This window comes from Argopecten irradians, chromosome 15 (assembly GCF_041381155.1).
Source record: "Argopecten irradians isolate NY chromosome 15, Ai_NY, whole genome shotgun sequence".
In the NCBI taxonomy this organism is placed as follows: Eukaryota; Metazoa; Mollusca; class Bivalvia; order Pectinida; family Pectinidae; genus Argopecten; species Argopecten irradians.
The window spans coordinates 13,109,285-13,181,373 of NC_091148.1; the positions used below are offsets into that span (position 1 = coordinate 13,109,285).

Sequence of the window (72,089 nt, forward strand, 5' to 3'; positions counted from 1 at the left end):
TTAAGGGCTCAGCAAAGTTTGATCGCAACTGTCGATGGACCTTAGAATAGCAGAGTTATGGCCCTTTGAATTATGTCATTTTCTGCCATTTCCTGTGCAATAAGTGTAACAATGTAAAACTGATTTTCTTCAAACTAAGTAACAAGGTTAAATGCCATAAGGACTACAGCCAAGTTTAATCGGGGACTTTCAAGTGTCCCTTATTTAGCGGAGTTATGGCCCTTATTGCTTAAATAAAAAATAGTCAGTTTTTGCCACTTCCGTACAATAACTGTAATAAATATTAACTGATTTTCTTCAAATGAATGGTAACAATGTTGAATGCCTTAATTGCCTGGCCAGGTTCGATCAACTCTTTCAGCGGATGTTATTTATCAGAGTAGCCGATTTTTTATAGCCCTTTAATTTACTACAAATGTCATTTTTCTGCAGTTTCTATGTAATAACTAACAATGTTAAAACTTGGTAACAAAGTTAAATGGAGCCTTACTTCTGAATAAGACTTGAGTTGAATATTTAGCTCACTGGTCCAAAGGACCATAAATATGGGTGAGCTTATGCTATAGTCTGTGGCGTCCGTCCATATGTCAACAATTTCTTCTTTTCCGTAACCGCTGGTAGGAATTCAACAAAATTTTGACTGGTAGCATCCTTATGGGTTACTGATTGAAAATTGTACAAATGATGGGGCTGACCTCCAGGGACCTAAGGGGCAGGGCTAAAAGTGGTCAATTTGGCTATTTCCAGAAGAAATAAATGACTTCTTCTCTGAAACTAAGCATGGGATAGCACCCATAATGCAATGGTAGCATCCTATATAGCATCCTTATAGGATGAGGATTCAAAATTGTACAAATGATGGGGCTCACCGCCTGAGGGGCGGGGTCAAAAGGGGTCAATTTGGCTATTTCCATATAAACAACTTCTTCTCTGAAACTATGCATAGGATAGCACTCATAATGCAATGGTAGCTTCCTTATAGGGTGAGGATTCAAAAATGTACAAATGATGGGATGAATGGGGGAAACCTGAATTTTGGCTATTTCAATAAATGATTCTTCTCTCCAACTGAGCCATGGGTGAGCAATATAATGCAATGGTAGCATCCTTATAGGGTGTGGATTCAAAATGTGTACAATTGAAAGGGTGGGAAAAAAGGGGTCAATTTTGCTATTTTTATAACACTGAAAAATATATTTTCTTTACTGGACAATCGCTCTGGTAATCAAAGACAGTTCACCATACCGAACAAATTTTTACTAGACCGAATTTTAAGTCATACAATACTTTTGAACTTGAAAAGCCATTAATGAAAGAAAGATACCAACAAAACAAATTCCTCTAGAGACAAGTCTCAAGTGACCTATTCTAATCGCCTTTTGTCCGTCGTCATACGTCGTCCAAAAAAGATCGTTCTGTCGTATTGCGATAAATTAGTGTAACATGCATGTCATGAAAGAAGGGAATTTTACTTTTTCTACTTTCTTCTCCATACTTAAACTGCTTAAACCAAATTTGTTGAAATTTTGTAGAAACGTTCTGAAAGCCAAAGATCAACAAAAATTGTGAATTATATGGTCCCAACCCCCCAGGGGCCTGAAGGTGGGGCCAAAAGGGAATCAAATAGGCATAAAACTTCAAAAATCTTGTTCTGAAATTCCAGAAATGGCAGAATCAAATACTCCTCATAGATTGAAAGGTCTCAAGGCCCTCTAACGAAAAAATTAAATTATATGACCTGGGGTCTCAGGTTTCCCCCTGGGGAGGGGGTTAAGTTTGCTATAGTTTTAGTTAAGTGAAAACACATTTGGGAGCATTATTTCTCATTTATAATAGAAGATTAGTTAAATGTTGTCAGAGAATTATCCCTATGAAATGGCCATTGAATCCTATTAACAAATTTTCCATGACTGACTCCTAGGGGCCTGAACATGTTACAAGGGGGCAAAAAACAGGTCAAAAGGCTAAAACTTCAAAAATCTTCTTCTGAAATTACTTATAACATGGTAGAATCAATCGTGTCTTCATAGATGGAATGGATAGGTCTTCAAAGGTCCTTTACAAAAATTGCGAATTCCTTCTAACCCCTGGGGTTTCAATGTTTCCCCCTTGGGATCAAGTTTACTATAGTTTTATATATGAAAAACACATTTGTGAATTTTTCATAGGATGTTGAATTAGTCAAACTGGGTAAGAATTTTTAACCACTAGACAGCAATTTTATCGTCATATCCATATCAGTCCTGGCCGACCCCCAGGGGCGTTTAGGATATACAAAAGGGGTCAAAATAGGCTAAAACTTAATTTAAATATATTTCTTCTGAATTCACAGATTTGATGGAACCAAATAGCATAGATTGGAAGTTCATAAAGGCCCTTTACAAAAATTGTGAATTTCATGGCCTTGGATCTCAGATTTCCCTTCTCATGTTTTGTATAGGAAAAAAACACATTAAAACAAACATTACATCCCCTTCGAAGGGGGTAAAGTTTAACAAAATAGCATTTTAACACATATGTATAGGAGTCAGGGAATTCATTTTTAAAATTATGAACATTAACTTGCTTAAATATCACAGGTTTGATTTAATATTACATAAGGAAATTAATGAGTCAATGACTGAGTTTAGTTTAGAATTATTATTGGCAAAAGCAAATGAAATTTAAGCATTAGGTTTGGTGTTTAACATATATAAAATGAAAAACAAAAAAAAAAAATTCTCAATTAGGTTCAACTTTAAGTTTATGCAGGATTCGTATGGAATAATTTTTACAGATTTGAACCAACTTTGCAATAAGGTTTCTGTAGCAGCACTCAGGTGACCGTCAACCCTCTTGCCTCTTGTTTTGTTTTCAATTCAAAAAGGTTTTAAACTCGCATTGTCAGCTTTAAGAAACAATTAATACTGTTATGTAAGTTAAAGTATGAGAAATTATAAGATGAATTTTAATACATTATAAACTTACATTTGTTCTAGTATATGGCCAGATTCCATAAATTATGGACTCCTAAATTCGCCATGGAACCTTCTTTCGTCATGCTAACAATTTTGCTTACATTTCAACTTTCGTATGATTTTTATATAAGAGTGTCGTCTGCCAATACAGCTTTGGGCAAAGGAGTAAAACCTGTTTATCTAATACCAGGTTTTGAAATCCAAATTGACGTGGGCAAAGTACAATTTACCATCTAAATTAGTCCCACCATCCGGTGATTAGACGTCTTAAGATGTGATTTTTCTGGCGTCACAAATATAGGAAAAGGGATTAAAATGGACAATTGAATTTATCCAATCTGTTTTCAGGATCTCAAAACTTAACGAATCTTTCATAGAATGTTCTTTGTCATACTATTTGCGATTCATAAAAAAACATCTACCTGCTATAAAAGTGGGTTTTACCCCTGCATTCACTTTCAAACCGAAAATAAAAAGTTATCATGCATGTAACATCGTGTAAAACCTTTTTAAGAGATAGTTACAGGAGTATGTCTTATATTTCAAAATTCTGCTTATGTAAATACCCAAACGTTTAGATATAAGAAGACCAACACGAATGCTTCACATTTTTCTTATTTTACGGAAACGCATTTTTTTTTGTTAAGGATTGTACAAGTGGAGTTTGAAGCTCGTATGCTGGACGATGGTGATTTCCATGGAGTGAAAACTCTTTTACAACAGGTGATTTTAACATCATTTAATATGAATCTACTTCAGGGAAAATGCATTGAAGTTTTACATTTACAAATGTATAATACTAGCCTTTAAATGTTTGGAGGTCTTCAATATATAGGCAAAGGGTATTGCCTCAAAGCCTTCACTCATAAGTTTTCATGGTGCAATAACTGACCGCTTTTAAAAAGTTGAAAAATTACCAAATTTTTGCAATTTCTTGTATTATGTTTATTTAAAATCATATTTTGAATACAACTTGTGTTAATCTTGTAAAAATGCCTTTTTGAGTATTCAGATGTCTTTAAAGACCATGTGTAAGAAACCAAGAAAAATGGTCTTTATAACCAAGTTGTACCTACTTTATACACAGGTCAAACAAATGTTGAAATTGTCTTTTGGGACCCTGAGTAAGTATGGTTGTTTGAACACATTGTAAAGAGTCATAAGCTACTAATTTAACTAGTACAACTCATGAAGTACAGTCTAATTAGGTTTTTGCTGCACTTACAAAAAACTCTTATGCCATAGGGGAAAAATCTGCCTCAAGCCATAGTCAAAAGTCTATGTGGTTGCTATGGTGTTAGTTTGCAAGGATTTTTAGACACTGTAAAAACTTTTATAAATTAAGCAAAACGTTGTGATCTGAAGTTTCTAGTAATAAATGGCATTTTTACCTGTCGTTGTTTTGACTTGCAAAAGGATTGAAAAAATCACTTTCAAATAAAATGATTTTCTATGTAACTCCTCGAAAAACTCTTAGAATCTATAATGTTGGTCTTAAATGGGAAATTTCTCTTGCCAAGTGGTATAATCTTTTAGGCTTTGATATTGACCATGGAAAGTAACACAATGATTGTTACTTTTTATTATAGTCATTCTGACAGGGGAAATTTTGAGAAGCTAACCAATTGTTGATTCTATCTCTGACAGGTGTTTTTCTGAAAGCCAACATAAATCTGTCTTGGAGCTCACAATTACGACTCATATCCCAGAACACAATCAGATGTGTTTTTCCAAGGTGAGTAATAGGGGTATCTTGCCTTGATGTAAACATTCATAAGTGGCTAATTATTTGATACACTGGAAAGTCATGTTACCAATTTTACAGATCTTCCTTACTGCCGTTCTATCATAAGATTGCACGATTGTTTACAGTTATAGTTTGTTTCTACTCACTGTAGTAGATTACATCGCTACATGTTACAGGTGAAGTTCTATGTAACACGCATTGTGATCATTTTGATGTTGATCTAAAAAAGAAGAGAAAAACGTGTGTACACAATCTCCAAGTCTTTTGATTTTTAGTCACTGCCAAACGACATTTTCTTCTGATATTCAACGAATTTTAACATATTTCTTCACTGACCTTTGTTGGTGTCATGATAGGCCGAACACGTTACAACAGAGAACCATGCTGTTCCTCAAACAACATTTTGCGATGTTTCGACAAGGTGGATTTACAAACGTCGACCGCTTTAGATATAATTTCCAAATCATGGACACCCCATCCATTTTGTACATTTTAAATAGTACGTACCGACGCCTTTCGCGTACAAAGATCGGTTCGTGGCTTTGACATGTCGACATATGATCGGTTGAGGACTGCTTCTAATTTTGGCTGTGAGTTAAAACCGCTTCTATGTTAATTTCGCAATTTTACGCGAGAGATTAAAATAGTTTCAACACAAAAATATAAATGTAAACACACATTTTATTGTTTACCGGTAACTTATAATATGCATAGTTAGACAGCTTGGCGATCGAACGATTTTTTAGTACTTGCGAATATTCCACACTTTATTATTGTATAAAGTTCAAATTAAGAGTTTAAATTAACATTTTAAATATACCTTACAAATATAATTATGAAACTGAACAGTTGTTTTAGCAGATACTTTCTTCTTGACCTTCATTATTTATTCATTAACGGTACCAGTATTAAAATCCAGAATTTAAATCAATATTATGTATTCTTTACAGATGTAGTATAACCTGATTGTGTGTTATCTCTTTCCATGTTTGATTTTTTTTCAATCAATTAGATTTTATATTTACAACAGCTATTTCAAAATGTCAGTCAAGTTCGTCACAAACTAGGTGTAACGGAAAAAAAAATGATAAGAAGGAAGTCATGTATATTACAGTCCGGAATGTAAAAAAAAATCAGCGTACAGATTTATTTTAAAACATGCAAAATTCTAAATCAGAAAATTTTTTTTTTTTTTTTTTTTTTTACAGGAAAATTTTTTATTTCAGACACACAAAATGTACAACATGTATATAAATGGTATATAAATACAAATTTTGTTTAACAATAATATTTTTTTATCAATTTGTCACCATTAATTCCCTTCAAAGATTATTGCTTATTAAACATATTGTAATAAAGTTAATGTATTTGAATATATAAATTAAAAGTTTGTCTCATTTGCAATACCATGACATTAAAAAAATGTGATTTTGGATATTAAATCAAAGATTTTCAAGGGACATAACTCAGACAAAATGCGAATGAACTATGCAATGGATAAATTACTATTTTGCAACATATAAATAATACATCATATATTTTGACTTTTATAGTAGTTTTATAACGAATTTGTCGATGACCATAATAAAGCAAATCGAAATGAAAAAAAAAAAATATTGAGTCGATGACTAGTGTAAACCGGAAGAAGATAACTCTCATAACCGGAAATCATAACGAAAACAACATACACGTGGTTTTTTTCGTTGGAGAAGTACCTGTGCGAAGTATTTGTATGTATGTGGAGAAAACAATGGTTTGAACAGATAACTATTTCAGGTGAGTATTATGTACGTCAGTATAAATAGTGTATTTTACTTAATATTGCACAAAAATAATTATTTCCAATATATTATGACACGTGTCGTTCTGTTAATCTTTTTCAGATGAAGTGTACTGTAAAGGACAGCTACATGGAAAGTTATCAAGGACAGTGAAAATTATGGTGAAGGATTAGGAAGATTTGAGTGTGAATCTTGATGTCATTTTACTGAAAACCAACTGGATTTACTATCAAAGTTTCACAGAATATCGGAGTCAAGATTTATTCCGAGGATTTCACAAGCTGATTTTATGAATGTTGGGAGAGGTGATTTGTTGTACTTTTTAGTTCTCATGACTGAGTGTAATTCTCGTCTGAGTGAATGTTCTAGGTTTATTGCTTTTTGTTTACAATTGCTTGTGTAGTAGGCCTTGTAAATGACGTAGCCTATATAAGTAAGTAGAAAGTTAACTCCTTCATATTTTTCATAATCAATTTTATAACCTAACACTATATTTTCCAATGTCACCATTTTTTTTGCAATAACCTAGTTTACTGAACATATCGCTGACATGTGCAATAAATGATTTAATATATTTACATTCTACAAAAAAGTGTTTGTAATTTTCTTCAACTCCGCATGTATTACATAGTGGACTATCTTTTATTTTCCATTTATAAAGTAGGTAATTATTTGCCAGAACTCTGTTAATCAGTTTCCATTTAAATATTTTCATTCTATTGTCTTCAAAATGTTTAAAGGTGCACTGAAGGGATTTTTCTTAATTTGTGTTCTATCTCGGATTTTTTAAAATGTATAAATGTGTTTTCCCATGATATATATGCAATCGGTCTAACTGATATTTTCTCAATCAGGTTGTTGTATATGATTTTGTTTGTAATTTTAATTATAGGTATTGTTTTTTAGTGAGGGTGTCATAACAACTGACAGTTCATAATATTTCTCATTTATGTTGTATTTTGATATATCTGATTTTTTTTTAATTTTTCCTGCCATATTTTAGGTATTGCGTTTTTAAGTATTGATATTTGTGATATCCAATTGTGTTTATCTTGTAATATGTTCAATATTACATTTTCATTTATGTATCCTTCAACATCTAACAGATCTTTTATAGTGATGATATTACTTTTTATCCAATTTTTAAAGATCAATGATCTATTATTATATGTGATGAATTGATTGCCCCATATTATTTGTTTTCCAATATCTGTTATGTTTTTGGGGGGTTTCACATTTCTCCCATTTATGTCTACCCAAGCATTAATGATATTTTGATAGAATTGTGGAATGTTAGAGAAATCTTCTAGTTGTTTTGTGTGCTTTATATTCATTGAAAAAATTAACAAATCTTCTCCAAATTGATTTAAAAATAATCTTGGTATGATTTTCCATTGATTTTCTTCATTGCTTTTTAATTTTTTTATCCATCCTAATTGTATAGTTGTAATATAGGAGTTGAGATCAAGTGTGTTAAGACCTCCTTCGCTATATGATCTGCATAGAGTTTTTCGCTTTACCTTCTCACTTTTACCCTCCCAAATGAAATTGTAAATAATTTTTTCTACTTCTGTTACAATATGTTTTGGTATAGTCAGTACAGATATAAGATAAGATAATTGAGGAATAAGTAATGATTTAACAATTTGTATTTTCCCTATCATTGATAATTTCCTCCTTTTCCATGTATTGACTAATTTATTTATTTTTTCAATCTTACTTTCCCAGTTGATTTGAGATGTTTTAATAGCATTAAGCCCAAAGTATACTCCTAGTGCTTTTATTTCACTTTGTGACCAATCAATCTTTTCAAAGTCATCTTCTATGTTTATTTTATTAATTCCTAATTTTAGACCTAGTGATTTTTTTCTATTTAGGATTAATCCTGAAAGACTACCAAATATCTCTATAGCATTTAGGGCTGCAGTTATGTCTTTTTTATGTTTCAAGAAGAGGGTGGTGTCATCTGCTAGTTGTGAGATTTTAAAATGTCTTTCTTGTGAATTTTTAATTTGGATTCCATGAATATTGCTATCTTGTCTCATTTTCATTGATAATGTCTCGACTGTTATTACAAAAAGTAGAGCTGATAACGGACATCCTTGACGGATTCCGCGCATAATCTTTACTGGTTCTGATAGCCATCCATTGTTTGTTATTATGCATATATATATCACTGTATAGGACTGAAACCCATTTCATAAAACTTTCTTTAAATCCAAATTTTTTCAAAGTATGAAACATAAATTCCCATTCTATTGAATCAAATGCCTTGGCAAAATCTAAAAATAGTATAGATCCAGTAATATTAAATTTCTCGGCATATTCTATTATATCCTGAATAAGTCTAATGCTATATCTTATGTCGCGCCCTTTGATAAAGCCATTCTGATCAGTATTTATTATTTTTAGGTAGGATAGGTTTTATTCTTTCAGATAGACAATGAGCTAATATCTTATAATCTATATTTAGAAGTGTCAATGGTCGCCAATTATTTAAGTCTAATGGATCATTTTTTTTAAACATTAATGATAATATTCCTACTCTCTGTGAATATGCTAGTTGATTTTGTAAATAGCCTTCATTTAGACAATCTATTAACATTTCTTTTAAATGTGGCCAAAATATTTTGTAAAATTCTATTGTTAATCCATCTGAGCCTGGAGCTTTGTTTAATTTCATCTTATTTATAGCTATATAGCATTCATTTTCAATTAATAAACCTTCACATTTATTGCTATCTTCCTCAGATAGTATCTTTTCAAAATTTATTGAACCTAAATACTGCTTTATGTCATCTACATTTGGGTTTTTTGATGTATACATTTTTTCATAGAACTGTTTCTCATATTTGATTATGTCTTCTTGTTTTGTCAGTAATTCTTCCTTTTCATTTTTTAGTTTAGTAATGGATTTTTTAATTTGTCTTCCTTTTTCTAAAGAAAGAAAATATTTAGTGTTCTTTTCACCATGTTCAAACCACTTAGCGCGTGATCTTATTTGCGAACCGAGAGCTATTTGAGTGTATTGTTCTTCTATCTGTTCTGTGACTTGATCTATTTCTTCTGCTGTGTCTGTATTTTCTTCGTTAAGCTTTTTAAGTTTATTTTCTAATACAGAAATAATATTCTTTCTTAATTTTGATTTCTTTTTTCCATATTCAATTGATCTTTCGCGAATTTCAGTTTTACATAGATCCCATATCATTCGACTTGACATGCTTTTATCTTCTTTTAATTTTTTAAATTCATTAAGTACTTCAATTATTATTTTTTGGTACATATAATCATTTAGCAGACTATTGTTTAACTTCCAATACCCTGGTCCACGTATTGTTTTTTCAACATTTAGATAAAGTGATACAGCTTGATGATCAGTGTATTTAATTAATACTGGTCTTATATCAGTTGATGAAATTTTATGAATAAGTTCATTTTGTATAAGGAAATAGTCAATTCTACTAGCCTCATTATTTACATTTTTCCGCTTCCATGTAAACTGTTTTGTGGTTGGGTGTTTTATTCTCCAACAGTCTATTAAACGACATTCGTTTATCAGTGACTTTAAAGATTTTACAGGTTTTTGGGGGTTTACTCTAGATTTTCTGTCAGATTTGGTGTCTTGAATTTCATTCCAATCTCCACCTATGATAATTAGGCCTAAACTGTGTTCTTGTGTAAATGTTTTCAAATTTTTAAAAAAAATATTTCTCCTGTTTTTATCATTAGGGGCATAAATATTTATTATTGTGTAAACATTGTCATTTATTTTCAAATTAACTAGCAAAAGCCTGCCATCGTTGTCTCTGTGTACATCAATTATCTCATACTCTAAGTTTTTTGTTAGAAAGATAGCTACCCCACAGCTCTGGCTGGTGCCAAAATTATGTAATACTTCACCATTCCATTCTGATTGTACGAATGGGGCATTAGTTGCTGTAAAATGTGTTTCTTGTGCCAGGATTATGTTACCTTTTTGATATTTAGCCCATGTATAGAATCTCTCTCGTTTTTGTTTATCACCTAAACCTTGTGTGTTAGCAGTCAAAAAATGTAGTTTCTGCAACATGTTATGTAGAAGAGTAAAAATATTTTGGTAAGTATTATGTATATTACACCTACATGTATATACACACTCGAAAAAGATCTAGCCAGGAATGTATCCATTCTTACGTATACTATTCATTTATGTATTGCAGATAAAATTTATAAAAATATAATCGTACATACATATCTAAACAGCAGACATACAGTCTCATAGTCACATATATATACATATATACACCTGCCGACCACACTAGTATGTTTACATACACATAGCCGGATGTCTTCATATACTTTCATGTATAAAATTGTATGCACACATACACTTAAATAAAACAATTGAATCAGAGGTAGGTTATTCAATTTCATTTCTCTTTTTATAGAGTTGTACCATATGTTGAATTCTAATAATATTAGAAAAAATCTTTTTAGCACTTTAGTAATATTACCTTGCGGATAATATATCAAGATAATTTTATTCTTATCAAAATTAGGATATGAGCAAATAGTAATATCATTGTGATGATATATTATCTTTGAGATATAATAATTCAATACGTGCATATTTTGATTTAAGTGACCATATGCATATAAACTTTGAATTATTATATGTATAAGTGATTCCTGGAATAAACTTTCATATTTAATAATCTGTAACACTCTTCTAAATATCACACATATTATCATATTAGTATAATATATTACACTGATAATATATAATATAAATAGAAATATTTTCTCATGTAATATACAATTTTGTGTATATGTTAACCAGCTTTTATAACATGTTAAGCATTTATGTATAAAAATGTAATGTAATTCACATATGTCATAACAGATGCATTGTGATACACTTACAGATATCCTACTGTTACAATATACTATACTTAGTACTACAATCACGTGAAACACATAACTGGCATAATATACTACTAAACTTAGAAATTTGATACTGGTATAATATGATACCGGTATATATATAGAGATATTATCACATATACTGTATAACTTTGTGCAAATTTTAACCAGTTTTCATAATATTTTGTGTATTTATATATACTATTATTATATGATACACAACAAACATAATGTGATACACTTAGAACTATACTAAATATACTGTTATAAAAATAATATACTTAGGAATATTATAACGGGTAATATATAGCATTGTGCATATTTTAACCAACTTACTTGATATTTTAGGCATTTGTAAGTATATGCTGTGTAAAACTTTGTGGCATTTTCAAAAAGAGATAAATTTATACAAATTTTAACTTCTTTCCTTCTATCCATATCTTGAATGTAGTTTTTTATGATTGTTTTTAATAAATTTCAGTTAAGCATAAATACTCTCTTTTTTGTCATTTGGCATTACATTTTTTCTTTGGGGTATTGTTCAGTTCATCCAGTGGGGATCTGACATCCGACGGGAGTTGACTTGATTTTCTGGAGGGAGTCTCTTTCAGGAAAGAGTCTATGATTGTCTGATTCTGTGGTTGTTTACTTTCTTGTTTTTTACCTTTTGATTTTTTGCTCTTTTTTCGTTTTCTTGGCTCATCTTTGGAATCTGTTGACTCTGCTGCTGATGAGGGCACATTTGTTGATCCGGATGAGGGCACAGGGGTTATGTCTGTTGAGGGCACATTGGTTGTATCAGTTGCAATTGGAGGCTTATGGGTTTCCGTTTGGCTTTCGGACTTAGTTTCATTGCCATCATCGATTTGTTCGTCGTCATCTTCGCTGTCGCTCTCATCATCGGAGCTTTCATCAGCGCTATTGTCATCTTTCAACAATGAAGGACAGTTAGACTGGATATGACCTGGGCTCTTGCAATGTCTGCACACTTTATCGTTAATACAGTCTCTGGCTACGTGGCCAGCCTGCAGACAGTTGCTACAGTGAGCGTTCTCATTGGGTTGACCTCTGTGTCTTATCATGGCTCTGTATTTTCCCCCTATGGTCATTGATGTTGGAAGTGGATTTTCCAGCTTCTTGACAATAACTATTCGGTCACCGGTTTCACAATTGGTGAGGTATCCATCTACTCTAAGTCTTTCTCTATATAGGCTCTGAATTTCACAACCTTTGAGCTCAAGGTCACGTTTGATTTGACCATCAAAGGCAGATAGTGGAACGCATTTTTCACTCGAATTAGTGTAGTGTTTTCATCGTATGTATTCCCTATTACTGGATTGTTTGCATATATCTTGATGGATTTGCTCCTAACGACAAGCCCATGAGTGATAAGTTTGAGTCGCGACTCATAACTGTCGAGGTAAATCCTCCACATTCCTCGGACACGCTGAAGTCCGATTAATTGTTCTATGGGAACTACATTGCCTATTGCTCTGTACAGTTCTACATGGTTTAGCCATGATTCTTTAGGGACAGTTCTAGTGCCAAATATATCAAATTCTAGGATAAAAACTGGCTTTTACCGTTCTGGCTGGAGTAGCAACGGCTGCATATGAGGCGGCGCCATTTTCCTCGGTCACTGTGGCCGATTGACTCGTCGTAGAACTCATAATTGTTGATTTCCTGGTTTTTCTGGTTCCTCCAATGAATATGATACACTTTATCCTCTCATTCCCCTCGGGAGAAAGTTTTGAGGTGGACGTTTTCCAAAAAACACAAAAAAAAAACAGTTTGTATATGGAGCTCAAGATTACCCTTTACCTTAGTTCAGGGGCAGATCACTCTATATATATATTCTATAAAAACGGCTCTTGGCATCCACAACGTACAGGCGAGTTTAAAAGACCTTTTAAATGAAATGAACACAAATGTAACCTAGCTACAGTATCCAACATTTTCACTGCAAAAATCAAGCAGAAGCAGCCATTTTTGCCTCGCCAGCCAGCGATCCTAATATTCGTTTTATTTTGTTGTTATTACATTTAAAATAAAAGATGACTTGATGTATCAACGTCGACTTATCACGTCTTTCAATAACAACCCTGCCATTTTTAATTGATTTAATAATATTTAATTTTGATAACAGTTGAGTGATATAATAATCTAAGTAGCGATGTCAATAGTTAGTTTCTCCTGATTTCACTGTTATTATATACCTGTATCACTTATAAAATGTTCTTTCAACCTTTTCATTCGAATTTATTTCTTTAAATACCATTTCAAGATGTTAAATGTCCACTGATATTATTATTATATTAAAATATTTATGCATCATAGATTTCAAGTATGCAGGAGAGGACGTTACTAAGTTAGCAAAACTTGTGTCCGATTCCCTGTTGTCAATAACTTACGACAATAAAAAATATGTTTAAAATCATAAATGTTCGAAAGACAATGCCTAACATGATTACTTCCTATAAACTACACTGATCGTTTGATCATGTATATATCATCTTATCGTACCACTGAATCAATCTAAGTCAGACTATTCCTTCTGTGCTTTTTCCAATACATTCAGCTTAATGTATCTATTTGTTCACCCGATCTCATTAAAATTGATATTTTTATTATCACTACGTTTGATAAGAGGATCTGACAGCATCGCATTAGGGTTTACGTCCCAGTGACCTTTGGAAATGGACAATCAAATTACTGTCTGCAGTGCCTTGAAAGTGAATATTGCAGGGGAGGAGATTATTGTTTTAAAAAGCAGAATTATTTACGAGTACATAGTCATCTGGCCATAAGATCACAACAAAGTTAATTGTATATGTATACTGGGACGTAATATCGATGATCAGGTGATATTAAAGATGACCCCTTATGGGATGTTGTCAGATTCTCTATTGAACGGAGTGATTATAAGGATCTGTATTGTAATCAGATTGGTGTTCACCCTATAAATTAAAGAACTGCACATATAGTGCGTCGTACTATCTTTTATGTGACCACTAACTGACCTCGTTTTGTGTAAATAAACTCATATTTCATATTAATTCAACATTAATTCGCAAAAATGAAATTACCGCCAAAATGGATTAACTATGTAAAAGTACAATAGCACAATTTACCTATAAACCACGAAATGAAAACGTGAACATTAGTTGCTATACAATATTTGTCTTATTCTCTTGGTGTTGGTAGCTCAGACTCGTGAAAATACTCTTCCACTTTTGTCCCAGAGATATTTTCAAACAATCGTTTATGCTCTTTGTGAGTTAGTCTAAGTTTGTAAAAGTCATGAGAGCTGTCATACCGCTTGTATATCCGTTTATCACCGTGAACTGAAGAACACGCAGTAGAGGGTACCTCCTGACAGATTGGAAGCATGTACGAGATGTACTGTAGCTGTGTTTTTGCGTCCTTTGTAATCTTCAGGTAGTCACGGAGAATCCCATCGTTATTATTTTTCATAGAATTCAAGTCATTTCTCATCAATTCCAAAGTCCTTTCATCAGAGGCGTGTCTATCTGCCACGCTTGTGTAATCAGAGGATATACATCGTAAGTCTGTCTTGACAATATCCAGTGTATTTTCAAATGTCTCGTTCATTTTGTTATTTGTTGACATTACTTTCAAACAATGTACGTTTTCTTTACATGTAAATAAGGTATGTCATCTCAACGAGAGTTATTCCTGCTCACCTGATTGTGAATCAAATAAATCCAGCTTCCAGAGGATTCAAATACTCCAAAGCATTTCCTATACTCCTCCAAATAATTTTCGAAAATTAGAAAATCACAAAATCCAATCGTTATATACTTATGGAACGTCCCAATACAAGCATTTGTTACATCCGTATCACGTAAATCTGCTACTCCATATTTTGATCATTTGATCACATAACCGCTCTGTCCAATAATCGTTATATAAATCTCCCCAAATGTTCATGTAAATATACTTTACGTAAGATATTTTGTTCCTTTCTGGTTTGTAATGTTTCAGTTTTATAAAGGACAAGTTTCCTCAATCTGTCCCGATCACTCTGTCAGATCCCTGACGTGTAAATACACTAAGGTTAATACCCCTAATAATAACATCAAGGTAGATTTGAGTATTTATCGTCCATAGTTTTGGTATTGTATTATATTTACTTATAACCCTAATTAGTTTAGAGGTATTTGTGTCCGTCTTTAAGAGCAGCAATGTAGCATTTCCTATTGAGGCTCCCCACGGGAGATTATAGGTAAACTTATTTAACCCGCTTAGTTGTCTAATTAAGTTCATAATATGCAACGTGACAAATCTATATATTTACTATCCTCTCGAATATGTGAAATCTTTTAAATACAATTTTTTTATTAAAAATAACTGAATTTAGAATTCATATAATTATATACTTATATAGAAGAATTGTGGTAACATGTATTGTGTTTCAATATTGAATTAGTAACGAATGTATTAAGATTGTCAAGTCCATCAAGTAATTAAAGACTTTAAAACCATAAAAAGCTTTAAAGTTTGGTTCCTGCGTATTTGAGCTAAATTTTGTCCTCCGCATTGTTTTTCCTACGTTATATAAGTCATTAAGTATGTCTTAACACCACATTTGTGAAATATTTTGCAGTATCAGTATATATTAATATCATTTATTATTTGGGCTATTATTGGTTTACTGATAAATAATACCACATATTACTTGATATAATTATAGCGTTCAAACAATAAAGAAAATGAAATATAAAAAAATATTTAATTAAATGACTTTATGTACTTTTATTGTATTCCTTCGTAACAGAAGATATCTATTTGAAGTAAGGATATAAAAATTGCCAAATAGCTAGTTTCGAAAATTAAAAGTTTTCTGGTTTATATGTAAACGTCTGCATTTGTAACATTAAGTGGAAATAATTTTATAACTACGACATCTGTATTTTATTTACCATGTAACTGTGTATAATCTTTAAAGTTGTATGGTCTGTGACTTGTGTTTTTGGCAAAGAAAAAGTATTAAAGTGTTCTGCATATTTTTCTCTGCCTCTCTAAGTTTTAAACTTTCGATATTTACCGACTTTTGTAAAGTTCGCATTCGCAAAGGTATTAAACAATTAAAAAAAATGAAAATTGATTTTTAACATGTACAAGAAAAATGGCTCAGAGGTATCCGAACTGTTCCGATCTATTCTGATCTGTTCAGGTCTTGACCACGTGATACGGCTCGGGGGGTTCCGCTCTATACGGGTATCGCCGATGTCGGTCACGTGATGCAACTAGGTTTTCCGATATTTCCCGAAAGTTTGACACGTGACGTTGACTGTGATCTGAACCATCATATATAAGCATTCATATTTGTATGTTCTATGAGAGTTTGTGATGATGAAAATTACAAGAAATTCAACTCTAATATAATCATCAAGTAGTAGATATATCTTATCAACATTATTATAACATTTCATTAAAATGTATTTAAATTTTTAAAGTATATATTTGTTATTTTATTATTTATTGTTTAACTCAATTTCAGATACAAATATCGACCAATAGTTATATAAATGTATCTGTATTAATAACAATATTGTTAGGAAAATAGAAATAAATAAATTTGGACCAGGGACATTCCCTATCAGAAAAAAGCCGCTACCTAACTTTTGACCCATTAATAATTACAGATATAAGATTGAAGGAAAGTTCTTGCAGACTCGAATAAAAACATTATGAATGTAACTCCCTGTATGAGGCCCCTGATGTGATTCCTCTTGATCTCCACTAATCCATAGGACCTACGCTAATCTGCTCCACCCTCGATTAAAACGGCAGCCCTATTGCTTATCGGGAGATCCATTTACCACCATACAAAGAGTGTTAACGCTAAGTAAACGGCGGATAAAGGTCTTACAGGAAAGTATTTCAATAATCTCGGTGTAATCGTGAGGTCACATACAGAAGTTATCAAACCATCAATTATCCAATCAGTACTTATCGACAGAAATGACGGGTTAAACCCCAATATTTCAGCACTAACAGGCTAGCGTTAAACCACAAAGGATGTAGAGTTACTATCACAGGTCTCGTACTGGATATCGACGATGCACTTAACCTACAACTACTTGTCAAATAATAATTTGGCGTATTCAAATTTTGGCGCAAAATGTGTTTGTAATAAGTTAGCGGAATAATACATTCTTATCTTTCGTATTAATTGACCGATCGCCATGCAGTATATAGCCACGCCTCGTGCTCGCAAACGCTCATTAATCTATTGGGCAAACGTAGAATCATTCGCAATACAAAATGCAAACTCACAGTTAGTTTTCAGCTGACAATTTTTCAATAGATATCCTTCTGATGCATAGAATATACAAGTGCAGTTATCATATTTAGTGCACAACATCTTGCGCTAAAATAATTTCCGCTAAAATATAAATGCATGTATACGGTTGACATATCAAAGAATACTACATACAATGTCAGTAGAAAACGTTCTTGACGTAGTAGCAATCTGATTTAAATACAGATCCTTATACGTTAATCCGTTAAAACAAAATGATAACGATTTGTATTTAAATCAGATTGGGAGTAATAGTATCATATCATTTAAGACGATTTAAGAATAAATCAAATTATAGATGGAAATACATTTGTCCTTTCGACAAATAATGGTGAGATGACGAGGAATACAAACACTTTCTATAAGGTACCAAAGATATGGCTACTATACTGATGGTGTTACTAAATTAATATGTAAAACACAATGTTACTAGCCTAATTTACAATCTGATTAAACCACAGATCCTTATAACCACTCCGTTCAATAGAGGATCTGACAATAGCCCATAAGGGGTCACGTCCAGATGACCTTTATACCACGTGTACTTCAGAGCAAATGCAGTTTCTACACCATACAACGTCAATTGAAAACGTCTTTTCGCCCAGTATACATATACTATTAGCTAAGTTGTGCACTTCGGGCGAGATGACTACATAATAATTTGGACAGCTTTTACAAACTATTTCGTCCCCAGTCAAGATTCTGGCAGTGTCAATTTGATTGGCCATTTCAAAAGGTCATCTTGACGTGACCCCTAATGGGATGTTCTCAGATCCTCTTATCCAACGTAGTGATAATAAGATCTGTATTTAAATCAGATTGCCTAATTTAGTATCATCCCTTGTTTTGTAATTTCCATAGCTTTCTTACCTTATACGGAACGAATGTTTTAATCATGCAGTTTTGTTGCTCAGAAGAGGACAAAGGAAAGATAGGAGAGATTGTTTGTTTGTTTTATTTTTGTTTGTTTCGATTATTGTCCTATTAAAAGCCAAGGTCATTTAAGGACGGCCCGCCTGCGTTGTTTTAGGAGATTGCAGAGTACTATAAACCAGCTTTCTTTCGCGGCAACCAGTTTCTAGAATATTAAAAAAGTCACTGAAATTTGGCTTGATTTCTTTTCTCTCTATTACAAACTACAACTTATGATCTGGTGGCTAGTCTAGCGGTTATTAAATTTGGCGATTTCCATGTCAAAAAAAGTTTGCGAAGATAAACGATGGCAAATTTAAAATTCGAATGATTGCCCAAACAATATAAATTATGTAGATGCTAATTCGCGATGAGAAACATTAGCAAATTTACTAATCACAAAATTGCCAAAAGTAAATCGCAACCGAAAGAAAGAAGGTTTTTGGCGAGGGTCACCTCGCCATTGTGATCGTGGTTGCAAAATTCTCTTACAGTCAATTTCCTCAATATGATTGGCTTAGAAATTGCTCGCAGATACTAGCGCTCCTAGCGGCAGTGTATTCAACAACTTTGATTTTACCGGGAATTTTAAATAGCAAATTTTGAATATGAAAGTTACCGATATAAGCGTATCTGTAACGTTGAAATAGGAATAGTATATTACGGCTTTTATATCCTTATTATATACACTATCCAAAAGATCTTCTGTTTGAAAATTTTCACCTGAATTGTTTACAAAGTATCTAGACTTTTCGTTCCCAAAATGGTGTTTACAATGAATGAAGACGTTTCGTCCCAAAAATGCTTCGCTCCGAAGCTGGTTCCCCCCAGACGTTTACTCCCTATTAGTGACAGTTATCCCGCAACGGAAAAAAATGAAATCAATATTTCACCTCGAACATCAAAATTGATACCTTAATGAATTTTGTAATTTGAATCAAATTTGTCTCGGAGCAAATACATTTCATGGCGAAATGGAGATGCATTTATCACGGCTGTGTTATGGCACATGGCCTTCATCCGGAACTACAATGGAAGAAAGACAACTCTAACAAAATTTTGGACAAACTTGGTCTAATGATAAAATAGTACGTGACAGACGGTGAACATTTTGTAGATGTTCAAGGTGGCGTAATCTTAAAACTAACGGCAGTTAATAAGGTATGAATATCTACCACATCCATAATTATCGATAATTTTATAAGCACATGTATAAATATCAGATTATATCTATATACTAAAGCACGTTAAGAGATTACCACTAAACCATACTTTTAAAACATTTTTGTTATTTTCACCACAGGAGCTTGACGTTCTGATCATATACATACAGCATATTCATTAAACTAGGTAATACGAAGTACATTTTTGACCGAAAGACATAAATCATATATGGAATGTTCATATAACTCGAAGTGATATTTTTTGGACTACTAGATCGACGAAAATGCCGATTTCTTTTTCATAATTCTTCCGTAAAACGGCACTTAAAAAGCTGTTTCAATCTGTAACAAATGTAGAGAAAACTGTTAATTGTTTAGCAATTATCCTGAGTTATATTTTACCAACAAGCATCAGAGATTAGCAATTAAAACTTACATAAACATATTCCCGACTCTCACTTGCATTGTGTGATCACTCGAGCGGAACTAATCTCTACCACCTGGCACAGTCTTACAAATGCAATCGCACAAAAGCCCACATGATCACTGTTTTTAGTGCGATTACACCTTAGGGTGTGAACAATGTTAGTTTTTTAACTTTTTACTCAACAAAATAGACTTTACGCTTTTCATGATCAGCACCATGATTTTCTGTATAACTTATTAATTTACTACTGTACCCATGCATACGTGTGTATTTATACTTCTTTGTGCACATTATATAACAACTGCTATAGACTGTATATTACAATCAATTTATGAAGGACAAAACTCTTACATGTTAGAACAGGAGGACTGAAGAACAGCGGGAATTAAACTTCAATAATATTTCCTCTATGCTGGTATTGGTATTTATGATTAAAATGTTTAATTATATGATATTAGCCTTTTCAGTAATTAATCTGTTAACACATTTATTGTTTCCTTATGTTTTACAGAATGTCAGCATGCATGTATCATTTCAACTGGAAACAGTCTAGGAGAAGAATTGTGTGAACAAAAAGAAGTAATTTTCAACTGTGGAAGCTTAATATTGTAATCATTTTCAACCCGAAAAAATTACTATCATCATCTTCAAATTCCTTATTGTGAATTTAACTGTAATATGATTTAAGCATATACTTGATATTTGTTTATATTCTATGACATGTACATGCTTGAAATGAAATGAAATGAATAAATAAAAGATTATTTAAATTTAAAACACAATATGACATTGGTGTTTATATTTTTTGTCAAAAACATATTAAGCTTATCGTTCATAACACACTAATCATCACCTTCGAGACAATTTAATGAAAATCAATTCAACATTAATTTGTATAACACAGGTCGTCTTATGTTTTCCCCGCCTTGACTATCAATGTATTGATTTTACCTTTTTTTCGGTCACCACATGAACTGCCTTTAAATCAATCACACCAATGAGACATACATTTACTGCATTCATTATAACACTGTAAGGCAATTCTGCAAGATCAGCGAACATTGTTGATTTACCTTGAATATCTACATGCACAGTATGGTACCATATGTAACAGGAGAGGAGAAAATGTAGCGGCAAGACCGGGATTCGATCCCGGGACTCTCCGAACACTAGCTGAGTGCTCTACCGTGCTCTACCTGGTCATCGATAATCGACGCAGTCCAGTCCCGCTACACTCCTCCCTCCTTTTTTGAATACATACCATACCCTTTCAAACACCACAACCGTTGGTTATTTAGTTGGGTGTCAATTCTGTAACAGGAGAGAGAAGAAAATGTAGCTCTTCCGACTGAGCTACCTGATCACCGATAATCAACCCAGTCTGATCCCGCTACAAATATTTATCTGGTTATTTTATCTCCCTTCCTATTTTCAATCTACCTTTATGACTTAGAATCTTACCTGGTGGAAAAGAATATTTTGTCTTACAAATCTCGACAAATCATGCACACTGTGACTGTTGCAAGCTAAACTACGTATCCGCTAGCTGATTACTGTTGATTGTTAATGATCTCAAACACACTTATTACTTATTGTGCCAATGTAAATATATTCTACTCTTTTCAAATATTCATGATTACTATTCATGTGTAATATCTCAAAGCATTGACATGTGCACGGAGTACGGCGGACCAGACAGCCGATGTTTTGGACATCTGCTAGATATTTCAGTTTCAGGTTACGGTGGCCAATAAAAGAAAACAAACACAATGCGGTTTTCATATGTTATTTCTTCTAAATACAACACTTTTTGTGTCAAGCATTTATGGGGAATATTTTGCATTGAAATTGTCACCTTCATACATCGGTTTTGTGACTCCCTGGACATTGTATTTCCCCATGTTTTGATGCGCAAAATATACTGATAGTAGATTTTTTAAGCATTTTTAGCCCTAAAAAGTACCTGCGCAAATTATACCAGTTTTTACGGTATATGATATTGGAATGTATCCCAAACTTTTTATCATATTATTTGCCAATAACACTGTTATGATATCAGAAATATCTGATGGTCTACAACAAATGTTACATGAATTTTAAAGATGCTCCACCGCCGAGAAATGGTATTTTTTCACTATCAAGATTAGGAGACGACTGTTAAGTATTTTTCTTCATTTACAAAAGTTACTTACTTTACACCAATACCACCATTGAAAAGTTTGAGCTTCTAATTTTACTTCAAGTCAAAAATATGAAAAATAATTAATTGCATCCCGAAAAAATTCCGTGGCACTATATCCTAAATGGAATGAACTACTGATTGCGTATGCACCAAAGGCAAAACAAATTATTTCATATTATTTTTTATGTAAATTAGACATATATACACATGATAATACACCAATCATTGTTCAAATAATGAATATCATTTATGCTTTGTCGGCGGTGGAGCATCTTTAACAATATTGCATAACATGGAAATTAGAACTTAATATCAGAAAGATAAAAATTGTGATATTCTCAAGACGTAAATCGGTACAACAACACCAGTTGATGTTATGGAATACAGAATTAGATTTATAAGAATTGTTTACATATCTAGGTACAGAAAATAATGTTAATGGTAGCGTTTTTAAAGAAAGGGAAAAAAACCTGCTGAACAAACAATTAAATCGGTGTTTGCTATTTATAAGAAATAAAGGAATGTATCTCTTCCTGTGCATCTTAAACTGAAAATATTTGATTCACTTGTAATGACAGTTTTAGTATACTCATCAGAGGTATGAGGATTTGAAAATAAAAAATGTTGTAGAAAAATTCAGTTGTAATTTTGTAAAACAATCCTGAAGTTAAGAAAGTGTACAAACAATTTCATGGTCTATGGTGAGCTAACAAGTTATCCGGTTTGAATTGAAGTTCGGATACAATGTATATCAATCAACTTGCTGTTTTACAAAAGAATAATTACAAAACTTGTAAAAAGTAGACAATTTGACCAATTTATTCAAAAATCACGTGGTGATATTGATAAGTCTTCTAGAGGACAGACATATTCTATATTTAAGACATTTTGGCATAGAAAAGTATGCCTCTTGTCTTTCTCTGCTGCAAAACAATACTTGTTAACTGATACTGTGGTCCCAGGAACTTGATGACAATAGTCATTAAGAATGGATATTTTCATTAACATCAAATTAACAAGGAAAATGCTGAATGTGTTATAAAATCATTTGACATATAACATCATTGGAAATATTAGAATGGGCTTCCAAGATTTTAGTATGTGTCTCTTATTTTACACCTTGGTGTCCAAGGAATCCTCAAAAGTCCAAACTGGAAGGAACACCAGCCAAATTTATTTCTTATTGTACAAAACTACAGTAGTATTGAGCTTAGAAATATATTCCTCCTATCGTCAAGACCGAGCCATTTAGTACTTTCAGTACTTTGATTCAGTATTCGTATTTTGTCTTGTGGTCACAGTGCACCTAAAGGCTTTTTTAGAGAATATCATCTCATGGTTGTCTCGCTTCGCTTGAAATGTAATTTTCCATGATGCGACATGGTCGTCAAAGTTGTTCGGTTGTAATCAAAGCTGAATGTTTCAAAGTTCAATGGACTTCCAGAGAGCACCGAGACTTCGACTTGTTTATGATGGACGATGGAATATAATACGAGTTATGTTAACTGCTGATGTCATAATTAGTGGGTCGTAAAGATTCAGTGAAAACATTAGTTCGTTACGATGTGGTGAAGTGCACGTAGCCCCTGTCTGGCCACAGACTATTAATTCTGATCTTTTTTTGTAATATCTTATCTAATCGTAGGGGTTTGATAGGGATTTCCCTCATATTGGAAGGAATGGTCTGTGTAATGATATGTTTACGTTACCAGTGAATACTTCGTGCTTCAATGACTAGTACGATGCGAACACTGTCACCTTCATCAGATGTGTAAGAAGTGTAGGAGTACAGGAGAAGTGGAAAAACGATGCTCGATGTCACTTTCGGTACTGGTGATTATTAATGGGGTTTTTATATTATAACCTTACCAATGGAACTAGGGATTATGCGGTTCCACGAAATGAGGAGTTTTAATTTTGACAAGCAGAATATTTTTTGCTCGGGGCGCGGGGGATAATGCCACGCTTTACGACTCCTTGTTTAAACAATGTTTGTTACATTTAGGCCACACTAATTTGAAAAATAGTTCTTCGGAATTTTGGAGCGAGAGAGCTGTTTTTTAGGTTTTTGTTTTTTTTTAATTTTCTTTTTGCAATCAAAATGTGGCGAACGGTATCAAAAATGAGAATATGATGTATAAAAACATTTGTGTTTTACGGCGATTTTGATATGGCGGTTGAGACGGGATGACTAAAATGAAATGGTGAGATAGTGGTCGATACATATACGAGATGTTAGTTGGGATGAGAGGAGAGAGATAAGCAGAGAGCATGCTGGGATGTATGTATAAGAATTGTATTGAAAATGAATGTGTAAAATCCAAGAGTCAAAACGGAAAATATAATACTTGCTTTATATACGCCTGAGACTATATGAATGAGATTAGATACAGGTGTAATGAGCCAATATCTGAGAAAACAAATATATATTTGTGTTTTATGTACATGCAGGTTGTAGCATTTTAGGTTTGAGAGTCAAAAGAAATAAAGATATAAATAACATCTTTTGCCTCTGTGCTATTGACTTGTCTGAAAGACTAAATTGTTGTCTGAAGAATGTTGTAGAAGGTCATGTGCAAAGATTTAAAGATCTAAAGATCTACAATTTTGGGAACCTGTATGAACCTGAAATGTAAATATTTTAAATATTAAAAATCACAGTGTAGATATAATCCTGACAGTCAGTCTGACTAGTTATTTGAGTATTGGCAGACTTATTACACGCAAAACTGTTCATATTGAATATCGAAGCTCTCTTCCGGTAACATGTACGTAAGAAAAAGTAGTCTACATATTGAGATCAATGACCTGCATGCATGGATAACTAATTTTTTTCGTACTCCCGGTTTAACCTGTTCCGGTTGTGCGTTGCTGCGGTACTGCTCTCCCCAGTAAATATATATTTAACTAATGCAAATGCATAACAGGAGTGATTAAAAAACTGTTTTAATCCTTTTTCAAATAATAACACTTTGAAAATTAAAAGCTACCGAATGTAGTCAAAATATCCACAGAGCGAAGATGAGCACAAGGAATCACGACCTGACATCATGTTAACAAATGGCACAGAACCATAGGTTTCGGGTTCGCGGCACTCCAAGCCTTGCATTGACACAGAGAAATCCGAATCTTTGAGGTTTTTTCTTTGAGTTTATGCTAGACAATTATTTTATCACATACTTCTATATTTTAAAGTACGTCCTTTTATTTCTAAATTATGTCTTCTAGCTACATGAAATAGAAACTAAAATAAACAAGTAGAGCTTCGCTCTTTCAATGCTGTGAATGATTCATATCATTATGCATCATATTAAATCAATTACGTTTTACATTAATTCTTACCGGGGTATCTTAGTTTCTGTGAACTTGCTTTCATCTTTGAAAACAAAACAAAGATCAATACAAAAGCATTCTAAAGTTGGGAGGAGATAAATTCTATGTATTGATGTTGTTGGCATGATATGAAGTTAAAGTAAAAAATAAACTTTGAATTGGATGTCAATAATCAGAAAAGAATATAGTTCGCGATTTTAAGTATTGGATTGTCTATTACGCATCAACCACATCGATCACATTTTCGTCATTTGGGTTTATAGAATCGAACAAATCTTTAAACGTCCATTCACTCGGGCATTCTATTACAGTACAGGCAATAACAACATCTCTGTCAAAAGTTCTCACAGTTGCAATGTAAACACCCGCCATATTTTCATTCATTTTTTCTTAATCTGGTTCCCATTTGCGCTTATACTTTCATTTTCCTACCGGTTCAAGCGCTTAAGTGATACGGATTTCGGCGTATCTAAAACACAAACCAGAAACGGGAAGGGAAAAATTGAACTTTCGTTCTTCGGATTTCCGGGCGGCTGAAATAGGGGCATTAATTCTTTTTCTAATTTTTCCATTTTAGGGGCTTGAAATCCCGAAGAACTAGGTTTCAATTTAGTGTGGCCTTAGTAATCAATGTTATTATCCCTTGTTTTTGCGTTTTAGTAATGTAAAATTCTCAAACTGAAAACCCAAAATTCATTATCACAAAAAAATAACTCAGTACTATTGTGGACGTTTATTTAAAAAAAGACATCTGTAATTAATATATAGATGGATATTTGACATTTGACTAGAAACCATTTAACATATCTGCCAGTACTTTCACTTTCGATTTAGGAACACAATCCACAGTGCTGACGACACAACAATTTGGCCGACTCTGGATTATCACAGATTCTCATGGCATCTAAAGCGGCACAGTCGGTCCCAGCCTTGTCTGCACATGGCCCGGTACCCGCTGTAGAGGAGAAAACAAAGAGACGTTTAAGTTTGTTTAGAAAAGTAAGTCAACATATTTGTTTGATCAATCAAACGCAGTTGTTAGATATTCCGATATAATATATTATAAATGAGCCCAAAAGGTAACGGTAAACAGTACGCCGCGATATAACCATGCGTATAATACTGTCACATGTACATACATTCGATATAACCATGTGTATAGTACTGTTACATGTACATACATTCGATATAACCATGTGTATGATACTGTTACATGTACATACATTCGATATAACCATGTGTATAATACTGTCACATGTTAATACTTTCTGTGCACATGTTTACAATGACAAATTTCTGAATTCTTTGCGAAGACTTATTTGTAAATGTAAATGTGCGCGTGATTTACACATTCAGTTTCGTGTCGATCAGGAAATAATCTGAACATTCCCCGTCTTGTTCTGAAGACATCAGCGATAGTGAGGCGAGGATAAGATTAAGTTATTGAAACAACTGTCGTATTGATTATGAAAAGTAGCGAGATCAAATGATGAAAAGTAGCGAGATCAAATGATGTATGAGGGTTATCAAATATCAAATGACCTGAGGATGTCACAGAGAACTAAGCAATTTACTTGATGACTTACTTGATGAGAATCTGATTAAAATACAGATCATTATTATCCCTACGTTTGATAAGAGGATCTGACAACATCCCATTAGGGGTCACATTCTGGTGACAATTGGAATTGGCCACTCAAATTGCTGCTGCCAGAATTATGACTTGGGACGAAATAGCTGGAAAAAGCTGGCAGAATTATTTTTTTGTATGTAGTCATGTCGACCAAAGAGCACAACTAAGCTAAATATATATGTACACTTGGAATTATCAATTGACAAAACAATTTGTAGAAAATTAATTTGATGTGTGACACGTGGTAAGAAGGGCATCCGAACATGACCCCTGATGGGATGTTGTCAGATCCTCTATTGAACATAGTATTAATAAGGATCTGTATTTTAATCAGATTGACTCGATGTATGAGGGTTAACATACATCAAATTACACGAGGATCTCACGGGGAACGAAACAACTTACTTGATGTATAAGGGTTATCAAATATCATATGACACGAGGATCTCACAGAGAAGTGTATTACTTGTTGTATAAGGGTTATCAAATATCATATGACACGAGGATCTCAGAGAAGTGAATTACTTGATGTATAAGGGTTATCAAATATCATATGACACGAGGATCTCACAGAGAAGTGTATTACTTGATGTATAAGGGTTATCAAATATCATATGACATGAGGATCTCAGAGAAGTGAATTACTTGATGTATAAGGGTTATCAAATATCATATGACATGAGGATCTCAGAGAAGTGAATTACTTGTTGTATAAAGGTTATCAAATATCATATGACATGAGGATCTCACAGAGAAGTGTATTACTTGTTGTATAAAGGTTATCAAATATCAGATGACATGAGGATCTCAGAGAAGTGAATTACTTGATGTATAAGGGTTATCAAATATCAGATGACATGAGGATCTCAGAGAAGTGAATTACTTGTTGTATAAAGGTTATCAAATATCATATGACATGAGGATCTCACAGAGAAGTGTATTACTTGTTGTATAAAGGTTATCAAATATCATATGACATGAGGATCTCACAGAGAAGTGTTCTTATCTTGATTGTATTACTTGTCAGTATAAAGGTTATCAAATATCAGATGACACGAGGATCTCAGAGAAATGAATTACTTGTTGTATAAAGGTTATCAAATATCATATGACATGAGGATGTCACAGAGAAGTGTATTACTTGTTGTATAAAGGTTATCAAATATCAGATGACATGAGGATCTCACAGAGAAGTGTATTACTTGTTGTATAAAGGTTATCAAATATCATATGACATGAGGATCTCACAGAGAAGTGTATTACTTGATGTATAAGGGTTATCAAATATCATATGACACGAGGATCTCAGAGAAGTGAATTACTTGATGTATAAGGGTTATCAAATATCATATGACACGAGGATCTCAGAGAAGTGAATTACTTGATGTATAAGGGTTATCAAATATCATATGACACGAGGATCTCACAGAGAAGTGAATTACTTGATGTATAAGGGTTATCAAATATCATATGACATGAGGATCTCACAGAGAAGTGAATTACTTGATGTATAAGGGTTATCAAATATCATATGACACGAGGATCTCACAGAGAAGTGTATTACTTGATGTATAAGGGTTATCAAATATCATATGACATGAGGATCTCAGAGAAGTGAATTACTTGATGTATAAGGGTTATCAAATATCATATGACACGAGGATCTCAGAGAAGTGAATTACTTGATGTATAAGGGTTATCAAATATCGGATGACACACAGGATCTCACAGAGAAGTGAATTACTTGATGTATAAGGGTTATCAAATATCAGATGACACGAGGATCTCACAGAAGTGAATTACTTGTGTATGGTCAAATTCAATGACTTGATCTCAGGAAGTGTAATTACTTGTTGTATAAAGGTTATCAAATATCAGATGACACGAGGATCTCACAGAGAAGTGAATTACTTGTTGTATAAAGGTTATCAAATATCAAATGACATGAGGATCTCACAGAGAAGTGTATTACTTGTTGTATAAAGGGTTATCAAATATCAGTGACACGAGGACATGAGGATCTCAGAGATGACAAGTCCAGAGAATTACTTGTTTTGTATAAAGGGTTATCAAATATCATATGACATGAGGATCTCAGAGAAGTGTATTATTTTGATGTATAAAGGGTTATCAAATATCATATGACACGAGGATCTCTCAGGGAAAGTGAATTACTTAATGTATAAGGGTTATCAAATATCATATGACATGAGGATCTCACAGAGAAGTGAATTACTTGATGTATAAGGGTTATCAAATATCATATGACACTCGAGGATCTCACAGAGAAGTGAATTACTTGATGTATAAGGGTTATCAAATATCATATGACACGGAGGATCTCACAGAAGTGAATTACTTGATGTATAAGGGTTATCAAATATCATATGACACGAGGATCTCACAGAGAAGTGAATTACTTGATGTATAAGGGTTATCAAATATCATATGACACGAGGATCTCAGAGAAGTGGAATTACTTGATGTATAAAGGTTATCAAATATCAAATGACATGAGGATCTCAGAGAAGTGAATTACTTGTTGGTATAAAGGTTATCAAATATCATATGACATGAGGATGTCACAGAGAATGTATTACTTGATGTATAAGGGTTCAAATATCATATGACACGAGGAGAGAAGTTAATTACTTGATGTATAAGGGTTATCAAATATCATATGACACGAGGATCTAGAGAAGTGAATTACTTGATGTATAAGGGTTATCAAATATCAAATGACACGAGGATCTCACAGAGAAGTGAATTACTTGATGTATAAGGGTTATCAAATATCAGATGACATGAGGATCTCACAGAGAAGTGAATTACTTGATGTATAAGGGTTATCAAATATTCAATGACACGAGGATCTCACAGAGAAATGAATTACTTGATGTATAAGGGTTATCAAATATCATATGACATGAGGATCTCACAGAGAAGTGTATTACTTGATGTATAAGGGTTATCAAATATCATATGACACGAGGATCTCAGAGAAGTGAATTACTTGATGTATAAGGGTTATCAAATATCAGATGACACGAGGACCTAGAGAAGTGAATTACTTGATGTATAAGGGTTATCAAATATCAGATGACATGAGGATCTCAGAGAAGTGAATTACTTGATGATTATTAAGGGTTATCAAATATCAGATGACACGATGATCTCAGCGAAGTGAATTACTTGTTGTATAAAGGTTATCAAATGTCATATGACATGAGGATCTCACAGAGAAGTGGGTATTACTTGTTGTATAAAGGTTATCAAATATCATTATGACATGAGGTATCTCACAGAGAAGTGTATTACTTGTTGTATGAAAGGTTTATCAAATATCAGATGACATGAGGATCTCAGAGAAATGAATTACTTGATGTATAAGGGTTATCAAATATCAGATGACACGAGGATCTCAGAGAAAAGGAATTACTTGTATTGTATAAAGGTTATCAAATATCATATGACATGGAGGATGTCACAGAGAAGTGTAAACTTTGGTGTATAAAAGGTTATCAAATATCATATGACATGAGGATGTCACAGAGAAGTGTATTACTTGTTGTATATAAGGTTATCAAATATCAGATGACATGAGGATCTCACAGAGAAGTGTATTACTTGTTGTATAAGGGTTATCAAATATCAGATGACATGTTTAGGATCTCAGCAGAAGTGAATTACTTGATGTATAAGGGTTATTCAAATATCATATGACAATAGGATCTCAGAGAAGTGAAATTACTTGATGTATAAAGGTTATAAATATCCAAATGACATGAGATCTCAGAGAGAAGTGAATTACTTGATGTATAAGGGTTATCAAATATCATATGACACGAGGATTTCAGAGAACCAAGGATCTCAGAGAAGTGAATTACTTGATGTATAAGGGTTATCAAATATCATATGACACGAGGATCTTACAGAGAAGTGAATTACTTGATGTATAAGGGTTAGTCAAATATCAGATGACATGAGGATCTCACAGAGAAGTGAATTACTTGATGTATAAGGGTTATCAAAATATCATATGACACGGAGGATCTCAGAGAAGTGTATTACTTCGTTGTATAAAGGTTATCAAATATCATATGACATGAGGATGTCACAGAGAAGTGTATTACTTGATGTATATAGGGTTTATCAAATATCATATGACACGAGGATCTCAGAGAAGTGAATTACTTGATGTATAAGGGTTATGAAATATCATATGACACGAGGATCTCAGAGAAGTGAATTACTTGATGTATAAGGCGTTATCAAATATCATATGACACAGGATCTCAGAGAAGTGAATTACTTGATGTATAAGGTTTATCAAATATCATATGACACGAGGATCTCAGAGAAGTGAATTACTTGATGTATAAGGGTTATACAAATATCAAATGACACTCGAGGATCTCACAGAGAAATGAATTTACTTGATGTATAAGGGTTATCAAATATCATATGACATGAGGATCTCACAGAGAAGTGTATTACTTGATGTATAAGGGTTATCAAATATCATATGACACGAGGATCTCAGAGAAGTGTATTACTTGATGTATAAGGGTTATCAAATTTCATATGACACGAGGACCTTAGAGAAGTGAAATTACTTTGATGTATTAAGGGTAATCAAATATCAGATGACATGAGGATCTCAGAGAAGTGAATTACTTGATGTATAAAGGTTATCAAAATATCAGATGACACGATGATTCAGCGAAGTGAATTACTTGTTGTATAAAGGTTATCAAATGTCATATGACATGAGGATCTCACAGAGAAGTGTATTACTTGTTGTATAAAGGTTATCAAATATCATATGACATGAGGATCTCACAGAGAAGTGTATTACTTGTTGTATAAGGGTTATCAAATATCAGATGACATGAGGATCTCAGAGAAATGAATTACTTGATGTATAAGGGTTATCAAATATCAGGATGACACGAGGATCTCAGAGAAATGAATTACTTGTTGTATAAAGGGTTATCAAATATCATATGACATGAGGATGTCACAGAGAAGTGTATTACTTGTTGTATAAAGGTTATCAAATATCATATGACATGAGGATGTCACAGAGAAGTGTTATTACTTGATGTATAAAGGTTATCAAATATTCATATGACATTGAGGATCTCAGAGAAGTGAAGTGATTACTTGATGTATAAGGGTTATCAAATATCATATGACATGAGGATCTCAGAGAAGTGAATTACTTGATGTATAAGGGTTATCACAAAATATCATATGACACGAGGATTTACAGAGAAGTGAATTACTTGATGTATAAGGGTTATCAAATATAATATGACAATAGGATCTCAGAGAAGTGAATTACTTGATGTATAAAGGTTATCAAATATTTTAAATGACATGAGGATCTCAGAGAAGTGAATTACTTGATGTATAAGGGTTATCAAATATCATATGACACGAGGATCTCAGAGAAGTGAATTACTTGATGTATAAGGGTTATCAAATATCATATGACACGAGGATCTTACAGAGAAGTGAATTACTTGATGTATAAAGGTTATGAATATATCATATGACACGAGGATCTCAGAGAAGTGAATTACTTGATGTATAAGGGTTATCAAATATCAGATGACACGAGGATCTCAGCGAAGTGAATTACTTGATGTATAAGGGTTATCAAATATCAGATGACACGAGGATATCAGAGAAGTTAATTACTTGATGTATAAGGGTTATCAAATATCAAATGACACGAGGACACTTAGAGAAGTGAATTACTTGATGTATAAGGGTTATCAAATATCAGATGACATGAGGATCTCAGAGAGAAGTTAACTACTTGATGTATAAGGGTTATCGAATAATCAGATGACATGAGGATGTCACAGAGAACCTAGCAACTTACTTGATGAATGCGGGTTTTCACACATCAAATGACATGAGTGTGTTACATGAACTAAATGCTACTTACTTGATGCATGGGGGTTATCAATGGTAATGATATCCCTATTACACAGGGGAGTTGTGCAACATTTCACGTTTGTGGTCTGACCAGCGGCCTGTCTGGTTGACCTCTTTCCGAGTGGTGATCCATGCGCGATAGCGTCGCAAACCTGTAGTACAACAATATGGTTACATTTAATTTACATGAACTGAGGCAACAATTACATACTTCCGGTTTAAGTACACACGAATGAAGTCCCTTCAGAAATGTATGTATTTTATGAAAACATTCAGCATGCCCCTGTGAACTTAGTATTTGCCAAGAAATTGAATGTAGATGTGTAGTGTATATGTCATTTTAAATGTTATAGTGTAAAATATTGAATTTTCTTATGTTTTTATTGCTCCAGGATCCTGTGTAAAAAGTCCTGTTTTGAACCCAACCCTAGACCCGGATGTATATAATTGGCACATGGTGACAGATATTTTGAGGAAATGCCGGTCATGCTAGGTTGAAACTTTCAGAATTTGTTCCTCGGATATTGACCTTGACCAGGTTAGATAGAAACTTGTCAACGAAATTATGAATTTTAACGTTACAATGAAACATATAGCAAAATTAATTGTGGTCTCAGTCCTTAACATTGACCTTTTTCTCTCGATTCTTATGTTTTGAAGTGGTAGGAACAATCTTAATTTATAAATGCTCTGTTTAATTAAGAATTCCGTACGACAATATATGTTATAAGAGTTAACAGTTTGGTGACCTTTCAAACAACTGTACAAGTACTTTATATCAAATGCATTTTCGTCATGTAGCTACATCTATTAAAAACATCATTTTGTCTCAGTATACATATACAATTAGCTTTGATGTGTTTTTTGGGCGATATGATTTCGTACACGAGTTTAGTCTGCAAGCTCCTAACTACAATGATTCTGAAAGCAGCCATTCCTGTTTCTGATGTTATGTTTATATGACAACATATCTCAGAAACCACTGAACAACTAGTTATAATACTATACAATAATATTGTAGGTCATGCTTGGCGCCTTGATATAGGGACCGCAGAATCAAACCAAAAAATAGATTTCCTGGAAATCCATTTTTGGGCACAAGATTTCATAGAGAGGTGAATGTTTCGGAGCCTGCTGATTGGGTATTCAGGGCGCATCAGTTTCAGTTGTTTAATATGTGGGTTGGGCAATACATGTAGATGTAAAATATATATATATATAAAAAAATTCTGTCAATTGTGTGTCTGACGGGGGAGATAATCAATATTGGAATTTCATGAATATTTTGGTCAATTTTTGAGAGATGGCACCCCCCACATAAAAGTTAAGCAAGATGGTAGATCTTAATTTCTTTTTATTCACAGGTATGCGAGATACCATTCTTCAGATTTAGTGACAGGTGACCAGACTTGAAAACTCCATTTAACCTGGACAGTGGCAAACGTTAATATATCGTATATAGCGAAATCATTTGGTTCTGCGGTCTCTTGACCGTTATGACCCTGATAGTAAATAGGAGGTTAATCGAATGCACCAAATCAAACGTTATGTACTCATTGTATTACACAGCAGATGTAAAAATATCTTCACCAATACTGCCAAAATTGAATTTTAGTTCTTATTTAACTTAACACTTTAAACCTATACATCGTAAGTCTTGTAATTTTCAAAATGTTACTTTGGGCGGTGAATAATATTTAAAGTTCTAGATTCATTATTATGACGGCACATATAACTTTACAAAAGTTTTTTTTTCTGTTTCATTAAAATTTACTATTAACGACAAGGTTCATATTTGGACGGTTTCCGATGTTTGCGGTTTGTAGTGTGTATGTGTAGTGTGTGGTGCTTGTTTTGTGTGACTGCGATATATTCGTATTGTGTCTTCTTGTATGGTGGAACTGTTGCCCCTTTTATACTGCTATATCACTGAATAAAAATTGTGAGGAAGGCTCTGGGTTCTGTCCCCTAGCCGAGACACACCAAAGTCTATAAAAGTGGTAGTTTCTGCTCCTGCTTAGCGCTCAGCATACAGGGAGTGGGACGACTGGTTCGCCCGTTGTCAGTATAATGTGACCGGGTGTGGTGTGTTGCTTGGTGTCTTCGGCGGCATACTTCAGTGATATAGCACTATAAAAAAGGGCAACAGTTCCACTATACAAGAAGACACAACATGAATATACCGCAGTCTCCCAAAACACGCACCTCGCACAACATACACGCACTACACTGCATACATGGGAGGCCGTCCTTACATGACCATGCTGTTAATAGGACGTTAATTAATCAAACAAACAAACAAACAAACCAATATGGAAGGCTACATGTCTATACTTACAAGCTGACTCTGACAGGCCATGGACACCCTGGTCTCTCCGTTAATAATGTAGGACGCCTCTTCACACGCCTTGGAAATAAAGAACATCGAGTCACGTTTTTTATTCACTTTTGTCATAACCCCCAATCAGGTTTTTACAGGTATTTCACAAAGTGTCGAATAGTACAAAGAATGGACATGATATTATGTATGCTACACACAATGTTCTAATTCTACATTTTACACAATCATTATAGCACCACATATGCAAGTACGGTAACCCTACTTATTTTAGCGATAGTTTGATTTTTTTTCATGTTGTCTTTGAAACGCAAATTCATGATTCATGTATAGCGCTTGAAAAAGAACATTTCCGTCCAGTATTGCACCACCGTGTTGTGCTATTTCATATCCGCGCTAATAAATCAGAACTTACAGTTTTCCCATTTGCTATAACATTGACTGCGTTAAAAGTGAGGATGTTTACAATATGTATACAAGACAGCGGATGTAGAGAAAATGTAACAATTGAATCTGTTTGGTTTGCACTGGTAGAAAAGCTTTGCCATAAGGTAATTCCTATCCTGCTTAACGTCTACATGGATCCAGTATAATCTTGAGGATGACTGTAAAACCAGACATAAAGAGACTTGATGCAACATAAGAGGTTATGTGTTTGTGAGGATCCGGTTTATTCCGGAATATAACCAAGGATAATACAGCATTATTTACATTATTTACAACACATAGAGAATTGGTGGAGAATTCTTATGAAGCTATAGTATTTGACTACCTTACCTCTCCTACAGCGCACTGCTGAGTCTCTTTGCATGTACTGGGGTCCGACAGTCCGTCACAATGATAACACTCCAGACCATGGTCTGATATAACAAGTATAGTATTAACAATATATTTCAAATAATATATAGTTTAGTAGATCAAGAGACATCCAATAGGAATGCTCTGATTTTAAGGATGGCTTTAAGCCATCAACGATCGGTTATGCAAGATATCCTCCAATAACAATATTACTTATCATTAATGATTAATTTAAAGAAACCTTATCGGAATATTCATTAAAATCAGACATATCGGCATATTTTCATTTAAGTTAAAGCTGACAATGCAAGTTAAAATTATTAAAATGATTTTTTTTTAAATAAGTATACTCGTTGTTCAAGAATCGTTTATGAGACATTCCCCGGTTGAGAACAGCCATTTTTGTTTTTCATTCCGACGACTCACCGACCCCTATATAAAGCGCGTGAATCGACACACGTGCGCTCATTCATGTACCCATACACCTAGCAGTCCACAGTATATATCACCTACAAATAGGTAAACAAAACCCTCACCTGTAAAACTATATGGGACTTTGTTTTAGCAAGAAAACATGTCAACTCCTCTAAGTTGTCATTTAGATGTTTCTCAAAATAAAATTCCAACGCAAGTGAATAGAAATCCAAACAATAATCCGTCCACATATCTCCACGTATATCATCGTACTCGATGCACTCAACTGACCATGTACACGTGACTACGTACCTGACCCGAACGAGCGACAACTATCAAGGACACACACGTGTCGATGTACATGTACGTTTAAAACTTGGTGTATAATGAAGTGTTTTATTACTTCGTATTGGACATATGTTGGGATATAGCTGACAGCACATTCATCTATTACTTCAATTAAATATTGTCAGGTGAGTGCAGTGTTTATTTTCAATTTGACATTGACATTTGAGCATGTGTATCTGAGACAAGACATGTTTAGAATGACACACGTGTGTCAAGTGTCCCGTGCTTTATATAGGGGGTTGGCCAGTGAAGGTTACTAAGCAGAGCAAAAGAAAAATGGCTGCCACTTCCTTAGATACCACACTGTCATAACTAGGGGATGTCTCAGAAACAATTTTTGAAAAAAAATATTTCGTTAATATATTTTTTTTTTAATTTCAAATGCATGTTTTAACTTGCATTGTCAGCTTTAAGGTCGTCACCATATTCATGAAAACTGAGGATGTAAACATATTCGTTAGAATTAAGCTTGTCAGCATATTCATGAACATCAAGTTTGCCCGCATATTCATAAAACGTGAGCTTGTCGGGACATTGATTTTGATTTATCAAAGCTAAATTCTATGAGTGACAGCTTAAAATGCCAACGTACTCAGGACACAAACGTTACAACAGAATATTACTCATTATAGATAAGTATACATACTTCTGCACACAACTGCCACATCCTTTTCGTGTGTGCATGAGTTTGATCCCCATCGTCCATGAATACATAAGTCTAAGGAAGGTTCACTTCCGTTACACTGTACACCACTCAACCATATATTTCCGGTTCCGGCTCCAAAGGCCTGAGAACCTTGGACCACTGGGGAGTCACTAAGAAGATAATGAATATTGAACAAAGTTTGTCTCACAGGACTTATTTTCTATTTCTTTTTACATATTTACTAACGTTGAAACAGATATTTGCACGGTGCTTTGCTTGTGAAGTAAAATTATGGTGTCAAATATATTGAACATAACCCTGGCGGGTCCTGCATTGTAATCGAACCGTAGATAGCCGACACCACTCTGGCATTGTTGTCGAGAACACAACATTACTAATACTCTTTCACGAAAACCATCTTCCATTCGGCAACAATCGTTTATAGGCATCCAGTTTCATTTCAACCACTGCTGTTATAATGCTTGTAAAATATAGTTGAAATGCTTAAAGTGGTCTAAAATGCGGGGGTTTCGAAACTCAAAACGTCGTGAATAAAGTACAATTTACCATTGATTATTTCCACTGTCCGGTGATTTTGACGTCGTCATTTGACCTGAGTTTAATGACGTCATAATCCCCGGAAATTGGGACTAATCAACGGTAAATTATACTTTACCCACGTCGTTATGGAGTCTCGAAACCCCCGTATTCTGGCAATTACCAGGTCGATTTTAACATTTGTGCAGCTAGTTCCATACATAACCCACGGTTTCAACGTTAGCACAGAGTTCCGACCTAACGTTGGCAAACCACCCAACTATGTGTAAAACAAGTGAAATAAGTGTATACTCGAATTGTATGTTATGTAACCAAACGACTCGGCAATAACACGGATGGAAATGAATGCGTTTTTGCCTTCTTTTGATCTATAATCCTGACTATATACATGTGGCAACCAACCTACCTCGCGAATCATATCATGTCACAGATAAAACCTTATCTGATCATAATACAAAAACTGATAAATCCTAGTACATTACTTTGAACTCTACCTGGGGAATCTCAGCACGTTACATAGAAACCTACCTGGGGTAACCTAACACGTTACAAACAACTTTAGCGTCTGTGGGACCGAATCCATCTGAACATACAGTGCCCCATTGGTTATTGTGGAACACCTCAAGACGTCCTTCGAAAGGTCCAACACCACCAACCAATCTTAGTGGACTTTCCATGGTTCCTGGAAATGAATATTCCAAAATCAGGAAGGATATCAAAGGCACGTACACGTACTTAAGTACTGACTGTAACCTTATTTTGACAACCCAGAAATGTTATGTTGTGGGCTACATTGTATTTACATGTTTGCGGAGTAAAGAACCACTGATCGCAAAGTGTATTATCCATTGTAATATATATGATTTACACGGGCATAATAGACACCAAAGCCTCCAAAAATATGCAAAAATTAATTACACATATACATTGTATACATATGAGGCCGGTCTTAAAGATGCTCCACCTCCGACAGAGCATAAACGATACTCATCAGTAAAATAATAATTTTTGTTTGATTGTTTGTTTGTTTGATTAATTTACGTCCTATTATCAGCTATGGTCATGTAAGGACGGCCTCCCATGTATGCGGTGTGTTGCGTGTATGTTGTGCGAGATGCGTGTTTTGGGAGACAACTGTGTTTGATCATGTATATATATGTGTCTTATTAACACATAAATAATATATGATAATTAAATTTGTTTTTGGTGTATGCGCAATCAGTACTTCATTCCATAAAGGACATAGTGCCACGAATTTATTTTTCGTGACGCAACTCTTTTTAATATTTTTATTTTTCAGTAAAATGGGAAGCTTTCAAAGTTAATAATTGTGTAAAGTATGTAACTTTTGCAACGGAAGAAAAAATACTAGCTCGTCTGCTCCTGATTTTAATGGAGAAAAATACCATTTGTCAGCGACCCTTATCCTTCACGGCCTCGCTACGTCTTTTTGTTCAAAATAGTCGTAGCACAACCACGCTCTACCATGCGCTATCGCGCGCAATGACGATCTACCTGCGTTGCTAATACGCCCCTAAAGACCTCACCGCGATCTACCTGCGTTGCTAATACGCCCCTTAAGACCTCACCACGACCTGCTACGATCTAAATGATTTTCGAGGCCGTAGCGCGGTCTCGTCCAGTGTAAAAATGGGTATTACAAAGCGAGGTCATAGTGTTCAAAGGTCGTAGTGACATCGCATATCATTAAGTCTAAGCTACGCGCCCACTACGGGAAGTCCCGCTCTTACTACGATCAAGAGGACCATGGTACGTTATCACGACGAGGCACCCACGGCCGTTTTACTTTATCAGCACATCTTTATTAATACATATTTTACGACCACCCTCCATTTATCGTCTGGTTGTCATTACAAACACATTAAAACAGTAATTATGATAGGGGAAAAAAGAGGTGGCCTTTTGTCTTTCTTCTTCCTCTTCTCCGTAGCAATAGGTCTTTTGTTATCCTTACTTATACCTGACTGAAATATACCTTGCTGACCTTGCAATAGCGCAAGGTACATCAAAGATTTTCCATTTTAAGATATTTCCTCCTCAAAAGCAGGAACAAAACTGAGAGAGGAGGCTCAGAGATGTGTATAAAGTAAAGGGCGGTCAGTCTTGACAAATTCGTGGATATAGCGTATCGCAAACGTGATACTCGTGGAAGCAGCGGAAAACTAGCGTGATGCGATCTTCTAGATCCAAGCCTAGTTGTACAATATCGTACTGGCAGCATGGTTTGTCGTGGTATAATCTTACACTAAGAACGTCCCGTTGACGTAAAGAATGTGGCGCAAAGCTATTATGGTGAGCGGTAGGAGCGTATCAGTGTCGTTACAACAGTCACTGAAGATGGTTGTCAAAACTTTCAAGATCTTGCTGCGATCTTAATGGTCATGGAGGTCTTGGAGAGTGTAGTAGAGTTTTCATCTGGTGTAAATGAGTAAATATTAACGATAGGCTGATCGAAGATTAGTATGGCTATATCCTTACCTCCACATCGAACGCCGGCATCTTCCGTGTGGTCACAGTTGTTGGTCCCGAACGGATTGTGCCTACAGGCTGACAGTGAGTTCTCGAGACCTGTACATTGGAGGTTGTCTAACCAGATTCTGCCGATTCCATCACCGAAGAAACCACCTGTCACCGCCTCAGCATCGGCTCTGTCGCGGGATACAGTAGAATGAATTTGGTATTCAAAGTCAAATTACTGGTATGATGTGTACACTGTCACCTCCATCAGACAAAATAACTAGGTTTCAACAAGCATTTAAAATCGCACCCAGAAATACGTGTCGCATTTCCTAGACTTTAGACTCTTAACGAGTGTGGTCTGGTTCGTATTTCAGTTTTTGGATTGCATATCAAGCCTTACCGAAATACTTGTATTGCTTGAAATTAGCTGGTAGAAACACGCCCACAAGTATGACGAATACAAATTTTGAAGAAAAAAAACCCAAACTTAAACAACGAAAAACAAATTTCATTAAAAGATATTACAAATTATCATTCTCCAGGATGTCGTAATGGCCAAAGAAGAAGTACAATAACTGTACTTTTCGTTTGAAGATGTCTATGTCTGTTTACCGTTTCAGCGCGCCTTCTATTGGTTGTAAAATCCAAACACGAATCGGACCAGGCTCTCGTTCAGAGGAGAGAGTCAGGAGAATGCGAGACCACCAAAAACTACACTACAAACAGTTTTATTATTTAAAAATGATTTATAAATAAATAATACTAAATCATAACCATCTGTACTGTTTCATGACCATAAGTTATTAGCCAACTTATTCACCAATTAATGAAGGAAGCTATTAAAGTATTCAAATTTCTATCTTTGACATAAATCATCAACAGCATGTCACATTTTGGGAGGGGTGTTTATACAATTGAGATTGTGTTAAGAGTTACAGATTAGGTACATACGTAGGAAGTCCAAGCATTCTGCACACGGTCTTGGCCTCCTCTCTGCCGAAGTAATCGTCACAGACTGTTCCCCACTGGTTGTGATAGAAGACCTCCACTCGGCCCTCTGTCGGTGTCTTTCCGTTTACGAGCCGGACGGTAAGGTTCTGCGAACCTGGTAAATGTAAGGTTTGTTTGTTTGTTTGATTAATTAACGTCCTAATAACAGCTATGGTCTTGTAAGTACGGCCTCCCATGTATGTGGTGTGCTGCGTGTATGTTGTGCGAGGTGCGTGTTTTGGGAGACTGCGTTATATGCATGCTGTGTCTTCTTCAACAGTGTAATATAGTAAAGAAAAGAACTGAAGAAATGGCGCCACCAAGTGTACGTAGTAGTGTGGTTATTCTCTCGGACTACGTGATTCTTCAAATTTAAAGCCATAAATTTTCAATGCAAAATAACTGCATTATGTGTTATGGCATTCACTTAGATAAGCTTTAACGACCAAAGTATTGATAGGATTTTATAGTTGCATTAAAAGTGTAAACGAATGCTTAACAATCCGAATCTGATAGTAAATATAGGGTGAATGATACATAAAGAATAACACCTGACTTTAACCAATGAATTGTCCTCACAAAGCATATCAATTTACAGTCACAACTATTATACTACAGACACACCCGATGCAAAGTAATTTCTTAAATTGATAAGTTACACTGTGACTTTTTTGACTACCTTTAAACATACCTGCATTACAGATGACGCTGGCATCCTCGGTGTGATCACAATCATTGTTACCAAAGCCATCAAACCTACACAGTCCAATACTGCTCTCACGACCGCTACAGGCAAGCTCATCCATCTGGATTACTCCAGTACCTTGGCCGAAAAAGGCTTCCCCAAGGGCGAGGGCTGTGCCACTATGGAAAGCAGTATCATATACTATTAACGTGCATGTATTCACGAGTGATTCACCTTTACAGTATTTACTTCATTTTCATTTTTTAAGTAACCAAATATAAAAACAAATTATTTTTCCAGAAAATCGCATCTTCCCCCGTAAGCTACATTTGATATCTTTTGTTTGTTATGTCCCTCCTTTGTTGCTGACATCTATTTACTTATTTACGTTTGTTTGATCATGCAGTTCTTAACACTTCTATTCCGGTCTTTGTTGGCCCTGGATGTTAATAGGACGTAAAAATCATCGAACAAACAAATAGTCCTATCTTTGCACCAGTTTACTTACTTAAATCCCAGCATATTACAGATCACCTTTGCCTCACGATCGTCAAATTCATCGTCACAAACCGTTCCCCATCTGTTGTTATGGAACACCTCCACGCGTCCCTCTTGTGCATTGGCGCCTCCGACCAAACGAACCTGTACACTGTTCGACGTATCTATCGAACACAAACATTGAAAGGTTAACGTCCTTATACCAGCCAGAATCATTTGTCACGAGAATATGGATCTTACTTTTTGTTTATCTATGTTTACCTATCTGCGTTTCATTACAGATTACCCCGGCGTGTTATGTGTGTTTGTTTTGTGAGAATAAGGATCGAGAGATATTGCATAGATCCATCTCTACATACGTAGATTACAGATGATCGAGCAAAGTTTGTGTCTTGTAAGAATATAATGATGTACTAAGATTCATGCCTACCCACCTCTTTTACAGATGACTTCGGCGCATTATGTGTGTGTTTTGTAAGAATAATGATCTAGATGTTACTTGGATCCATGCCTACCCACCTCCATAACAGATGATCTCGGCGTGTTATGTGTGTGTGTTTTGTAAGACTAATGATCTAGATGTTACTTGGATCCATGCCTACCCACCTCCGTTACAGATGACCTCATCGTGTTATGTGTGTATGTTTTGTAAGAATAAGGGTCTAGATGTTACTTGGATCCATGCCTACCCACCTCCATAACAGATGACCTCGGCGTGTTATGTGTGTGTGTTTAGTAAGAATAAGGATATATATATGCCTACCTTTCTCCGTTACATATGATTTCGGCGTGTTATGTGTATGTTTTGTAAGACTAATGATCTATATGTTACTTGGATCCAAACCTATCCACCTCCATAACAGATGACCTCGGCGTGTTATGTGTGTGTTTTTAAGAATAAGGATAATATATTTTCCTACCTTTCTCCGTTACATATGATTTCGGGTGTTATGTGTATGTTTTGTAGACTAATGATCTATATGTTACTTGGATCCAAACCTATCCACCTCCATAACAGATGACCTCGGCGGTATGTGTATGTGTGTGTTTAGTAAGAATAAGGATATATATATGCCTACCTATCTCCGTTACATATGATTTCGGCGTGTTATGTGTATGTTTTGTAAAACTAATGATCTATATGTTACTTGGATCCAATGCCTATCCACCTCCATACAGATGACCTCCGTGTTATGTGTGTGTGTTTTTTAGTAAATAAGGATATATATATTTGCCTACCTACTCCGTTACAATGATTTCGGCGTGTTATGTGTGTGTTTTGTAAGACTAATGATCTAGATGTTACTTGGATCCATGCCTACCCACCTCCGTTACAGATGACCTCATCGTGTTATGTGTGTGTTTTGTAAGAATAATGATCTAGATGTTACTTGGATCCATGCCTACCCACCTCCATAACAGATGATCTCGGCGTGTTATGTGTGTGTGTTTTGTAAGACTAATGATCTAGATGTTACTTGGATCCATGCCTACCCACCTCCGTTACAGATGACCTCATCGTGTTATGTGTGTGTTTTGTAAGAATAATGATCTAGATGTTACTTGGATCCATGCCTACCCACCTCCATAACAGATGACCTCGGCGTGTTATGTGTGTGTGTGTTTTTGTAAGAATAAGGGTCTAGATGTTACTTATCCATGCCTACCCACCTCCGTTACATATGACCTCGGCGTGTTATGTTGTGTGTGTTTTGTAAGACTAATGATCTATATGTTACTTGGATCCATGCCTACCCACCTCCGTTACAGATGACCTCGGCGTGCTTGTGTGTTTGTGTTTTTGTAAGAATAAGGGTCTAGATGTTACTATATCCATGCCTACCCACCTCCGTTACAGATGACCTCAGCGTGTTATGTGTATATTTTGTAAGAATAAGGGTCTAGATGTTACTTGGATCCATGCCTACCCACCTCCATAACAGATGACCTCGGCGTGTTATATTTGTGTGTTTTGTAAGATTAATGATCTATATATTTCTTGGATCCATGCCTACCCACCTCCGTTACAGATGACCTCGGCGTGTTATGTGTGTGTTTTGTAAGACTAATGATCTATATATGTTACTTGGATCCATGCCTACCCACCTCCGTTACAGATGACCTCGGCGTGTTATGTGTATGTTTTGTAAGACTAATGATCTAGATGTTACTTGGATTCATGCCTACCCACCTCCGTTACAGATGACCTCGGCGTGTTATGTGTACGTTTTGTAAGACTAATGATCTAGATGTTACTTGGATCCATGCCTACCCACCTCCGTTACAGATGACCCCGGCGTCCTCGGAGTGGTCACAGTCGTGGTTTCCGAATCCTCCAAACACACAATCGGCGATGGACTTCTCTGATCCTACACATTCTACATCGTCCATCAAGATGGTGTTAGTACCTCTGCCGAAGTAGGCATTACCGACACCTCTAGCCGTACCACTGCGGACAAAGTAAATGCACAAATACTGTATATTTGCTTTTGTCGTGGGGAAATCAACTTTTTGCGGTCAGGTAATTTCCGCGACCATAAGTATTTGCGAATAAAGTGGAGCGACTGACTAAAAATGAGATCATTTCAGTTTGTCTCCCTTCATTATTACATATTATGTATTACATAGAATATTTTGGCAATACATTATACAAAGCAACAAATGCATATTGAAATATTGCTAATTTTGAAATTAATTATGTAATGTTCGTTAACATCTCGATTTTATTGAAATCTGAATGATTTGAAGGTATTTTCTATTCCCAAAGGACATTATTGTACCGTATAACCGGGAAAATATGCTGGCCCAGTTGTCATCTGATGTATACAGTAATTGATTATATATATAAACCTACTTTGTGAACCCCAGCATGTTACACACGACTGTGGCATCTTCCTGATCCCACTCGTCGTCACAGACAGTTCCCCACACACCGTTCAATTGCACCTCTACTCGTCCTTCGTCAGCTGACTGACCGTTCACTAGACGGACATTAACCACTGGCTCCTTGTCTGTAAAATAAAACTGAAATAATGAAATTGTTCACCTTAATTACTAGGTAAATATCACTTGTGTTTCCTCATTGTTCTTGATTAGGTTACTGTCCTAGTTTCCACAATATACCTTGTCTTTTGACTACTTAAAGCCCACTATTTTTCCGGAGCAAAACATAACGGTTTCTTAAAAACATTGATAACATCAGAAAACATATACCGATGGCATAAGATGAGGTTGCAACTCCAAACATATGCGAGATTTCCTGCGTAATATATGATAATGGTAGAGAGTCGTTTCGCTGTTTTGCCGTCTACTATGAAAATTAATATTTTATTCATTTTAATCAAATTGTTCAGAAGGTGATGATACGTGTTGTATTAACGGTGAGTTAATAACATTTGCAACTCTACAAAACTATCGATTTCGTTTTACATTCCCATTCTAAAATTAAAAGCCGTTTCGGACAGGTAGAGGGCCTTTAAGGCAGTCAATCTGAGGCAAACAGTCTGAATAATTCTCACTTCCACGAATTAGCAATGTATTACTTTTTCTCACCCCGGCCTTATTAATACTGCTCGACTTCAGTGTATGTGCCTTTACAGACGAGAGCCTTGGTCTTAAAGACGAAAATGAATGATGGGACATCTAACGTTTTTCTTGTAAATATCCTTGGTAAAACAGGCTGAAATTTTGAGCTAAGGACAATTTCTTTGAATTTTACATAATATAAACATAATTGTCAAGTGAATAGTAAATTCATATTCTGTCTTTGCATATTAGAGAGTTATCTTTCTTGATGGAAAAAATATTGTTTTATGAGCTATTAGACTGACCAGCAGTCTCTAGAATATTGAAAACAAATCGCTAACTTTAGCTTGAATATTTTTGTCACTACTACATGTCTGATTTTAAGTGGGAGATAATCTAGTATAGAACTGCTGAGAACGTCTTATCAACAACTTAAAGAGTCTGGTGGCAGGTCTAGGGGGAGATAATCTAGTATAGACCTGCTGAGAACGTCTTGTCAACAGCTTAGGGTCTTTTTGCCAGTCTAGGGGGAGATAATCTAGTATACAACTAATGAGAACGTCTTATCAACAGCTTAGGATTTTTTGGCTAGTCTAGGGGGAGATAATCTAGTATAGAATTCTGCTGAAATCGTCTTATCAACAACTTAAGGTCTGGTGATCGGTCTAGGGGGAGTTAGTCTAGTATAGAACAGCTGAGAACGTCTTATCAACAGCTTGATCAACAACTTAGGGTCTGTTGGCCGGTCAAGGGGGTGATAATCTAGTATAAAACTGCTGGGAACTCTTATTAACAGCTTAGGGTCTTTTTGCCAGTCTAGGGGGAGATAATCTAGTATACAAGTGATGAGAACGTCTTATCAACAGCTTAGGATTTTTTGGCCAGTCTAGGGGGAGATAATCTAGTTTATAATTCTGCTGAAATCGTCTTATCAACAACTTAAGGTCTGGTGATCGATCGAGGGGGAGTTAATCTAGTATAGAACAGCTGAGAACATCTTATCAACAGCTTGATAAACAACATAGGGTCTGGTGGCCAGTCAAGGGGGAGATAATCTAGTATAGAACTGCTGAGAACGTCTTATCAACAGCTTAGGGTATTTTGGCCTGTCCAGGGGGGGGTTAATCTAGTATAGAACAGCTGAGAACATCTTATCAACAGCTTGATAAACAACATAGGGTCTGGTGGCCAGTCTAGAGGAGACAATCTAGTATAGAACTGCTGAGAACGTCTTATCCACAACTAAGGGCCTAGTGGCCAGTCTAGTGGGCAAACTATGTATCGTTTTCATTCAATAGTATGACGCAAACAAGTGACGTCACAATCAAGAGTTACACGCAAGGGCATATAACTCTTTAATTTGCAAATTCGGAATACAGTACATGCAAAGATGGCGATAAAATACTGATAACAAATGTCATTACCTGTACACACAATGCCGACATCTTCAGAATGGTCGCAGTCGTTGTTTCCTACCTCCGTCATGTTACAGGCCAACAGAGTCCCTTCACTGCCCATACAGATCACATCGTCGAACCAGATGGGACCCGTTCCTTGTCCGAAATGTGACACGTACGAGTTTGCCCTGTCAATGAACAGCATATCGTGAGCTTTCTGGTTGGTGTATCAAATACTTCTAAAAGACTTCATTTCTCCAGTTTTGACTTAAAATAAAATTAATAGCGAGTTCGTAATTTCTGATCCGTCAATGTATTGTTACAAAAAATTCAGTTTGTTCTATTATTTTGTATTTGATTTCGTTTGGTTTCTTATGTTTAATATCCTATTAACAATCAGGTTCATTTTAGGTCTGGCTTGATTTTGTAGGTTTGACGTCCTTTTAACAAGCAGGATTATTGATTATATTTCGGACGGTTTCCTATGAATGCAATGAATTGCGTATGTTAATATTTGTATGTTTTCGTGCTGTATTTAATGGGTAGAGAATAAAGACCAGCATTTTAATCAAAGTTAGGTCTTGAGGTGGTTAATGTTAAATTCCGAAAGTTACTAGCGCCATGACATAATAAATAACTGTCGAGACGACCATTTATCAAAGATATCGTAAGGATTAGCTGTTGTATTGCAATCCTCGGTATTCATACAATGTCCAAATTTGGTGTTGAGATAGCCCCTTATCAGTAACAGGTCAAGATTTATGTAAGAAATGAATGTCAGCTATCTCTGATCATGACGTGCGTCTGACATCAATCTGCTGTAGTGGTACTTGTGTTTAAAAAGTGAATTTTATTACGAACTTTATCAAACAAAAGTTGGTGCTATGATGAATATTATATAATTCATTTCCACAATAGATGTTATAATACTACAAACAAAGAACATAATTCAAAGCAAATTAAAAAAAAACGGAAAACAACTCATTCTAGCAACACTAATATTCAATCGCAGACCAGTACATATGCTGTATAACGTAGAACCAATACTTTGGACAAACCTCTAGGTAATGCGTTTTTGATTACCCACCCATCATCAATGACGAATAAATGGGATACTTTCCGTTCTGTTCTTCCCGAAATCGCCCATGCTACTGTTTACTAAACGTTTACAATACATTTTCATCTGGGTTTTTTTCTGTACGATTATCATTATTATTGAATATCATAATCAGTAACAAGATTGTTAAATAAGGAATATAAGAGTAAACTTATTTTACTTAATCAGCCAGAATCATGTTTGACAGAGTAATATGTATAATGACAGTCCGTAATCCAGGTTATTTTCCATTCTTTTTCGTAAACCATTCTTAACCCACAATTTCTTGATCATCTTTTCTGAAAAATCGAATCATACTTCGTTGCGACAGCTAATAAGATGAACGAAAACACAGAATAAGGAGCCAATGAAAATGCTCGTTAGATCATGATTATGTCCTATTGGTATTTAACCCTTTCACCCCTATGTAACTTTAGTAGACTCTACCATCAATTGATCTGGATGAGTCCATTATAGCCTACAGTGGTGAAAGGGTTAAATCACACTGACTACTTACGATGGTAGGCCGAGTCCTTTACATGCGACTCTAGCGGCGCGTGAATTAAACTCATCGTCACAAACAGTCCCCCATTGTCCATTCAACTGGACCTCCAAACGGCCGGACATACCATCGGCGGCACCGTTCACTAGCCTCATATTAACAGACTCTATAATGACACAAAATCTATACATACAAGAATTTTTTATTAAAGTCTCTATGATTTACAATCATATTAAAATATTAAATGGTACAAATCATAAATCATAAAAAAAGCCATTCTAGAAAGAGTTATGAGAGACTAAAATGTCAGTTTCAAACTTAGTTATTTAAAATAAACTGTTCATTTCTCTTTAAAAGATACCATAACATACTTATATAGAATATATATGTAACACATAATTATATAGAATATGCTAAACGTTTATTTTCATCTGAATGAAGCATAGCATGCAAAATCTATTCAAATTAATATTTGTAATTCAATTTACTAAAGAAAATCTCTTCAATATTTATATTTTAATACTTACTGGAGTCACATATAACTCCAGCGTCTTCCGAATGGAAGCAATCATGGAAGGCATCCGCACGACAGTTCTCCAGTGATGTTTCCGATCCCGTACACTGGAGTTCGTCGTAGAAAATCTTTCCTGTTCCATTACCAAACACAGCATCTACAGCGGCGATAGCTACGTCACTGTAACATACACATCGATATACTACAATATACTATGATATACTAAAATACACGTTGATATGGTTGGTTGGTTGGTTGGTTTAGTTTTACGTCCTATTAACAGCCAGGGTCATGTAAGGACGTGCCAGGTTTGTTGGTGGAGGAAAGCCGGAGTACCCGGAGAAAAACCACAGGCCAGCGGTCAGTACCTGGCAACTGCCCCACATGGGATTCGAACCCGCATCCCAGAGGTGGAGGGCTTGTGATAATATGTCGGGACATCTTAACCACTCGGCCACCGCGGCCCCACACGTTGATATACTAAATCACACATTAATATACTAAATCACACATTAATATACTAAAATACACATTGATATACTAAAATACACATTGATATACTAAAATACACATTGATATACTAAAATACACATTGATATACTAAAATACACATTGATATACTAAAATACACGTTGATATACTAAAATATACATTGCTATCGCACTATCATATACGTTGATATACTAAAAGGCAAGCTTTATTTTTAATGCCAGCAGACCGTCCGACAGCTACGATTGTCACCTTCACAACCAAAACATGAAGAGGTACGAATGTCACCTTAACAACCAAAACATGAAGAGGTACGGCTGTCACCTTCACAACATCTTCACAACCACAGAATGAAGAGGTACGATTGTCACCTTCACAACCAAAACATGAAGAGGTACGATTGTCACCTTCCACAACCAAAGAATGAAGAGGTACGATTGTCACCTTCACAACCAAAACATGAAGAGGTACGATTGTCACCTTCACAACCAAAACATGAAGAGGTTACGATTGTCACCTTCACAACCAAAACATAAAGAGGTACGATTATCACCTTCACAACCAAAAACATGAAGAGGTACGATTGTCACCTTCACAACAAAAGAATGAAGAGGTACGATTGTCACCTTAACAACCAAAGAATGAAGAGGTACGATTGTCACCTTCACAACCAAAACATGAAGAGGTACGATTGTCACCTTCACAACCAAAACATGAAGAGGTACGACTGTCACCTTCACAACCAATGAAGAGGTACGAATGAATGAAGAGGTACGATTGTCACCTTCACAACCAAAACATGAAGAGGTACGATTGTCACCTTCACAACCAAAACATGAAGAGGTACGACTGTCACCTTCACAACCAAAGAATGAAGAGGTACGACTGTCACCTTCACAACCAAAGAATGAAGAGGTACGATTGTCACCTTCACAACCAAAGAATGAAGAGGTACGATTGTCACCTTCACAACCAAAACATGAAGAGGTACGACTGTCACCTTCACAACCAAAACATGAAGAGGTACGATTGTCACCTTTACAACCAGAGAATGAAGAGGTACGATTGTCACCTTCACAACCAAAACATGAAGAGGTACGATTGTCACCTTCACAACCAAAACATGAAGAGGTACGATTGTCACCTTCACAACCAAAACATGAAGAGGGTACGACTGTCACCTTCACAACCAAGAATGAAGAGGTACGATTGTCACCTTCACAACCAAAACATGAAGAGGTACGGCTGTCACCTTCACAACCAAAACATGAAGAGGTACGATTGTCACCTTCACAACCAAAACATGAAGAGGTACGATTGTCACCTTCACAACCAAAACATGAAGAGGTACGATTGTCACCTTCACAACCAAAACATGAAGAGGTACGATTGTCACCTTCACAACCAAAACATGAAGAGGTACGATTGTCACCTTCACAACCAAAAGAATGAAGAGGTACGATTGTCACCTTCACAACCAAAGAATGAAGAGGTACGATTGTCACCTTCACAACCAAAACATGAAGAGGTACGATTGTCACCTTCACAACCAAAACATGAAGAGGTACGATTGTCACCTTCACAACCAAAACATGAAGAGGTACGATTGTCACCTTCACAACCAAAGAATGAAGAGGTACGATTGTCACCTTCACAACCAAAACATGAAGAGGTACGATTGTCACCTTCACAACCAAAACATGAAGAGGTACGATTGTCACCTTCACAACCAAAACATGAAGAGGTACGACTGTCACCTTCACAACCAAAACATGAAGAGGTACGATTGTCACCTTCACAACCAAAACATGAAGAGGTACGATTGTCACCTTCACAACCAAAACATGAAGAGGTACGATTGTCACCTTCACAACCAAAACATGAAGAGGTACGATTGTCACCTTCACAACCAAAACATGAAGAGGTACGATTGTCACCTTCACAACCAAAACATGAAGAGGTACGACTGTCACCTTCACAACCAAAGAATGAAGAGGTACGATTGTCACCTTCACAACCAAAGAATGAAGAGGTACGATTGTCACCTTCACAACCAGAGAATGAAGAGGTACGATTGTCACCTTCACAACCAAAACATGAAGAGGTACGATTGTCACCTTCACAACCAAAACATGAAGAGGTACGACTGTCACCTTAACAACCAAAATGAAGAGTACGATGTCAAGAATGAAGAGGTACGATTGTCACCTTCACAACCAAAATGAAGAGGTACGATTGTCACCTTCACAACCAAAGAATGAAGAGGTACGATTGTCACCTTCACAACCAAAGAATGAAGAGGTACGATTGTCACCTTCACAACCAAAGAATGAAGAGGTACGATTGTCACCTTCACAACCAAAGAATGAAGAGGTACGACTGTCACCTTCACAACCAAAACATGAAGAGGTACGACTGTCACCTGCACAACCAAAGAATGAAGAGGTACGATTGTCACCTTCACAACCAAAGAATGAAGAGGTACGATTGTCACCTTCACAACCAGAGAATGAAGAGGTACGATTGTCACCTTCACAACCAAAACATGAAGAGGTACGACTGTCACCTTAACAACCAAAACATGAAGAGGTACGACTGTCACCTTAACAACCAAAGAATGAAGAGGTACGATTGTCACCTTCACAACCAAAGAATGAAGAGGTACGATTGTCACCTTCACAACCAAAACATGAAGAGGTACGATTGTCACCTTCACAACCAAAGAATGAAGAGGTACGATTGTCACCTTCACAACCAAAGAATGAAGAGGTACGATTGTCACCTTCACAACCAGAGAATGAAGAGGTACGATTGTCACCTTCACAACCAAAACATGAAGAGGTACGATTGTCACCTTCACAACCAAAGAATGAAGAGGTACGATTGTCACCTTCACAACCAAAACATGAAGAGGTACGATTGTCACCTTCACAACCAAAGAATGAAGAGGTACGATTGTCACCTTCACAACCAGAAAATGAGGTTCTGCTACATAATTATGATGGGGGATCTTTCGTGAAAACTAACTTACCCTTTGGGGTAGGCGAGTCTACACACCACTTCGGCGTCTTGGTGATCAAACTGGTCATCACAGATCGTGCCCCATAATCCGTCCTTCATGACCATCACCAGTCCCTGCCCCGCAGAAGGGCCCACTAACGTCACATTAGTTACTATAAATAGAAATAATAGAAATAATTTATAGTTACATATCTTAAAACAAACTCTAAAGTTGAGAAAAAGGATTTTTCATATGTAAAGGAAAATGAACCAGATACCCTGGTTATTTATCGTTGTGCTAATTCAAATAAATCGATTTCATTGTATTGTTTGCAACCAAGATCTCTTAAACAAGTCTGATGTTGTAAAAGGGGACTTTTCATGTGTAAAATGAACCAGATGTCCCTACATAGTAACTAACTTTTAATTATTAAATTCATGGCTCTCAATTTGAAGAAATTCACAATTTCAACAGACATGCAAGTGCTTTGTTACTATAATAGGACCGAATGGAATGCGCTGCTCAATGTCTTGGCAACAATAGTGAATACAAAAGTTCCCGCTAAATAGGTGGCATACATTACGACGATTATACAAGGTTAATACCATGCAAATATCCTCTTACTCACCTTGGGCATAACTGTGATGGCTGATTAGCCCTACAACAAAAACATAAGCACGATTGTAATCAATTATTGTTAAAATGATGGCTGTCGTTTATGCTCTGTCGGTGATGGAGCATCTTGCTGCATATTCTTGTTTTGTCATTTAAATAACTCTGCAAAGATGATAACATCTATGTAACCCGATATTAAGCTCATGATGGAACATTCTAGGAACAAATATCAAAAGATGTGTAAGTTATAATATCTATTTATCTCTGAATGAGGTACAATATTATTTGTATTATCATTATTTGTGCTGAATAGGTATGTGTCAAAATTGGAAAAACATGGTTGTACTAAAATAAAATGAATATGTCACATTTTCATAAAACATTCTTCATTTCTTGAATAGTGCATTGTGGACATAATGTTTTATAATTAATATTACTAACACACAGGTGTGGTATCATAGGTTTCTAAGTTTGCTCGAAATTTTAGGATAATGATGACTGGTCCATCCGTTATCCTAATGGATAATATGGATACTTTACTTCTTCAGCATGCTACGGCGAGAGAGCACTTTAACAACATGTTTGTGCTAGCTTATCTCAAATATAGACCCGATCACCTGATCGGACGTGACGTAATTCCTTCAAGAAGACGTTTGTGCTATCTTATCTCAAATATAGATCCGATCATCTGATCTGACGAGAATCCGATCATCTAATCGGACGGGACGTACTTTCTCCAGGAACATTTTTGTGCTATCTTATCTCAAATATAGACCCGATCATCTGATCGGACCGGACGTACTTCATTCAAGATAGTTTTTTTTTTAAGTTTCGACGAATGGGTGATCTTATTTCTTTTTCCAAGCTTGTAGCCGCCATTGACAAACTCACCGATGACAAGACTGAAGGTGTATCTGATTTTTAACATTTTATTTGACTTGTTTTATACCAGGAGAATGATTATCTCTACTTATGAATCCTACACATAATGTGCTGTAGATTTCAGTATGAATTTGTTATTTTAACGGTATTCATTCATCAATGAGTCAACAATTTCGTGGGTTTATAATTTTTGCGGAAATGAACTTGACCGCAAATATAGCTCCCATGCAAATAACAGCAACTACACAGTATATGTTTCTCTTGAGACTACTGAGGTGGCATTGTACCTGCTCGTTTCTTGGAAATGCCTGTGAATAACCTCGTGTTGGAGATAAATGTCACACACGAGACACTGTGAGAGATATTCATATGGCACCTTGTAGATACCGTTGAGGGAGTCGTCTGCGCCCATGATTGTCCCGAAAAAATCCATTTGAACGAACATTCCTTAACCACAATAAGTTATCTTTTAATGGTAGACATGTACTTCGATCCACATCTACAAGTTGCTAGTTTCATAACGTATCCAACTGACACGTGCTGCTCGCAAGAAAGACATGTGTGAAGATCAAGCTAGGTTCTGTGTTCTGTCATATGGCACGTGGTTTCGAAGTATTGCCAGTATTCTTTCGGCTCCAAGTCTCAACCAATGCCGTGAATTTCGCCGTGGTAAGTTGTGTTTTGAGCTTCCGTATATTTTTTCTCTTTTGGTCGTAGAACTTTCTGGGTGGCCAAGCGAAATACTCAACGTGAAATGATTGAAATACGGTGACAGGAATTCGGAGTTTATAGCTTCGAATTGAATAATGTTTCTTTCAAGTAATCCACATGAATATGGCTCGTGTGTAATGGCCGAACACTTAATCCCGTGAAAATGACGCTGGACATTAGAGATTTGGTACAATATATAGATTTACTAATATTAGCAATTAAAACAAATTGCAATATTGATTTTGGAAATACCGTATATTTTCGCAAAACAAACTCTCGCGATTTTAACTGAAAAAGCGAAAAATGAACTTCAGCGGTTTTATAATCTTCGCGATCTGCTGTTCATGGTAATTTTAATTCGTCCATTTTGCAAATGAAATTTTCGCAAGCATAGCATTGTCCCACGAAACCGCGAACATGTCATCGTGAAAATAGCCGGCTATACGGTATGTTCTAGAAGGTTATGGCTAAAAAAAGACTTACCAATGAAGAGACAAATAAGTTTACCGACACCCATTCTGAAGTTAGACAGGACAATGGTGGTTTCTGATGTAAGACCTTCGTCACTATGATCGCTGATAAGGCATGCTCTCAAGGTAACAGGACTAAGTGTATAACGATAAGGCACCGGTAACGGTCAGAGACGACGTCATAGACACGTGAAGGTCATGTACAGCACGTAATGTTCCCGGAACGCCAGGGACCAAGGATCCACCATGTAATTAATAAGTCAACATTGATTTGATAACATTTTACTATAAACCACTCCATTTCCGCGTATACAATAGCTGGTGCCTTCATTATTCTTTTACATATTTGCGCCATATATATAGCGCGTATGTTTCAAGTCATCGCTAATTTGAATAGGTCCTAATTTGAACATGTCCTAACTTGAACATGTCCTATTTTGTGCCACTGAGAAAAAAACCGTAAAGTGATCTTATATAATTGGATATGAGGTATCTTCTATCCTCGAGATATTTAACCGTCTGTCTGTATAAAATGGACAAGAATTCCACTATTACAAAGATGCACAACACGGACATACCACAGCCTCCCAAAACACACGCGCAACACACCACATGCACGGCAGGTATCCCTTAAAGGATTTGTGCAGTCAAAAATGATAATTTCAGTTCATGCTGGAGATAGCTTTATTAGCACGTGTAGAAACCTCTCCGTGTCGCGCGCGACCGGAATAACCTGTAAGCCGTCGATATCAAGGTCAAATCTTCTGAACGCCCGATTATGCATATTTTATGGATAGCCCTAAACCGGAAGTGACGTTATAATAGTCCGTGACTTAGCTGTACTATAGCTGTGATGTGCTATCACTTATATCGACGGTCACAGGAAAAGTCTATCAACTTTTTTTGCGATCACTTTTGAGTGAAGTTAATCGTACAATCACTTTGGCTCGACTGTAAACACCTAAAAGTGCGAAATTCAATGTTTCAAATACTCTAATTTATGCTCTAATAGCAGGTATTTTCGTGTAATTATGACAGAAAATCCACACAGAAAGTTTCGGATTTTTTGTCGAGGAGTTCAGCAACGAATAAGTTTTGATAAGATAATATTTTCCTGTAGTCTGTATCTTTGATGCATTGTGAATTGTAAAGTTTGTGACTGTAAAATGAAATTCTACGTAACAATTAAAGAAATCCTTGATTAAAGCATCAAAGATATGATGCTTGACGTACGTACACACCGATGATTGATCATTACAAACATTGTGTTGTGTGTTACTAACCGAGTAATTGAGATACATTTATTACAATACCGTAATACGTTTCAACATGTGGTAAAAAGAATTCATTTTTGATATTATAAAAGATCAAACATTTTTAGATATTAAGCAAAAAACACAAACTATTTTTCAGGCCGTGCTGTCGCTTTCAAATTTTAATCAATATCCGAGTAGATACATCGATATAGATATATAATTAGGATGTTGTTTACCTGTACACAACGCCATTCATCGCACTCTTCGGTAATTACCTGGCCGCGGGCAATTTGGCATTCGGTTGACTATATCGGGTATTTGCAATTGTCTTAATGTCAGTCATGTTAGGGCATCCGTTAATTGGATTTTGATTTGAATTATGGAAACCCCGTACATCTATGCTCTAGGTTTTTTTTATTGATGTTAAAGCAAATGGAAAAAAAAATATCCCTGATCATACCTAGGAATACATATTGCATATATATACATCGTATATAGGTAAAATAATAATGGAAGTTGTTTTATTCAGAAACAAGAATGGGTCTAAGAACTATTGCAACTAAAGGTTTAACCTTAAAAATTATTCCAGACAATTACTGTATTTATGGAATCGTGGCATATAGCAATCTTCCGTAATTTCTATGGTCTTAGTAAGAATTCTAAGCATGTATTTTCACCGTTTCGAATCTACATGTACAGTCATCCTCGAAGGGTTACAGCATTACCACACTAAATATACGTATTTAAATATCACTAAGTATATTTTTAAATGGTACAAGATATTTTATCAATTACAATGCCTGTATACAAGTAACTTCATTTTTCATTTAAACACTTTATGTGGTTACTTTTTGGATTATACGATTAATGTTCAAATATTATACTATTCAAATCTCGGTATGATATACAAAAGGATCGACAATGAATGTACTTTTTTAAGGATTTAGTATAATTTTGAAGTAATGAATTTAAATCTGCACTTATACTGTAATTTAGAAACATGTATCGAAATATTATGAATGTATTTCTGTTTTTTAGTAAACGTTATGGATAAAGTTTCAAAGGCAACAATATAGATATACATGTTATTTCGGTATAAATTCGGTACTGTTACTCCAATATAATATCCATGTAAGTGACAACCGTCCACATTTTATTTTACTCAAAACCTGTGCTGTGTTGTTGCATCGTTATGGCAGAAGCTTGAAATAAAAACACGCATTCTAGATATATTCATGCTTATTTTTTTAGTTAACTCGTAAAAAGACAGCGTTTCATTATAATGTTTTTATTACACAGAATTTTACATAATATGCTACATTGTATCTTAATCTCAGTCCAGAATGATCCGAACATCATTTTGATATCGCTATCAAATTGGACTGATTATCTAATCTAAAGTTAGATATATGCTTGTTTGAATGTTTGAAATGGTTTAAATGAAATGTTTTAAAACTAAAAATATCTATATCACAAAGCTAGAGTAACCATTTACTTGAAAAACTCAAATTGTAAATCTAACGTATACGTATATGTGCTGTATACATGTATAGTACTATAGTCTTACCATGTGTAGCCGCGGACTACTGTGACATCACAAGACCACGTGACCGCCTAGCTCATTATCTCTGAACCGTAGTCGACACTACCCGTAAATCACGACCAAAACCAAAAGCCACCAAAACCAAAAGCTCGGCGATTCGTTGGATGGGACTTGATTTTTCATTCATCCAAAGCAATATCCTGACGTATTATCGGAAAAAAATTCTGGCTGCACAAATGGGATGTATATCGAATCATCCAGTTAACAAAGATTTCATGACTGGATATGTAGATCAATAGAATACAGGCGTGGATCCAAGGGGGGGGGGGGCGGACCCGGCGTACGCCCCCCTAAAATAGGAGAGAGAAAAAAAAAGAAAAAAAAAGAAAAAGAAGGGAAAAAGAAAGAGGGGAAGGAAGGAAAAGAAGGAAGAAAGAAAAAAAAGAGGGAGAAAGGAAAAGGGAAAAAAAATAAGGAATTAGTTAAAGAGTGAAAATTAGACAGAAAGCTCCATTTCCTACCTTTACCGTTTGATGTTATCATTTTAAAATCTAAATGTATTCGACTTTGTGGTACATACATGCATGAGCATACTTGTATCCAGGCGCAATGGAATAATTATATATTTTTTTCGTGTAAGTTAAGGTTTTATCTCTCCATCGCTTAAAAGGTACAATGTCCCTTCAAGTATTTACTTTTTCAAAAAAAACCTGATAAAATCCCAATATATTAGATAATTCATTGTCATTAATATTCAATATTGACAGGTTATATCTCGATATCATTAGCAATAAAAGAAAAGGGGGAGGGGATGGGTGGAAGGAATTGTAGCTGGCCATGAGTCTTCGCTGGTTGACTATATGTCATGCCCTTCGTTTTCCAGCTTGTAAATGATATAATACACATTTTTGAATCAGCATTAAAGCCCTGTATTAAATCCGACTATCAATTCACAAATCAGTGCGTACTTTCAACACGCCAGTTACAAGATAACTACTGACGTCGAATGCTTCTAGAAGCCTTTTATTTGTCCTAAGAAAATGTGTGTAAAGAAAAAAGTGGAAAATCAAACCAAAAGGAGAACCAAATGCGACAGAAAATGAGAGCTTCTAGGGTTTGGGTGCACCCCACGGTCAGATGCCTTCCTTTTTTGTTTCAACAAAGGTTTGGTTTGTTTAGTTTTACGTCCTATTAACAGCCAGGGTCATGTAAGGACGTGCCAGGTTTGTTGGTGGAGGAAAGCCGGAGTACCCGGAGAAAAACCACCGGCCAGCGGTCAGTACCTGGCAACTGCCCCACATGGGATTCGAACCCGCATCCCAGAGGTGGAGGGCTTGTGGTAATATGTCGGGACATCTTTTTTTTTTTTTTTTTCAAGGATAAAAATAATTTTATTTTTCCCGTCAATAGGGCCCCGGGGGTTGGGTCCCCCGAGGTTCCTCACAAAACAAACAAATAAAAATAATCATAAAAACATCTGCACTAATACTGTAAATACAGGCAATACATAATCATAGGACTCACAACTTCGTAAATAGTTTTAAAAAATAATTTGAATATCACAGTCGTCTAGTACGATAATATCATTTGAAGAGATGAAATACTTTATGAAAAAAGCTCTTTTATGCGTACTTATAAAATAATGAAAAATATATCGAACAAAACGTTTGAACGTGAATTTGAAAAAATTGATAATATCCACATTTCCTTCATTGCACATGACAATATTCCTTCTTTTAAAAACACAAAATCTGGCAACACTTAAGGTAAAGTTAACTACATGATGATTTACATTCTTCCACTTCTCATAAAATCCAAGCAATATCAAACGATGCCAGTCTATACCATTTCTGTTTTCATCACTAGTACCAGAAAAAAACTTTTTGACAAAATCATTAAAAAACACATAAAATTCATTTAATTTGGGACAATCTAAAAACAAGTGCCATAACGTTTCCGATGCCTGTTTACAGACAGGACATACATCCGTATCCGAAATTCCACATCTAAATAATTTGTCGCGCGTGAATATAGAATTATGAGCAACCTTAAAATGCACTTCCGCTACTTCAACTGGATAATTTGGGGCATGAATTATACCAAATACGCGCTCGACCTGATCATCCGGAAACCTACTTCCCCAAAACTGTAGGGCAACAGGTGCAACGAATGTCCCACTCAACAGTACCGCATAAATATCACGTGTGGATCGTGGTGACACGCGCGCGCCGTCAGGCCTTTGTAGCGTAACAACGGGATCTACGGCACATGTTTTTTCATAACAGTAATTGAGAATACTTGTGAGGACTTTATCAGGAAAACTATGGATTACCTTCACATACTCGGTGATTATATTCTTTCTTGGGATATCTGGATTATATTCATGGACTAATTCAACAATGGATTCTATTGGAAGTAAACTTGGAAGTACCTCGTAAGTAAAATCTTTCACATAGACAAGACCCGCTTGAATAAACACACTACTGTTCAGTTCTTTTCCACAAAATTGAAACAGCGGGTTAAAAAATACAGGCTGGCTATACATATAATCACTTTTCTCCTCAAATTTAAGAAAATTAAATATATGCACCCTAATCCCTATTGAGATTCCTCCTCTAGACTCTTTTATGTTCGGACGTCTGATAGATGTCTCTCGTCGGAATCCCTACTCGAGCCTTCTAAACTTTATTCTGGAAAATCAAGTCAGGTTGACCTACCTCTTGTAAGGGTCTATTACAGAAATAATCCAACTGCAGTGGTTCCCATACTAGCACATATCGCTAGTGGAGATATTTTTCTCTCCATACGCACATATATTATTTAGTGACACATATTAAAAACAAAGAACCATCCCATATTGTAAACAATGTTATGTTCCATCGCTACTTTGAGCAGCCATTTTGAAAGTCCCTCTCTGTCATGTGACCGCTATAGTCTGTTTCAATAAAATTCGTTACCTGTATAACCTTACTCCATTCAGTGTAATAGGCGTTATCTGGAACGCACTATAGTGGTCATGTGACAGCGAGGGACTTTCAAAATGGCTGCTCAAAGTAGCGATAGAACAAGACATCGTTTGCAAAATGAGATGGTTCTTTGTTTTCAATACATGTCACTTCATATTAAATGTGCGTTTTGAGAGAAAAATATCTCCACTATCGATGTGTGCCAGTATGGGAACCACTCCAGTTGGATTATTTCTGTAATAGACCCTTACAAGAGGTAGGTCAACCTGACTTGATTTTCCAGAATAAAGTTTAGAAGGCTCGAGTAGGGATTCCGACGAGAGACATCTATCAGACGTCCGAATATAAAAGAGTCTAGAGGAGGAATCTCAATAGGGATTAATATGCACCCAAGCAAGCAACATTTCTTGATAAAAAATCGGTATATTATTTAGCTGCGAACGCTTGAAATTGCAGTTAAAACAAGATAAACCTAATTTCATTTTCCCAACTAAAGATAGGAAATATTTTCCGGTATTTTTCCATAATATAACGTCATTGTTCAAAAATCTAAATGCAAATTTAATTCTGAAAGATTTCAATTTCAAATCAATGTCGGGAAACTGCAAACCACCTTTACCTTTCAGGCCTATGATAGTTTTATACGAAACAAAATGTTTACCATTGTTCCAGAGAAATTTCAAGCACATTTCTTTTATCTGAACTTTGTGTAATTCAGATATAGTAGCAGCAGACAATACATGCCAACATTTTGAAAGTAACAAGGAGGAAATAACTGTAGCCCGGCCCTGGATTGTTAAATATCTCTGAGACCACGACGTCAAAATCGTACGCATAGAATTAATTTTACATTCCCAGTTCAGTGATTCACAAACTTTATAATCTGGACCCAGATATACACCAAGTATGAGTATTGTTTTATTCAGGATTTTGACTTGGAAACTCTTTGCCTCTTCTGCTGATAAAATGCCACACCCAATACACATCACCTCTGACTTTTCAATATTAACTTTGGCCCCGGAAACTTTACCATATTTTTCTAATACATCAAATACCCCATTAATAGAAGATTTATTTGATAGAGTTAACGTTGTGTCATCCGCATGCTGAAAAACCTTAGCTTCTCTGCCAGACATAGGTATTTTAATCCCTTCAATATCATCCCTTTTCAAAATCATTTGGCCTAAAGGTTCAGCTGTCAAAACGTACAGCATCGCAGAGATTGGGCATCCCTGCCTGACTGAATTCAGAATAGGGAAGTATTTAGTTAAAAAACCATTACATTTCACGCTACTGTGAATCCCATTGTAAAAAATGTTTACCCACTTGATAAAGCGCTCTCCAAATCCAAACTTTAATAAAACTTTTTCAAGATAGTAATGGCTTACCCTATCAAAAGCTTTTTCCTGATCAATTTTTAGTATATAACCCTCCAATTTATCACATTCAGCAAGATCGATCACATCACGTATACATGAAATGTTATCGGCTATATCCCGCCCAACAATACAACAGCTTTGGTAAGGGGAGATAATGCTTGGTAAAACACTTTTCAACCTATTCGACATAATTCGTGCTAAAATTTTGTAGTCAACATTGAGAAGACTTATAGGTCTCCAATTTTTAAGCTTATTTCGATTCCCTTTATTTTTAAAAACTAGACTAATGACACCAAGTTTCATAGTCTTCGAAAGTTCCCCGCTACGTTCAATTTCAGAAAAAATACGAAGAAAAACATCACCTAAAATATCATAAAATTTACAATAAAATTCCACCGTCAAACCATCTTGTCCCGGACTTTTATTGCTAGACATTCCTTTCAAAGCAGCTTGAACTTCCTCATCGGTTATCAAAGAATCCAAACATTTTTTATCAAAACCAGATAGTTTCTTATCTATACATTGTAAAAAATCATCTATCACGCTATCATCAATATTAACACATGAATAGAGATTTTTATAAAAATTGTAAACTTCATCCATAATTAAATCTGTGTCAGATATGATCTGTCCGTTATCTTTTTCAAGCTCTTTAATTACTTTTAAACTTTGTCTGTGTTTCTCTAGTCTCAAAAAATGTGCAGTATTACGGTCACTCTCAATCGCCCATTTAGCCTTAGAACGTAACACCGCGCCTTTACATTTTTCCTCCTCTAGGCGCTCCAATTCCATTTTCAATTCTTGATATTTCCTCATAAGGCACTTATCATTAGAACCAACAATTTTACTTGAAATATCTGCCAAACGTTTCTGAAGTCGAAAAAATTCAGCACCCTTTAATTTTTGTCTCTCCTTTCCAAATAACTGAGATGTTTTCTTTATTTTATATTTAAGGTTATCCCACCAGACAAGTGTTTCTGTCGTGTATAAATCATCACTTTTTGCTTTTAAAATGATATCTTGTATTTTAACAACATAGTCATTTTCAAATAGAAGTTGATTGTTCAAAACCCAGACACCCGGGCCTCGCTCCACACAACTTAAATCTAATTGCATATTCACAATACCGTGATCACTAAAAGAGGTATCATTATAATAAACATTACGTACATTTTCCGATAATTGTTTATCAATAAGAAAATAATCAATTCGACTTTGAGAGAAACTCTCATTCCTCATTTGCTTACGAGAAAAAACAGAACTATCACGATTTCTATTTCTCCATATATCACATAAGTTAAAATCATTCATAACACTCTTAAGTTTTAAAACGCAAAAATCATCACAGTGTTTGGTTAAACCAGATCTGTCTAATCGATTTAATGTTGTATTAAAATCACCAGCCACAATAATGTTTTCATAACCTTTCTGTAACTCATTTAAAACCGCATCAAAAAATATTAATCTATCGCTGTTTTTATTTGGAGCATACACACTAAAAAAATAAATTAAAAACACGCTCATCTAGTTTCACCGTTACTCTTAGTAACCTACCATCTATAATTGAATCACTACTTACTACACAATCTTTAATTTCATTCTTAATCAATATAGCCACTCCTTGATTGCATGTATCACTATTAGAATAAATAATTTTGCCATTCCATTTATCTTTGTGGTACATACATGCATGAGCATACTTGTATCCAGGCGCAATGGAATAATTATATATTTTTTTCGTGTAAGTTAAGGTTTTATCTCCATCGCTTAAAAGGTACAATGTCCCTTCAAGTATTTACTTTTTCAAAAAAAACCTGATAAAATCCCAATATATTAGATAATTCATTGTCATTAATATTCAATATTGACAGGTTATATCTCGATATCATTAGCAATAAAAGAAAAGGGGGAGGGGATGGGTGGAAGGAATTGTAGCTGGCCATGAGTCTTCGCTGGTTGACTATATGTCATGCCCTTCGTTTTCCAGCTTGTAAATGATATAATACACATTTTTGAATCAGCATTAAAGTCCTGTATTAAATCCGACTATCAATTCACAAATCTGTGCGTACTTTCAAAACGCCAGTTACAAGATAACTACTGACGTCGAATGCTTCTAGAAGCCTTTTATTTGTCCTAAGAAAATGTGTGTAAAGAAAAAAGTGGAAAATCAAACCAAAAGGAGAACCAAATGCGACAGAAAATGAGAGCTTCTAGGGTTTGGGTGCACCCCACGGTCAGATGCCTTCCTTTTTTGTTTCAACAAAGGTTTGGTTTGTTTAGTTTTACGTCCTATTAACAGCCAGGGTCATGTAAGGACGTGCCAGGTTTGTTGGTGGAGGAAAGCCGGAGTACCCGGAGAAAAACCACCGGCCAGCGGTCAGTACCTGGCAACTGCCCCACATGGGATTCGAACCCGCATCCCAGAGGTGGAGGGCTTGTGGTAATATGTCGGGACATCTTAACCACTCGGCCACCGCGGCCCCATAGTAACCTTTTGTTTCAACAAAAACATATCTTAACGATAATGTTATAAGATAGGACAAACGATGTTAAAAAATCAATGCAAATGGCAAAAGGCTCCCTATTAGAAAACAGGATGATAGCAATGATTCCTGGCACCGTATGGCCATAGACAAGACCACTAGCCTTATTTTCTTTCATTGTCCAACACACGAATTATGGAGATTGTGTAAGTTAGGGAAGATGAATGATCTAATCTGACAGATAATGTATAAAAGTAAAAGCTTATATCGTTAAAAAAGTTCACATACACTTTCATTAGTCCTATAAAAACCTTCAATAGGCGACCCCTAGCTGCAATATTGTAGCTCAAAAGACTTTTAGACTGAAAATGGTGTCTTCTTTAGAGCTACAATTGTTCCCTATTACTGCTAATGGAGCAAAGTGATGATGCAAACCCTTATAAAACGTTTGTTTTACATTTTATCGTACTTGTTTGATATAGCTTACCGACTAGGCAATAAAACCGAACCACATAAAATATCAAATTTTCATCGGGGCATTTTTTTTTAAAGTTATACATATGAAGGTCTTTCAGAAGGGAATTTATACGGCAAGTTCACAAAATGTGATTTTGACGTCTTGTGAGCGGTACGGTAGATAGTAAGCATGGTATTTATGTTTGTTTTGGACAAAAATAATATGTAAATGCATTTATATGCATAAAATAATCGGAAACCTTCAAAAAAGTATGAAAAACTGTGCCCGAGTGATTTTCGGAGGCAGTGCTCCACTACGATACCTAGGGACCAATTCGTACCCGACCTAAAGGCATAGTAGGCCGGGTACGTATATTCGTTCTAGGCGGCGCCCAGACTCCCATCCTTTTCTTGCTTCGTGCCTTTATGAATAGATATTCAGATTTTAGGCAGTGCAATTCTGTAACTTTATATTCAAAATATGACATTAGACGTCAAAAATAATAAACGAACATTTTTACATGGCTTCAATTATTTTTTGGAAAAAGTGTATATTTATTCGAGGGCTTCAAGGGGGCCTAGGCGGCCACCAGACCCCCGCCCTTCTTCGCTTTATGTCCATATAAATATTAAGATTTTGATATTGCAATTCTGTAAGTAAAACAAATTAAATCAAAACTTCAAATAAAAAATATGTCACTTGACACGAAAACCATAAATAAACATCATTAAATGGCTTCAATTATTTTCTGGAAATTGTGTTCATGAAATCCTCAGAATGCAGGATTTTGCACCATTTATTCGAGAGCTTCTGGGGGCCGCCTAGGCCCCCAGACCCCTCGCCTGATTTGCTTTGTCTCACGCCCCCTCTAACCTCAAAACCTGAATCCGCCCCTGGAATAGGACGATGGGACCAATAAAGTGGAGTAAGAGCCGATTACTTCCCCGCTGTCTTTTGTTGACATGTGTCATAATTTTTGGGACAGGCGATATGCACTGACCGATGGTCCATCAAAACTCTCTAACTTGCGTGTTTAAAACGTTGCTGAATAAAAATCACACTTCTTTTGAATTTATAACTTCATATTTTAAGAATATGAAAACCTGGAAACGTAATAGCACGTTAATTACCATATCTTTCGTATTAAAGGTTACTCAACATGGGTGAGATTGCATGTGAAACTATGTGACCTCCCCCGTCCCTTATCACTGTATTCGTGACATTGAGACTTTACTGACGTTGAGGTTTCGCATTACGAATCAGTGATCATGTGATCAAGAATTTGTTCACGTACATGTACAAATGTATACCCATACAATCACATATATTTATATATATTTATTTGATACATTTGAAATAAATTGCTTTTTTTCTTTTTGTAAATTATTTTGGGTTTTGATATTTGTTTTATTTTTTTTTCTCTAATTTATTTTTTTATTCATTTATCTATTTATTGCTGGGGAGGGATCGAGGTATATAATTGTACTTTTATGTAATTCCTTGATCACCTGGTACGTACGTATATGAATGGGTGATTTTTTTGTGTTCTACTTTTCATGCCATACATGTAGATTACGACATAAATAAGAAATATCGTTAACCTATCTAACCTATATAACGTCATAATGTGCATAATTTTTGAAACCCCTTTCTACATGACAAACCATGATAATACGTATATGCTATTTTAACATGTAAGATTAAGAATAGTTTTTATCGATGTCTTTGAACCATCGAAGACAAGAAGTACAACAAATCAAAGTACTGAAGGTCCTGTAAGGCGGAGATTTCATAAAACGTTTCAGGTGAAATTAAAGAGGTGTGGAGCAAAACTATTTAAAGCGAAGGAGATTTAGACATCATTTGAAATACAATGAATAAATTGAAACATTGTTATCAGCAGCAAATCTTATGTATGGTATTGTATATATATCATGAACCAGCCCTGCAGGTCACTGAGGGCGTTAGAATTGTACCTACTGCCCCTATTGCATAATCGTAAAAGGCGACTAAATATAGGATCTTATCTTTTCTCTTTTTCCTAACTGGCTTTTATCTTTCCTAATGCCTCCGTTCGCACAACCTAACTTTTGGCCTTGAGTTGAGCGTTCGCCCCTGTGAGGAAGGCTCTGGGTTCTGTCCCCTGGCCGAGACACACCAAAGTCTATGAAAGTGGTAGTTTCTGCTCCTGCTTATCGCTCAGCAAACAGGGAGTGGGACGACTGGTTCGCCCGTTGTCAGTATAATATGACCGGGTGGGGTGTGTTGCTTGGTGTCTTCGGCGGCATGCTTCAGTGATATAGCACTATAAAGAGGGCAACAGTTCCACTATACAAGCAGACACAACACGAACATACCGCAGTCTCCCAAAACACACACCTCACACTTCACACACGCTTCACACTGCATACATGGAAGGCCGTCCATACCTGACCCTGGCTGTTAATAGGACGTTAAAATAATCTAACTAACAAACAATATATCATGAACATAAGCAAAAATCCCTATTTGTCAAGCGTATACACACCATAATTATCTTGCTGAGTTGGATATTTGCATGGTCAGTATCATATTAGGAGATAAAGTACATGTATCCCGTTACCAAACTACCTATTTCTCTTGACTGGTAGCACTACATATAATCCGATGTCCATCCAAACTTTTCTGAATTGAAACTATCAATGTCAGTTATTTAAACTTTGCACTCAAAGTGTAAAAACTCATTTGATTGAAATACCTCAATATAGGGTAAAAATTAGGGATTTAATACCTATTTCTATTCATCTTTAATAATAATAAGTATTTTGTGTAAATTTGGGTTTTTCTAGGTAAATATATATATAAGAATATGTTCCAGGAGCTTTAGGTGAGCTGAATGCCTGCATTAAATTTAGCTGTGACTTGCGACTTTACTTCCCTCCCTTCACGGTATCGATTGGTTGTCCCCATCCTAGGTCCCCTCATTAGAGCTGTAGCCCCTTTCCATCCCTGATAGTGTCAGGTACACATCACAGTGTTAGGTATGTGTAGTGCGTGTAGGGGCCAGCTTCGAAATGTATGTTTATATTCAATTTACCTGAAGTTATTTTGACTTTACATTTACTTTCTGTGTAAAGCTGACATAGTAACTACTATAGTAACAGAATGTATATTCATACTCGCCACACATTTGATATTCCGTCTTTGCACATTACAGAGTTAGCTCCCTTGCGGGAAGGTATCGATTGTTACGTCATTATTTTGTGAGCTCAATTCACGTCATTTTCTCCGAAAAGTATGACGTGACGCTCGCAAAAACATGACGTCACAATCAATACCTACCCGCAAGTGCAGATAACTCTGTAATATGCAAATCCGAAATATATATACAAAGGCATATCATAAACCATTTAATTATATTTGGTTGGTATGTTGAAATATCATGCCCATTATTTTTTAACTTAGAAAACCACAGTACTATATTTTTTCGAGCATGTAGACATGAGCGCTTAGGGATTTCAGGATACTTTCGGCAGATGCAATACAAAGACCTGGAGATCACGTCTCCGCCTAAAAACTGCATAAGAAATTACGTGTGCATGATTACTTCTATTTCAAAACAAGAATTCCACGGAAGTGGATGTGTCGCGCCTGAACAGCATCACAAAAATTATAAAAGTTATTTACAGTTGAAAATATTGTTAATAATTTAGGTGAAGAAATCAAGTTCCATAACTCTTGCAAATATTGATGGATTTTGAAAAGTATCGAACCCATCTAAGATCTTATTGATATAAAGCAATACATTGTATACCAAATTTGGTTGGAATCGGACAATAAATACTAATGTTTTCAAGCGGAAGCCATGTTTCGACTATTTTTTAAGGTCCCGTAACTCTTGCAAATATTGATGGATTTTGACCAGTATCGAACCCATCTAAGATCTCATTAATATAAAGCAACATATTAAATTTGGTTGAAATTGGACAATAAATATTTAAGTAATCGAGCGGAAACCATGGATTTTTCTGTTTTGACGAAGTTCCGTACCTCTTGCAAATATTGACGGATTTTGACCATTATCGAACTCATCTGAACACTCATTGATATAAAACAATTTATGAAATTTGGTTGAAATTGGACGGTAAATATTTAAGTTATCGAGCTGAAACCATGGATTATTCTGTTTTGACGATTTTAAAGTCCCGTAACTCTTGCAAATATTGACGGATTTTGACCAGTATCGAACCCATCTAAGATCTCATTAATATAAAGCAACATACCAAATTTGGTTGAAATTGGAAAATAAATATTTAAGTAATCGAGCGGAAACCATGGATTTTTCTGTTTTGACGATTTTAAAGTTCCGTAACTCTTGCAAATTTTGACCATTACCGAACTCATCTGAGAACTCATTGATATAAACAATTTATGAAATTTGGTTGAAATTGAACGATAAATATTTAAGTTATCGAGCGGAAACCATGGATTTTTCTGTTTTGACGATTTTAAAGTTCTGTAACTCTTGGAAATATTGACGAATTTCGACCATTATCGAACTCATCTGAGAACTCATTGATATAAAACAATTTATGAAATTTGGTTGAAATTGGACGATAAATATTTAAGTTATCAAGCGGAAACCATGGATTTTTCTGTTTTGACGATTTTAAAGTCCCGTAACTCTTGCAAATATATTGACGGATTTTGACCATTATCGAACTCATCTGAGATCTCATTAATATAAAGCTATATACCAAATTTGGTTGAAATCAGACGATAAATACTTCAGTTTTCGCACGGAAACCGTTTCCCGGACGCCGACATAGGGATACCTAAGTGTCGTCCCGTTGCGTTGCAGGCGAAACAAAAAATGCATACGATGATACAGTCAAACCTGGAACTTGTGCATGGTATACATGTATTGAAGTAACAGCCAACCACCTGTCTTAGTAATCACCTCTGTACAAAAAATACCTGATTAATAAGACTATTTTATCGGGGTCCCAAAATGATCAATTGACCTTGTATAAAATGACAAATGACCTTGTGTTTAAAGACAGCTTCATGGCTCCTTGATTGGTCTTTATAGACAGGATTGACTGTATCATGTTTGACGTATGTATTTTAAAACAACAGTAATTATACCCATTTAATAATTTTACAGTAAAACGCTGTTATAATAAACACGTTTACAATGAAATCTTTGTTACAATGCAGCATTCCCAATAAAGGTTACAAATGAACTATGCGTTTAATGAAATAGTTTCCTTGATCACAAGAGATTCTACTAGTACACCCTGATCGGACATGTTATACAGACATCAGGCGAACCAGTCGTTCCATTCTCTATAAGCTGAGAGCCTAGCAGAAACAACCACTGTACTTTGGTGTGTCTCGGTCTGGGGACAGAACCCAGCGCCTTCTCAGGGCCAAATACAGTGAAAAGGGAGACAATAACAAGAGATCACGCCAACCAAAGAATGATCTATATATCTGAGAACAGAAAAGGGTATCTTTTCTTTAATTTTCAAACTTTTGCTACATACTATATATGAAAATTGAGAAAGATCCTTTTAGTACTTTCTGAAATATTTAGCGGTAACAACCTTCGTTTTTCAAAATCCAAGATGGTGGCATGTCGGCCATCTTGTTGACCGATCGGTCCCAAAATGCAATATCTAAATGTGATGTGAATAGTAAGGTAACTTCTGTATATTACTAGCTACTTCAGCTTACTGGTAATTAATA

The 72,089-nt window shown here is 35.3% G+C and overlaps 2 protein-coding genes and 1 long non-coding RNA gene across 3 annotated transcripts; 1 reads left to right on the forward strand and 2 right to left on the reverse strand.

Moving 5' to 3' along the window:
• The first annotated feature begins 6,021 nt into the window (after nt 1-6,021).
• LOC138309488 (uncharacterized) lies at nt 6,022-6,745 on the forward strand. Its single transcript, XR_011206288.1, has 2 exons — nt 6,022-6,480; nt 6,588-6,745. It is a non-coding gene; the product is annotated as an uncharacterized lncRNA (long non-coding RNA).
• A 5,148-nt stretch (nt 6,746-11,893) lies between these two features.
• Nucleotides 11,894-13,057, reverse strand: LOC138308593 (zinc finger CCHC domain-containing protein 10-like). The gene is made up of 2 exons (XM_069249639.1): nt 12,971-13,057; nt 11,894-12,601 (listed from the first exon to the last, which is right to left on the reverse strand). Exons 1-2 carry the CDS (start codon nt 13,055-13,057, stop codon nt 11,894-11,896), a joined length of 795 nt encoding a protein of 264 aa, XP_069105740.1.
• A 13,396-nt stretch (nt 13,058-26,453) lies between these two features.
• LOC138308973 (scavenger receptor cysteine-rich domain-containing protein DMBT1-like) lies at nt 26,454-56,418 on the reverse strand. The gene is made up of 18 exons (XM_069250055.1): nt 56,286-56,418; nt 54,223-54,252; nt 53,625-53,766; nt 50,118-50,284; nt 49,606-49,756; nt 48,020-48,180; nt 45,925-46,081; nt 45,347-45,519; nt 43,081-43,234; nt 42,579-42,751; nt 41,849-42,002; nt 40,916-41,085; nt 38,945-39,098; nt 37,859-38,028; nt 36,430-36,512; nt 35,653-35,721; nt 33,325-33,466; nt 26,454-26,687 (listed from the first exon to the last, which is right to left on the reverse strand). The coding sequence occupies exons 1-18, from the start codon at nt 56,317-56,319 to the stop codon at nt 26,563-26,565; spliced, it is 2,409 nt and encodes an 802-aa protein (XP_069106156.1). The 5' UTR covers nt 56,320-56,418; the 3' UTR covers nt 26,454-26,562.
• Between the last annotated feature and the right edge of the window lie 15,671 nt (nt 56,419-72,089).

Coding starts and splice junctions, on each gene's coding strand:
- LOC138308593 (XM_069249639.1), bottom strand. CDS start 13,057: ATGAGTTCTACGACGAGTCAATCGGCCACAGTGACCGAGGAAAATGGC. Junction 12,602..12,970: donor TTGCTACTCCAGCCAGAACG/GTAAAAGCCAGT, acceptor TGTGAAATTCAG/AGCCTATATAGAGAAAGACT.
- LOC138308973 (XM_069250055.1), bottom strand. CDS start 56,319: ATGGGTGTCGGTAAACTTATTTGTCTCTTCATTG. Junction 46,082..48,019: donor TGTCGGCATTGTGTGTACAG/GTAATGACATTT, acceptor TTTATTTTACAG/ACAAGGAGCCAGTGGTTAAT. Junction 42,752..43,080: donor TGTAATATGCTGGGATTTAA/GTAAGTAAACTG, acceptor TGCTTTCCATAG/TGGCACAGCCCTCGCCCTTG.